Here is a 72,089-nt window from a genome sequence, read left to right as displayed (position 1 = left end):
TTATTTTTTTTAATTTTAATTTTTTTTCTGTCCCCTTTACTTTACCACTTAAGCAAGTCTATATTTAAGGGTGAGGGTGTATTTCATTTACTCTTAAGCAAGAATATTTTATTAATGTAAAAAAAACCATTATTTGTACAAAATGAGAATAAATATTAAATAAAATTTAAAAAAGAGTAATGCTTAAAAAAAAAGAAAAAGAAATGGCAGGGAACCAAGGAGATAAGGGAAGAAAAGCCACATGGAACTGGCACCATATTGACCAAGGCCAGGATACGTGGTTCTAGCTTAGAGACAAACTGGTCATCCTAGAAAGAAGAAAAGAGAGAGTTCCACTCCAGAAGACCTTGCTTAAATACCTTTCCAGAGTGACTGGGTCTTTGAGGAGGGCTTTAGCACCTGGTTCCAGATGTTTTCCAATACATTCACCTCAGGGGTGGTTCCCCAAGGAGTGCCCGAGACAGTACTCATTGCACAAGGGTGGCCTTCTACACACTAGCCTTTGCTGTCCCAAAGGGCATAACTTTCAATTCCAACACGATCATTTTCCTATGCCTTCCTTTAAAGAGACTTGCCCAGAGTCACTCAGCTAAGAAGTATCTGAGGTCAGATTGGAACTCAGGATGAGGAACATTCCTGATTGCAAGCCTGGCTCTCTATCCACTATGGCACCAGTAGCAAACCTGGTCCTGTCTATAGGGTGTTTTGGGGGACAAGTTTGCTTGTCATCTACCCATTAGACTGGGAGCTCGCAGAAGGCAAGAGCTATGTCCCTCCTGTCTTTGGATTCCTAGCCCTTCAATGGAGGTTGACATAGACTAGGTGCTTAAATAAATGTTGAGGGCTCTAAGTGGTGTTCCCGTGGATGGAGTGTGGAAGGTCTGAGTTACAATTCATAAAGAAGTCGACTCAATCTCAGAGGCATTTTTATTCTAGGACAGATATCCAAACTGGCATGGCAGCATTCCCCTTTCCATCCAACCTGACTCAGCCCCAAGGCAACTTTGAAGGAACTTGGCTAGCCATCTCGATCGAGGAAAAGCCATGGCAAAGCCTTGATCCAGATTATTTCTATAAACGGCCTAGTTCTGGTAAACTGACAAACTAGTCTACCTTCATATTCCCCAATGCCTGAGGAATCAAGTCTCTATGGCATTTCACCTGGAGCTCCAAGGACAGCTGTCCCCCTTTCATGGATATCTTCATACTTGTCAATGGAAAAAGCTACAAGACAGGTGACTTTGGGGGCCATGGCTCCAGAAGGTCAGAGTCCATTCAGAAAGCCTTTTGGTCTTCACCTAAGGGCTTTCCCCCCAAGAGTCTGGAAAGGGCTTTAGAATAAAAGATCATTCCTGACTCTTTTTAGTGTCACTCTAAATGAAGTTTGAAATATGCTTCCAAATTCATCTGCGTGAATCCTCCCTTCAACTAGTGAATGAAATGATCTATCCAGGGCTTCTTAGCCCGTACAGTTTTTGTCCTGGTCCTCCCATAAATATTTCTGAGAGCATTGGTGAGCATGCCAAACACTGGCCCTGGGGGCTATGGACCCAGGTTCTAATGCTACCCAGGTATATTGTTAGTGTAAGAAGTGAATTAGTTTTCATTTCTACATCAGTTATGTGAAACTGAGGAGAGGAGACTATGTCTTACTGATTAACAGCCAAGGAGGACAGAGAAAACTATAAACTAATTCGATGTTTTTTAGGGAGGATGGGGGAAGCCATAAAGAAATGAATAAGGGCAGAAGAGTCTAAGGGCCTGGGTCATTCAATTGTGGTGAAGGGGAGGTTTGGGAACCCACATGTGGGGGGTCCAGAGGAGGACCTCTGCATTTCCCAGCCAGTTGAGGACAGGGGAGGGACTTGTGTTTCTAGACAGGGAATAGAAGGCTTTGCTTTGGGGTTTCAGTTGTGTGCCCATATGGGGTCACCTGTTCTTAAGAAGATTACAGTAAGAAAGGATCCTCTTTGCTTCTCTGATGGCATTTCTGAGTTCTTGGTAAGGAGCTGGTTTCTTACAGTTGGGCAAGGCACTTTATACCACTGGACCTCAATTTCCTCATCTGTAAAATGAATGTGTAGTTCCCTCCAGCTATGAGTCTTGGGTGTGGGGCTGAAGAGAAAGCTCCAGGGTATTGTTCTGGGAGGAATCCAACCTCTGCCCCAAGTGTGGCCATCTTGGGCCTCACTCAGCTTCCTCAGAGGTAAGAGTCATGTGGGTGAAAGGACAGGTGCACTCCAAGTATCATTACTCACCACCCATGGCACCATGAGTTAGTTGCTTTGGTCTTCTTCTAGTACAGGGGATAATGCACAGAGAAGAATGTTATGCCAAATATTATTTCCTTCTGTCTTGGCCTTGCACGTCCTGTGGGTGTCCACTTAAGGACAAATGTCACTGAATCCCTCCTAGTGTGAGCCATCCAAACCTAGGTATGGTAACCTAGCTTACTAGAAGGGGAGATAGGAGCTCCCACCCCATACATTTTGATGTTCAGATACAGATAATTGAAGGTGACTTCCAAAGGCTATCCCATCCAAAAGGGGTGGCCAGATGTAAATGCTTCCACTCCTTTCCATATGGGCAGTCCCAAGGCAATGGTCTTATAGCAGTCCTTGATTTCTTTTTTTTTTAATTTCTTTTTTTTATTCTCATTTTGTACAAATGTTTTTTTTACATTAATAAAATATTCTTGTTTACAAGTAAACAAAATACCCCTCCTCCCCCATGAATATATATAGACTTGCTTGGGTGAAAAAAGTAAAGTCCCAAGGCAATGGTCTTACAGCAGTCCTTGATTTCTTTATACTACTCTCTCCGTTTGGGTCTTAACCACCCCCCACTCCCCAAGGAGGCCACACTGGTCAGTCTGCTGAAGGGGCTTTGCTTTGCCCAGTCCCCTGGCTGCTGCTGCCTTTACTTTCTCTCTCTCTCTCTCTCTCTCTCTCTCTCTCTCTCTCTCTCTCTCTCTCTCTCTCAGATTTCCCTAAGAGATATAGGCCTTATTGCTACTTAATTTACTAACTTCTTTCCTTGCTCTTTCCATTTAAGTCACGGTGGATGGGGCGCAGATCTGAGCTTCTTCAGTCTTAAAACCAGCAGAGTGGACTTGTTCACCATTCTGCCTTGCAGCTCTGTTGTTCTGTGGTTCCAAATGCCCATGATCCTCCATGGACCCTCTCCTGATAATGGACCAGCCACAAGGCAGCTAATGAAAGCATCTGCCTAATAGGAGTTGGATCAACCCTAAGTTGGAGGGCAAATAGGAGCAGCCGGAAATGGATCCTAAACTCTGTCAGGGCCTGGACAAAGTTGGCTCAGGGCCCCAGTCATCTCTTTCTCCATCATCTCCACTATTGCCACCATTTTTTCCCATCCTTTTGCTTGAAAGCCAGGTTCTCCTTTTCTTGGGATGCCATGGTGTTGGGCTGTTGTTTACTGCATACTTCTTAAGCCAACATTGAAACCTAGACCTCATTGGCGCAATGGGCCTTGGCACTTCCTTACCTAGTTGCACAAATCATTATCTTCCATCCTCAGAAGGAGAAATGATTTGACATAATGGGTCGAGCACAGGATTTGAAATTAGGGAGACCGTGGTGCCAATCCTACTTCAGTTTTAAATGAGATAAGAAATGGAAAGTACTTTGCCAAAGTGGATGCCCTCCAGAAATACTATTGTGATGATTTACACTTATGACTCTGGGCAAGGTAATTTCACTTTTCTGGACTTTGGTTTGCTCTTCTCTAAAATGGGAGAATTGCATTAGTTAACCTCTAAGAAGGAAAGCAAGAAAGGGGACATCTAAGAAAGTTGTGGGATAAAGGAAGTGAGGGGCAGATCCCAGAGGGGAGTAAATTGGAAAATGGAGAGAGATAAAAAAAAACATAAAAAGAGCAAGAACTCACCTGTAGGAAAGTTTTCACAGCAGCTTTTTTTTGTGGGGGCAAAAAATGAAAGTTGAGGGGATGTCCATCACTTGTGGACTGCTTGAATGAATTGTGGCATTGGAATGTGACATGACATTATTGCTCTTTGAGAAAGGTGGAGCAGGCCGATTTCAGAAAAATCAGGAAAGATAACATGAACTGATGTGGAGCAAGGTGAGTCGAACCCGGAGAACGTCACACACATGAACAGCAACACTGTTTGCTGAGCAACTGTGAGAGATTTAGCTCATCTCAGCAGTTACAGTCATCCAAAGCAATTCCAAAAGTCTCCAATGGAAAATGCCATTCAGATTCAGAGAAAGAACCAATCGAGTCTGAAAGGAAATAGATAAATATTGTGCTTGCATGTGTTTGTGTGTATGTTTGTGTGTACATGTGTGTGCATGTGTAGTTTTTTGTTTGTTCTGTTTCTTCTTTCACAACATGACTCATGTGCAAATGTTTTACAGGATTGTTCATATATAACCTGTATCAGATTGATTGTTCTCTTAGGGAGGGAGAAAGAGAAGGAAGAAGGGAGTGAGAAAATGTTATCCGAGGAATCGCTCAATTCCCATGAAAAATCACAACTTTGACCCTGGAGTATAGGTGTAAAAACCAAACCGATCTCTTTAGAAGACACAGCAAGGGGGCTGCTAGGTGGTGCAGTGGATAGAGCTCCGGTCCTGGAGTCAGCAGGTCCTAAGTTCAAATCCACCCTCAGCCATTTATTAATTGCCAAGCTGTGTGACCTTGGGCAAGTCACTTAACTCCATCTTCTGAGACTACATGTAATTTTCTTTGGCCATTTTTGATTCTCCATCAGAGCCAGGAATCTTAGAGCTGACCCTTCCTTGATCCAATAGGACAACTCCCTCCAGTACAACCAAGTCGGTGGGGTTCTCTCTCTCACACTGAGCAGACTCTCCACACACTTACCACATCCTATCTATCCAAACTCCATAAAATTTATACCTATATATTTCTACCTACATATGTATATATTTCCAATACTATGAAGAAAGAATCTTCAACATTCAGTTCTATAAAATTTTCTTCCCTCCCCCCACCTGACCTAGGTCATACATGTCCAATGGGATGGCACATATTTCCATATTGGTCATGCTGCAAAAAAGAATAACATAAAGAGAAAAAACACAAGAAGGGGAAAGGAAGAACCAAAATGAAAGGGAAGGATCATATATTTTAATCTGTATTCAGATGCGAAAGTTCTTTCTTTGAATGGGGCTGCATTTTCTGTCTCAGGTCTTTTAGAATTGTATTTGATTGCTGTATTCCACCCTTCATTTCTGCATAGTCTTTTCCCCCTCTTCAATCATGATGGGACCCATAATACCAGCTCCCTTCATCTACACTTATGTATAATTAGCTTACCATAGGAGAGAGACATAAGAACATGTCCCTGTCCTAAAGGACATGGGAGTAAACAAAGAGAGAGAGAGAGACAGAGAGAGAGAGACAGAGAGAGAGAGACAGAGAGAGAGAGAGAGAGAGAGAGAGAGAGAGAGAGAGAGAGAGAGATGCATGGGCACACAGAAAAAGGAAAAACATGGGGAGAGATGACAGAAATAGAATGATGGACACCAGAGAGAAGTGAATAACAGAGTGAGAGAGGAGAAATACCCACAAACATGGAAAGGACATACAGTGGTGGAAGGGAAAGAATGGAACAAGCATTTGTTAATTGTGGGGTAAACTTTAAAAATCTAGGATTAAAATAAAGACCAAAATATAGGTGAAACAGGAAATTTTCTTCTCTAGGATATACTGTAAACATATAAGTGGAGGCCAGCTGTCTAAGATGAACTCCCTGAACCAAAAGAGAGGAACATTTATACAAAAACAAAGGGTAGGGGATATCATTAACCTTTGGTCTGACTTTGCAGGTTGCACAATATTAAGTTTCTCAATGGCTGGTCAAAGACGCTCATCCTAACACAATAACTCTTATCTCTCTCTGGACATGAAGCATCATGAGGGCAGGATGAGTTTTCCAGCTTCTGTTCCATGTCTTCCTGGCTTTGTAACTACCATGGGGAAGAGATGTACAGATCTGCACTTCTCCCCTCCTGCCAAAGGTGACTATAAAAGTGACTCAATACTTCTCTAAAGAAATCATCTTTTTTTTTACCCAGGTATATAATTTGGGGAAAATGAGTATACTTTGGCATTCCCCTATTTTGATCAAAGATGACATCATGATGTCAGCTATTGATAAGAAGGAGAGAAAAAAATGAGGGGCATCTTGGAGGGAGAGAGAGCATCTCTTGGGAGCCCTAGGGTGGTTAGAAGAATGGATAGGCAACAGATATGAGGTCTAACTATGAAGGAAGAGGGAATAAGGAGAGACTCATTTACAGAGTTAAGGGGAAAGTTACAGAGATCAAATGGGGGGCAAACCCTTGGATTGAATAATCGGGACAATCAAGAAGCACAAGAGGGAGAAAGTAAAGAATTCCATAAAATTCTAGTCCATTTCTTCTTGCTTCTGGAGACATCTGATGTCCTTCTATATCGCCAGAATCTGTCAAGAACCAGATTTTTCTATAGTCCATTGAGGTTACTTGTAGATATCTTCTTTTCTGGTAAAAGAAATATCTCAACACTAATTTTATCAGGCCAAAATGATGATTTTGAAACCTCTTGGATTATGGAAGTTGCTCTTTGATTTGCTAATTGTCACACAGAGAACTTTGTTACAAACAGAACATTTGAGAACCAGACCAGTTTTGTAGAAACCCGTTGTAAAAATGTAGTTTTCTATTTGACATTCTTATTTTATTTCCCCCATTTGGAAGCTGCTGTTCTACTGACCAAAAAACTTCCATAATAATAATGATTCTTCAAAAAGGTTAAAAACGACAAATTCTTTCTATTCGACTTACACATTTGATACTTCTTTTAGAATAGTGTGTATGCCTTAGTAGGCTATTTCTAAACAAAACAGCTTTAACCTTTTGCCAATGTTTCAAAAGAAGAAAAAAATTGAGCTGAAAGTGAATTCCTTTAAAAAAATTTAACAAAGTGAAAAATGAAAAAAATTATAAATAGACCACAGGTCATCTTTCTTTGGATAGACTTTGTTGACTTGCATTCTTTTCCTTAAAACAGATCGTTTTGAGGATCCAGGCCTGATTTCACAAAAGCTTTTTAAAGATCCCCTTAGCGTTTTGAAAAGCTAAAGGATCTTCATTCTCACAGGAACATGGAGCTGATGACAGATATCAAGGTGGTCCACTAGCCCAGTTGCCAATTAGAATGGGATAGCTGTAAGAACCAAATGGCATAAATTTATCTTCTTTCTGTACTGATCACTTGACGTGATACAGGAATTGACCACAAGGACCAAGGACATAAGGAAGAAAACCTTCCCCTTTTTGACTTAGATGCCATTTTCCAAGTAAGGCTATGTAGATGGTCAAATGCCTGGAGCAATATTTCTTTTTTATATAAAGAATGTATTTGAAAAAGGGTAAAAACATCACTTGTACAAAAGTATTCATAGCAGCCCTGTTTGTGGTGGCAAAGAACTGGAAATCAAGTAAATGTCCTTCAACTGGGGAATGGCTTAGCAAACTGTGGTATATGTATGTCATGGAACACTATTGTTCTATTAGAAACCAGGAGGGATGGGATTTCAGGGAAGCCAGGAGGGATTTGCATGAACTGATGCTGGGTGAGATGAGCAGAACCAGAAAGACACTGTACACCCTAACAGCAACATGGGAGTGAGGTTCAACCTTGAAGGACTTGCTCATTCCATCAGTGCAACAATCGGGAACAATTTTGGGCTGTCTGCAAAGAAGAGTGCCATCTGTATCCAGATAAGGAGCTGTGGAGTTTCAACAAAGGGCAAGGACTATTCCCTTTAATTTAGGGAAAAAAACATATCTTATTGTCTGATCTTATTACCTTTTATACTTCTATTCTGTTCTTTAAGGATATGATTTCTCTCTCATCACACCCAATTTGGATCAAGGTACAAGATGGAAACAAAGTAAAGACTGACAGAGTGCTTTCCATGGAGGGGGTCGGGGGAGGAAAGCAAGATTGGGGGAAATTGCAAAACTCAAATAATATCTTTAATAAAAATAAATTTAAGAAAAAGAATGTATTTATTTTGCGTTTCACAATTTTCCCCCAATCTTACTTCCCTCCACCTCCCCCCACAGAAGGCAATTTGCAGTCTTTACATTGTTTCCATGGTATGCATTGATCCAAATTGAATGTGATGAGAGAGAAATCATATCCTTAAGGAAGAAACATAAAGTATAAGAGATAGCAAGATCAGACAATAAGATAGAAGTTTGCTTTTCTAAATTAAAGGTAATAGTCCTTGGTCTTCTTTCTAACTCTACAGTTCTTTCTCTGGATACAGATGGCATTCTCCATCATAGACTGCCCTAAATTGTCCCTGATTGTTGCACTGATGGAATGAGCAAGTCCATCAACGTTGATCATCGCCCCCATGTTGCTGTTAGTGTACAGTGTTTTTCTGGTTCTCCTCATCTCACTCAGCATCACTTCCTGCAATTCCCTCCAGGCTTCCCTGAATTCCCATCCCTCCTGGTTTCTAATAGAACAATAGTGTTCCATGTCATACATATACCACATTTTGCTAAGCAATTCCTCAATTGAAGGACATTTACTTGATTTCCAATTCTTTGCCACCACAAACAGGGCTGCTATGAATACTTTTGTACAAGTAATGTTTTTACCCTTTTTCATCATCTCTTCAGGGTATAGACCCAGTAGTGGTATTGCTGTATCAAAGGGAATGTCCATTTTTGTTGCTCTTTGGGCGTAGTTCCAAATTTCTCTCCAGAAAGGTTGAATGAGTTCACAGCCTGGAGTCATATTTCAATGTCTTGTCTGGGGAAACCATTTCCTCAGCCTTTCTCAATAAGTCTGTCATCCACAATATAGCCAACTCCCTTGGGCTGCTGGTCTCATAGAACTTTTAACTCAATAAATTTCTTTTATACCTAGACTCAGACTCAGATGGAAGGCCAGTCTTCACCCTCATGAGGGCCTTATGGCAAATTCCTATGATCAACTTAAATAAAATTTTATAAAAGATATTTTTAAAAAAGGGGCATCTAGGTGATGTGGTGGCTAGAGCACCGGCCCTGGAATCAGGAAGACCCAAGTTCAAAAATGACCTCAGACATTTAATAAGTGCCTAGTTATGTGAACTTGGGCAAGTCACTTACTCCCATTGCCCTAAATTAAATTTTTTGAAACAGATACTTACGTTCCTATGATCAAGAGTGAATTCAGCTCCAAAGGATCTGGATATATTTTGGTACCTATACAAAAAAACCCAAAACCTCAACTCATTTTATCACTTGTTGCACATAAGGATGTGTTCAAAAATGAAACTTAATAAATATAAATTTGAGGATATAACCCCCCCTGCAAACATAACCATCGTCACAGATTGCATCGAGAACCAGATTTTATAAAAATAAATTTATAGAAAAATGCGTTCAGTGATCAACCCTGTCTGAAATAGACAAACATGAATTATTACTTTTAGAATCCTTTTTAAAACTAAGTCATCGGGGCAGCTAGGTGGCGCAGTGGATAAGAGTACTGGCCCTGGAGTCAGGAGTACCTGAGTTTAAATCCAGCCTCAGACACTTAATAATTACCTAGCTGTGTGGCCTTGGGCAAGCCACTTAACCCCATTGCCTTGCAAACAAACAAACAAACAAACAAACGAAAAAACTAAGTCATCTTGGGAGCGGCTAGGTGGTGCAGTGGATAGAACACTGGCCCTGGAGTCAGCAGGACCTGAGCTCAAATATGGTTTCAGACACTTCATAATGACCTGGCTGTGTGGCCTTGGGCAAACCACTTAACCACATTTGCCTTGCAAATAAAAGCTAATAAAAAAATAAATAAGTCATCTTACATGAGTTACTATAATTTCAACAGGTGTTTCTAATTCCAAATGAAACAAAAGTGATAAGAAAATTAAAAATCAGATTTCCAGTTAGGGTGATCCATGCATTTCATAAAGTTTTCATACTCAGATCTTATTTCTTAGATGAAGAGCTAACACAGAAGAGAGGCTCTTTTAAACTTTAACCTTATAAATATATAAATTCAACACATTGCCATAATTTTTACCTATGCCAAGGACATGGCAACAAATTCAAATTAAAATCAGCAAAATCCTGTCTACTGATAGTAATTTAGATGTTTTTATGTAATGACAAAATGCTTATATATATGTATATATATGTGTATATATACATATATATATACCATCATTCCCTGCATCAGATCCATGACTAGATGTCATAAAAAATTCCTTTTTCCTATAACATTTTCTTTGTAACTCAGTTGACAATCTTATGAATTCCAAAAGTCATAACCAATAGAACTTTCAATGAGTTCCCTTTTCAAACCTAGGAGTTTAAAGGTTCTTAAATTTCTTAACTCATGTATTCTTTGCATTCAGCAGTGCAAGTCTAATCTCCCAATGTCCTAGTTTATGAAAGAATTTGTCCCTATTAGTAATTATAATTGTTAAGAAAAAAACAGCTCTGAAAATTTCATGATTTAGTTAAATGTATTCTCAAATTACCCTACAAACTAAGGTAAACTAAGGCATCTGGAACTTTATATTCCTTTTTTTAGCATTATAAGAAACGTGTCATTGAAATGTGACCAAAATTAAATTCAATTATATCTCAATCTATATTCTAAGTGGTGTTGAGAATAGCAGGAGGAGTTCGGGGAGAGGTCAACCTGCCTTGCTCTGAGCTCACGTGACCCTTATGCAGTTTTCCAAGGACTTCTGTTTTATCAGAACTGTCTGGCTGATAAAGACACATCTGGTCTTCCTGGGAAAATGTTGAGCCAAGGTCCCAGCCTTGAGCAGAGCCTGGGATATTCTGCCATTTTTCTTGTATGCAAATTATGTGGTTCTTATCTTTAAATATTCTGACTCTTTGAACAATAAACTGCTAGTTGTCCTGCTAGCAACTCAGTGTGTGTACAACTTTCATTTCTCTCCTGAGCCAAATTAACACCCTCCCCCCCAACCCTGTGCTATTTAACACAAATGCTATACACCCAAACATTTCATATTATGGGGTTTATCATTTTCCAGGCATGGCACCGCCAGAGATTACAAAAGTGGCAATCCAATGTTTTCAAATTAGCCCCATCACATTAACAACTCATCTCAATTTAGTACAAATTTGGATTACATCATCCCAGAAGAAACTCCATAGTTTATCAATTACCTTGTGATTCATACTTTTCTATGATTCACAGTCCTCTATATAATTTTCTCTCTTTTTCATTAATTTTTCAGTTAATTTTCAAAATCAGTCATTTTCCTTAGGCAAAGTCAAACATGTTCATACACTCGGTTTACATGCTTTAACCATTTTCCATCTGACGTATAGTTAAAATCCAACTGTCTCTATATCTTTTCATATTTCCATGTAACCCTTTTATTTTCCCCCCATCTTTCAAACCCATTATTCAGACTGCACAACTTGCATTTTTCCCCTTAATAAATTATTTCCAATATTTCCAACTATAGTTACTCCATTGAGGATTTCCTTTTTTCTGATTTTAGTACCATCTTGTTCTCCACCAAATCCAATGATATTCAAAATTTTTCTTTTTCAGCTATATAAACGATATTGCCAAGACAGGATTTGACTTGCCACAGCACAATTCTTTCTCTTAATCATCAAAATTCGAATACTCCTCAAAGATAAACACTTTATAAAGCCTTTGCAGCTGTTTTTAATGCTTTACAGAAATCTAATATTGTCTGAACTCCTGTTCTCTAGCTAGTAAAGGAACGGGCAGATAAGAAACTTTTCCCTTTGGCAGGGGAGAGAGGGAGCGAGAAGAATGGAGGGGATGACTATGCACAACACAGAGATACAAACACACACACACACACACACACACACAAACACACATTTTATCAGCACTGAAAAGAATCTTATGCTGGTTTAAATTTGGGATTTTGCCAATTATTTGTATACCTGCAGGGTTGATCATTTCTTTCAAAATTTTGGGCCACATGTACAAATTAAAATGTGGAAGAGTTAAACTATGGGAACCCAGACCAGGTCCTCCTAGAGCTTCTGTGATGAGGCAGGGATTGGGGGCATGGTGAAATGTGGGTGCAGCTGAGTTATCTTTAAGAGAGAGAAACTTTCTGTAGTCCGAAAGGAATTCCCAGGAAGGCCGGGCTGAGGAGGATTCCATCAGGATATGTATGGAACTGAAGGGGCCTTGTCCACTGAGACCATCAAATTTTCAGAGACCAGTTTATGAAGCGTCACTCCTGACAGTTCAATGTCTACATTTGGGCCAAATTGAATTACATAGAAGGATCAGGTGTTTTCATTTAAGCTTAACTTTTCCAGATTTCTCCTACTTTGTCAGAAGATATCCCCTAAGGATGTATTTTTTGGGGTAGACAACCCCCTGTCCATGCTCCTAATATTAATCTGCAAGCAAGGTTGAGAATCCTCAAGGTTGGCAGATGGATGAGAGTCCTATGGATAACCAAAAGAGGCATTCCCCTCAATTTGGAATCTTCTGTGGCCCATCTAAGAGCTGTGGCCCTAAGAGCAGGGGAACAATCCATGGCACCTTGATGAACAGCCTCCCTCACCTGCCTGTTGGAACTGCTGCTCTAGGGGAAGGGGTTGTAGGGAAAGACAAAGGAAACATCTTACCTCTCTTTGGTTAGAAGAGGCTCTGTGGATTCAAAAAGGGAATCCTGATCTCCAGAGAAAAACAGCCAGGGAGGGGTTGGGGGTCTTGGTCCTTCGATAAGCCCCTTGCCCAAGGGTCCCTGGTTTGGTGCCCAGTCCTGGAGAACCTGAACCCAAGTTTAGATGATTTGCTGGCATTTAGAGTGGGAGTGATGTGAGACAGCAGGGGTCCAGTTGAAAGTTTCTCAGGGAGGGGCAGCTGAGTGGATAGAGTATAAACCTGGACTCAGGAGGACCTGAGTTCAAATGTGACCACAGACATTTGATATTTACTAGTTGTGTGGCTTTGGGTACCAAAAAGAACTGTCTCAGGGAGAACAGGATGAGTTGGAGGAGAAGCATCTGACACCCCCCCCCCCTCCAAGACAGATGGCCAGATGTTAGCATCTCCAATCAGCTGCTTTCTCAGGGGAAAGGGTGGGGTAGCTAAGGATCTAGGAGTTGCAGGGGAGATCCCAGGGGAGGGGGCAAATCTCATTAGGGGCCAGTCTGGGATAAGGCAGGCTTCAACTCTGCAAGGACAGATGGGAGGCCTTCTCTCAGGGTTGCTTTGCTTCATCCCAAGGCCCTTCTTGGGTACTTCTTGCAAGGTCACATGGGGCAGAAGGCATTTTCTCAGGTCTGGGTCTTGATTTCTCCCAGGTTTGTATTTCTCCATCTCAGGGCCTCTCTTGGGCATAATTGTCAATATTGATTCTAGTGTAGCACATTCAATATTAGACATTTAGGATACCTAAAATATCATGATCACAATTATGCATTTTAAAATTTAAACATTTCTTAATTTAATATAAAATTTTAGATTATCCTGAACAGAAAAATCAGTTCATATCATACAGTTATATCATTAGAAGAGATCATAGAGGGGTGGCTAGGTGGCTAGTGAATAAAGCACTGGCCTTGGAGTCAGGACTACCTGGGTTCAAATCCTGTCTCAGACACTTAATAATTACCTAGCTGTGTGGCCTTGGGCAAGCCACTTAACCCCATTTGCCTTGCAAAAACCTAAAAAAAAGAAGAAGAAGAGATCATAGAGTTTCAACTTCAAATTTCTTAATAAAGGTAGTCCTGTTCCTTTACCCTTTGGGACTAAAAAAAACCACCTTTTTACTGAAATCAAACCAAGACTGGTTTGATAGCATGTGGTAAACTAGGAATTTGCTGGCTTCAAAATGTTTCCTACAGATATTTACCTCAAATCTTTTCTCCTAGTTTACAGTGTTGATTTTTTTTAGGTTTTTGCAAGAGCAAATGGGGTTAAGTGGCTTGCCCAAGGCCACACAGCTAGGTAATTATTAGGTGCCTGAGGCCAGATTTGAACTGAGGTACTCCTGACTCCAGGCCTGGTGCTCTATCCACTGCACAACCTAGCTGCTCCCCTTTTCTCCTAGTTTAAACCCAAATTACTGACTGATTTCTTTTTTAAAATTTTGTTTTATTTATTACTTAAGGAATTGGGGTAAAGTGACTTGCCCAAGGCCACACAGTTTGTATCAAGTGTCTAAGGCTGGATTTGAACTCAGGTCCTCCTGACTCCAGGACCCGTGCTCTAGCCACTGTGCCACCTAGCTGCCCCTCCATCATTTATTCTGAAACCAAACATTTGATTATTCTATGAGAGCTCCCCAAACATGCATTGTGTTCACTTTGATCATGCTAGGATTCAATCGACCCCAAACAAACACATCCTAAACCATTTCCATTCGGGTTCCACACTCCCAACAAGATTTCATAGCTTCTCTTCTGATTTACAAGTCTAGTTCATATCCATATAGGCAATCACACAAATAGACTTCTGTTGCCTTAAAAATCAAATGCCAAAAACTTCCAGGATCTATTCAGATTACTTGAAAAGGAGCAGCACATTTTGAAGTTACTTCCTGTCTCTTATGATAAGACCCAAGATGTTTTCCAAGATACGATTATTAAAGTGGATAGAGTCAAAAGTCCACATTTCCCGAATATGGTTTTTATTTCAACAGTACATTTTTATAGTAGTTGAACTAGTAGAACCTTTAAAATACCCAAGGCAAAGCCAAATCCTTTTCTATTATTTTTTAATCCCATTTTCTTAAAACCAACTTCCAATTTCAAACTAGCACCTGGTCTGGCCTAGCAAGGTTTATAGATTTACAGAGACATAGAGGTGAGGGAGGGAGGGAGGGGGGAGAAAAGCCTTCAGCATGAATAAGATAAGATGAAGAGAGAGAAAGAGAGAGAGAGAGAGAGAGAGAGAGAGCCAGCCAGACAGACAGACAAAGACAGAGACAGAGGGGAGGGTAGAGGAGAGAGAGATAGACAGAGACAGAGAGAGATAGAGACAGAGAGACAGAGGGAGAGACAGAAAGAGAGAGGGGAGACAAGTCGGGGGGGAGATGGAGAAACAGAGATAGAGACAGGGAGACAGAAAGAGAGAGAGAGAGAGGGAGAGGGAGAGGGAGACAGATAAAGAGACAGAGAGAGACAGAAAGATAGAGGCAGATAGATAGGGAGAGAGAAGAGAGAGAGACAGACAGACAGACACAGAGAGAGAGAGAGACAGAGACAGAGAGACAAAGAGAGAGAGACACAGAGAGAAAGCGAGAGAGATGGACAGTGAGAGAGAGAGAGAGGGGAGAGAGAGAGCTGTGGAGCCAAGTTTAAGAAACGAATGAGTCATGAGGGTTTGGGAGCTTAGAAACAGACCCGGCAGCCTTTGGTCTCTCCCAAGGGCCATTTCTGCCTTCCCTATTTCCCAGGGTCTGCCCAAATGGCAATCTGGAGAGAAGAAATTCAAGAAATGGTGGGTGATTAGAAGCCACTTCCCTGGCAGGGGAGGGAAAATAAAAAGCACAAGAGTTTTGGTCAATCAGGACAAAGACAATACAATAGACAACTCACACCACCAATCCTGGCACAGAGAAATCAATGCAACCTAAACCAAAACAGATAGAAATAGATTAAGGGAGCCAAGGGACGGTTTCCCCTTAATCTTCCCATTCAACATCCACTAATATCTCTGAGGGCAAAGAGGCAGGGATCCTGTGAACTTTCCTAAGCCCCCCCACCCTTAGGTTGGTGCTAGTTAAAGGGCATTGGTGGCCTTTTGTAAAGGGGAAAGAGAGGCAAGTGGCTGGAGACCATGTGAAGAAATTCCATGTCAAAACTCTCATTCAAAACTCTAGTATTAGTTAATAACAGAAATACCAGTATTAAGAAGAGCACCAAATAGACACTTACCTGAATAGACATGTAAACAAAAGGGAGGGTTACCTGAACCAAGCCTCACATAGAGGCATGCCAAAGGCACAAGTCCCAAAGCTACCAAAAGTTCAGACAACACAAGGAGGACCCTCACTTTGTTCTCACCCTAGAGACCCCCAAAGACACAAATTGAACCCACCCCTGAATAAATTCTCACTTTAGAGGGGAGCCCAAGGCCATCTTGGGATCTGGAAGTCAAAACAGATCAAATTCCTAACCCCTCCACCAGGGTCAAGAATTCCTATTCAACTGTGAGGTGTGTTCCAGAGGACATTTCAACTTCAAACAAAACAAAGGCTCAAAAAGAGAACAAGTCAGTTGGAAAGTGGTAGCCTTCTGAACCACGGCAAGGCTAGCTTTGGCTAGGCCCCAAATCTAGCCTAGCTTTCTTTTAGGTATTCCATATACAGCATTGTTCAAAGGAGTCCCCCCTTTTCAAGTTGAAATGGTCTAATCTCACATCTGCCAACTAAAACAAGGGTTCAAAATAGAGCAGGGATTTGAAAAATTACAGATCTCTTGCCTTCCAAGGAGCGTGGCTGGTTGGAGCCTCATGTCATAACACAAAAACTGTAAAGATAACAAATATTGGGTTAAAATAACATGTCAGAGTGGGGCAGCTAGGTGGTGCAGTGTATAGAACAGGGCCCTGGAGTCAGGAGTACCTGAGTTCAGCTTTGACCTCAGATACTTCATAATGACCTAGCTGTGTGGCCTTGGACAAGTCATTTAACCCCACTGCCTTGCAGAAACCAAAAAAGAAAAAACCCTAAAATAAAATGTTAGCAAATATAGGTTATGCATGAAGTTCTCTTTTCTAGAATTTATCAAAAACCAGTAAGTGGAGGCTATCTGACCAAGATGACCACCCCAAAGCAAGAGAGAGGGGAATATTTATACAAAATAGGGGATGGGAAATCCTTAACCTTCTTTGTGGCCTGTCTAGGAAGGTGGCACAATATTAAGTTCTCTGATTATTCCTCAGAGACTATCATCCTTATATAACACTGATGAATTGTTATCTCATCCTGGACTTTAAGCATCATGAGGGCAGGACAAGTTTTCCAAACTCCTATTATTGTCATCCTGAGTTCGTAATTAACATGGGGGGAGATGCCCATAGGCCTTGACTTCTCATCTAGTGGCAAAGGTGACTGAGGCATAAAGGTTGAGCCCTGTCTAAATAAATCAGTTTCTCCTCCCACCCCCCCCCCCAACCCAAGGAACACAGTTTAAAAATATTATGCAATTGACAAGACAGAAACCAGAAAATGGTAGAAAGTCAGCTTCCCCTTGGAGCCTATGTAGCCCATATGATGTAGGGGGGAAATGTAGCCACTTAAAGGTTTCATGGCTTCCAGTGAACCTGAAAGAAATCATTTAAGAGACCAACTCTGACCCCAAAGACATTAGGGACAGAAAGATTGATTTAACATTAGAAACGACCAAAACAAAGAAGTTCTTTCTCACTAAAATGACCACGTGCTTATTGGTGAAGTCAGGAAGAAGGTTTTATGGGTACAGACCAGGCCTACAGTCCATATCCCAAGCACAAGTCTATTTCCCCACTGCCTGAGTAGTCCAGAGGTTACAACTCTATCCAGAAGACCTGGTATATTTTTTCCCATTAGTCCTACATGAATCTCATTCTTCCTAAATGCATTCATTTCATTTCCCTGTAATATCTCTTAGAGTTATTGTAAAAAGCTTTGATTTAATAGTTTTATTAAACAATTTGGATTCCCCTTCATTTTTTGGCTTACAGTAGGAGGTTTTCTCTACTGGGATAGTTTCCTTTTGTTCACATCTCATTGTAAATCAATGTGGTTCTCATCTCAGTCAAATGCAAATGGATGACTTCTCATCCAGTAGACCCAAATTCCTTCCAGTCTATTGTAGATTGCAGGCTTCCCTTCTAACACCCCAATCCACATCTTTCTCTTGCCTTCTCCTATTTAGCAGTAAAACATAGACTTCTTGCTTCCATTTATTTCTCAAAAACCCAGGCAGAAATGAAACCTGGAGCATTATTCTACTCCCTACCAAGTGTAAGCTTTATCTAGGGCCTGGTTTTTTTTCTACTTCTGACTCCCAATTTGCGACCCTTCCAAACTCCCTAAGGCTTTGATATTCAAAACTCCCAGTGGCCTGGTTTATTTGCTCACTCAGTCTCATTTTTTCCTCTCTTTACTGAATCAGAAAAAGATGTTCATACTTATTCAGGAATCTTGGGCTAGAACCATCTTTGTAGGGAGTTTAATATTTCATTCATACCTTGTGTAAACTCTGGCATTTCTTCAGTGCAGGATAGTCAAAGATCAACTCCTCTACAGTTTAAGAAATATAGTTTAGGTGTGGCTAGGTGGCACAGTGGATAGAACACCAGCCCTGGAGTCAGGAGTACCTGAGTTCAAAGCTGGCCTCAGACCCTTCATAATTACCTAGCTGTGTGGTCTTGGGCAAGCCACTTAACTCCCACTGCCTTGCAAAAAAAGAAATATATTTTTATTTAGGAACTTGACAGTCATCCACAAAATGACCATCTCCCTAAACAAAGAACGGCAGTAAACTTTGAAGCTCAATCTCCAATGATATAGCTTCATTTTTAAAATCTCCAGTTGTCAACCCGGATTCAAGAAAAAACAGCAAATATGGCAAAACTGAGGTCTTTAATTAGGACAAATGAGTTGTAACTGGAGAGCAGCAAGGGCTAGAGTACTAAGAGCAGGGATTGGGAAAAGGCAGGTACCTGGGGCTTGGGACATTCTCTAGTTTCCCAAGGTCAATTGTTTTGAATAACTACTGAAAATTCATAGAGAAAGCTTGGGAATCCTGGAAGGGAAAGTTTAGGACATTTACACAGGTTGGACCTGAGAATGTCTGGTCAGTCTCTGGAAATTCTTGGGTCTGGGAATGGGGACCAGGGCAGATTTCTGCATTTTCTACATCATATTAACCACACCCCTTTCCCCTTCCCCTCCTTGTCTGTGCTCCATTCGGAACTTCCTTCTGCTATCTTTCACTCACATTTTCTTCTTTTTCTTTTTGCCATCGCTTATCACTTGATTCTTTTCTGATCCACAACACTCCTCCTCTCAGATAACAAAGAAGTCAAGCAAAGTAAATTGGGGTTGCCTAAACATGACTGGTAAGGTCTATCCACCATTTCAGTTAGGAGGCAGGAAGTGGTTCTCTGTAGTCTGGATCAGTTCATTCCTGAATCTGACAAACTCTTGGCATTACCCAGAAGTTAAGAATACTGGTTCAGACTCCTTTTCTGCCACCAACTACCTTCTTGATCTTGGGTAAATCACTTGCTCTTCCTTTGCTATTAGTTTCCTTATGGTTTAAATGAGACAATTGAACTAGATGGTAACTATTTCCTAGGCCTCAGTTTCTTTGTCTGTAAAATGAGGCTTTGGAAAGTTCTAAGTCTATGATCCTATTTGGACAAATCCCTCAATTGCCAAAGGCCTTAGTTTCCCATGCTGTAAAAGGAAGGGGTTGGACTAGATGGACTTTGAGATCCCTTCCAGATCTAGATTTCAATAATCTGCAATCATTACAATATAAAATACCCCCCCCCTCCACAAAAAAATGAAGGAATTCAAATAGGCAACGAGGAAACAAAACTCTTCCCCTTTGCAGGTAGTTTACTTAGAGAACCCTAGAGAATCACCTAAAAACACTACTTGAAATAATGAACACCTTTAGGAAAATTGCAGGATGTAAGATAAACTCACATACGTCATCAGTATTTCTAAAGGCTATCTCAAAATGCAGCAGGAAGAGACATTCCACTGGGTCAAAGAAAGCCAGAATGACTTAAAAACATTAGTATGCCCTCTCAGTGTTTTTTTCTTCATGTTCCCATCTCTCATCTCATGGTGAAATATCTAAACAAACTGTTTAGAAGTCATGCAGTATGGGTTACTAAGCAGATCATGAAGTCCTCGGGTCAAATAATTCCAAACATACAAGGATAACCTGAAGCTGTTTTTGACTTGGGCTCTGATCTGAAACATGAGTTTTGACCTTCTTTCATTTAAAGCATTTGTTCAGGCATCAGAATCAGTGCCATTTGCTATTAGGAAGGAACCTGCTGCTTTTTAAGTTCTGGACCACAAGCCTCTTCTTTTTTGGGATTTTCTGTCTGGAAAGCTAACTCATGCTTGGTCATTCCCTTAGTTTTCCTTTTCTTTTTCAGTGTTCTGAATCATCCATCTGATCATGAGAAAGGGAATTATGGGCACAGATAAATATACATATTGGGAAATGATCCTTGTAACTTTCTCTACACTGTTAAAAGGTTTCCTCTTGACCTTTATTTTGACCTTGGTCATGTGTTCACTGATGGGTCACCAATGGGTTAAGCTAGATGCTAGATGATGCTAGTATATCACATTAAACCAGTTAGGGTCTCATTCTACAGCCACACCTCCCACAGCAGTCTCTTCAACACAAGACCTGGACTGCTCCCAAAACACCACCCCTCCCAGGGACCCTGAGGGGGCATTTAAGGAGAGTCTGGTGCATACCCTCCTCTCTCTAACCTCCTATGCCAAATTAATCAACTTGCTGGCCTTGTCTGGTGCATCTGCCATGCTCAATACCCATGTGGCCTTTCAGGAATGCTTAACTATCGCTCCCTTATTTTCTAATGTTGTAATGACCTTTGAATTAATCTGTGTTTTCATTTTATACCTGCACTCGCAGAGTCAGAATCATGAAATTTTCATGGGGAACCAATGAATCCCCTGATAATAATCCTAGTAGTTGGGAAAAACTCAAATCAGTCAAATAAGAGAGAAAGAGAGAGAGAGAGAGAGAGAGAGAGAGAGAGAGAGAGAGAGAGCGAGAGAGAGAGAGAGAGAGAGAGAGAGAGATGAGAGACAAGAGACAGAGACACAGAGAGACAGAGAGACAGAGAGACAGAGAGATAGAGAGAGAGAGAATTTGGAATTGAAAATAAAAAAAATTCTTTTGGGAATAAACAAATTTACCATGTCCTAGGAAAAACAAAGCAGAAGGCGAGACCCCAGAAGAGAACTAAAAGAAATCCAACTAGCCATTCAGATCTGAGTTTCTTCTTAAGACTGACTAATCAGACCACTATAAGCTCAGAATTCTCTGCCACTGCTCAGGCACAATATCCTTCCTCAAATGTGGCTGTTATTCAGAGCCAAACACAATAGTTCAGATATGGCCTGACTAAGGCAGAGGATTGTGAGACCATCACCCTCCTTGTTTTAGACATAGTGCACCTCTAAATGTAATCTAAGACCATGTTTGGTTATTTGGTCATTGTCACAGACATCACATGGATTTTGGAGGTAAGGAACCATGTAAAGCTTCAAACCTTTCTAAATACAAACCAGCTCATTTTCCCCTGCTCTTAGATGGCACAAAGTCAATGAGGCCAACTAGATATGACCAAATAATTGCTGAAGAAGACGGTGCTGGAAGCAATGGAATCTAAAACCTGGAGGGGATTGTTTAACAAATCCTCAGGGAGGAAAAGATACAAATGAGTCTCTTAGCTTATATCCTACAAATCATCCTGGACTCCTCTCTTTCTCCATATCCAAGCTGTTGCCAAGGCTTGTCAGCTTCACCTTTAGAGCATCTCTTGAATATGTCCCCTTCTCTGCTCCTTATTATCTTATAACAGGACTACTGCAGTAGCTGTCTGCCTTAGATCTCCATACTTCAATCCATACCTCATTCAGTCATCAAAGTGATTTCTTAAAGCTCAAGTTTTATCACCCCCGCCCTTACTCAATAAACTGCACTTTATTTCACCTATTGCATATTTAGAACACCTAGCACATTTGAGCACACACTGTGGACCCATGTTGTGCTTGTAATTCACTTGAAGCTCTTGATCCTTTTCAAAAAAACTGCCCACCCCAAAGTCTTTGCCTAGCCTACAAACATTATCATGACTTCATCTCTAGCTCTGTTGTATAGCTTTGACCAGATCTCTACCCTGCTCAAAAATCCCATTGGCTCCCTAGTGCTTTCAGGATGAAATCTTGGGCTATTACAGCCCTGTATAATTTGGTTAATGCCTACCTCCTCGAATTTAGGCCACATCACCCATAATTTAGTTGAGGATCAAACAATCCAGTCTCACTCAAGACATCCCATCTCTCCCCTCTTGAGACCTACTCTTCTCCAGCCACTTTGGATTTATTTGACTTGTGGATGCCATTTCCAACAGTCTTTCTATGTGCTGTCCTTGCTTCCTAGTTCTTGCTTCCTCTATGTCTTGGCCTGCCCTAGCACTTTGTCAGGAACAAGGCCTGACCCAATGCCTGCTCACACCTGAACTCCAGATGGTAGATTTCAATGCCCTGTCTTGCCACTCTCAGTCATGGGATGACCACTTGCTCAGGACACATTCTTTCCCACCCCAAACCTTTGGTATTTCCTAAAACGAGACCCATCTTCTCTACACTAAGACATGTTGAAACATCTCTATATGATGAAATGAAATGAGGCACTCAAATTTTCTATCATGGTTGGTCTCCTTCATGGGATCATGCACCCATATGTCCAGTAAGATCCTGGACAATAAAATTTCATGGATAAAACTAATTTTTGTTATTTCATTTTTAGTCTAAGAAAATTATAGTTAACAATAATGGTGCCATTGTGGCTCAGATGATTGGGAATTTCGAGGAGGGTTGGGGCCTCTGGACTCAGACATGCTCCTTGGGGGGAAAGAGGTCAATAACTTTTCAAATCCCAGCTCTATTCTGAACCAGTGTTTTAGTTGACAGAAGTGGGCTTAGACAATTTTAACTTGAAATGGAATAGACTTTCCCTCCAGACAGCACCACAAGAAGGAATCCCTAGAAAACCAAGACATATTTTGAGCCTGGCACAATAGAGTGCCTTGTCTCAAGGTGAGTTTGTTACCTTTTCAACTCATTTGCTCTTGTTTTGAACTGTTGTTTTATTTTGAAACAGAAGCTTCTCTGGGATTTTTATCTCTGTCTCTGTCTCTCTCTCTGTCTGTCTCTCTCTCTCTGTCTGTCTCTGTCTTTGTCTGTCTCTGTCTCTATCTCTCTCTTTTTCTGTCTTTCTTTCTCCCCCCTCCCCCTTCTCTTCTCTGTCTCCCCCCTCCCTCCATCTCTCTGTCTCTGTTTCTCTATGTGTCTCTCCCCATCAGCATCTTTCCCAAAGTCAGTGGCAAGCATGGAATGAAAGGTTGAGGTCCCCTTCCCCTTTCCAGTTGGCAGAAGTGATGACTTTCATAGCTGAGTGATCGTTATTTGTGTCTATTGTTGAAATGTGATTGACTGTGGCCTACTGTCTCTCATTCTTTCTGAAATTAGACTGGTAGTTAGTTTCTCCTTCTATAATTTTTTCTCCTCTTTTAGCTGAAAAATGGACATTCTCTCAGAATAAGAAAAGACAGTCATGTTTTTCCTATTTCAAACTGGCCCACTCAATTACTAACCCTTGCTGCCCAGTCTCTCCCTCTGCACATATCTCTGTCTCTCCTTATCTCATTCCCATTGGAGGTTTTCTCTCCAACATCTCTTAACTCTGTTGCTCTACTTAAATCTTTTTTTTAAAAACTCATAACTGCATGTCTCTGTTGTTGCTTTTTAATTTATTATTTAAGGCAATGTAGTTAAATGACTTGCCCAAGGTCACATAGCTAGGCAATTATGAAGTATCTGAGGTCAAATTTGAACTCAGGTCCTCCTGACTCCAGGGCCAGTGCTCTATCCACTGCACCTCTCTTGCTAAATCTGAAGAAGATAACACATGTTAGCTGCTATTCTGAATTTAAAGTGTGTTGTAAAAAATAGAGAAATATTTAGGTTGAATTGGATATTTAAAAGGTTATAAATTATGGATTATTTTATGTAAAATGGTCTGTTGATTTGAAAGGTAGATTCTGAACATTTAGAATTTGGAGACACATTATATGAAACTTAAATACATTTTTTTAGGTTTTTTTGCAAGGCAAATGGGGTTAAGTGGCTTGCCCAAGGCCACACAGCTAGGTAATTATGAAGTGTCTGAGGTCGAATTTGAACTCAAGTCCTCCTGACTCCAGGGTACATGCACCACCTAGCTGTCCCCCTTAAATACATTTTTAAACCTGGGTTTTAAAATTTAAAAACAATGCCTTACTTTTCTCCTTAAATTAATAAAGTAACTTAAAAATATTTTGTGGCTGGTGTACAAAAAGAAAAAAGGCTGTTATAACAGAAAAATGTAGTGTGATAGATAAGTTTAAATATTTAATTACTGGTTGACTATTTAAAATCTTCATATAAATTGGCCCTAAAATTATTTTCTGACTGGTCTTAATTAGCATGATTAAAAAAACTACTACTACTACTACTACTACTAATAATAATAATTTAAATTAGAGGTCTCTGTGTATTGCTTCCCCAGCAGGTCTTCTCTAGTCTCAACTGGCCCAGAGAACTGAGAAGAGGCCACTGGGCTTTTCTTGGAGTTTGTGTAGGGGCTAGGCCAGAGTCCTGAAAATCTTGCAACACAGGATGCCACTATACAAATCTTTGTGGTCTCTCTAAACAGCTGGTTTGGTGAGTTTTCATGAAACACTTCAATATTGAAGTTTGGTTTCAGAATAAATAATGGAAACTGAAAATCTTATTCTGACATTAACTGCTTTTCAGTTAGAAACTGCAGAAAGAAGAGTTTTTTTCTTTGTTTTGTAGGGAAAAAAGAGAAGAACTTAAGAATTCGGCCTTAAGGACTTCTAAGTCCAGATTTGGTTTTATTTAATTAAAAATTTAGCTCTGAAAGTGAAAGTAATGGACTACATAAATCAAGAAATGTAGGAAGCCATACGATCACCTTTTTTTTTTTTTTTTTTTTTTTTTTTTTTTTTTTTTTTTTTTTTTAGGATTTTGCAAAGCAAGTGGGGTTAAGTGGCTTGCCCAAGGCCACACAGCTGGGTCATTAATAAGTGTCTGAGGCCAGATTTGAACTCAAGTACTCCTGACTCCAGGGCCAGTGCTCTATCCACTGGGCAACCTAACCACTCCTAGGATCACTTTTTAAATTAGATAACCATGTATGGATTTGATTGAGTTACTGTGCATTGCTAAATAAATTGTTTACCTTAATTTCCTTTAACTAAAAATGAAATAACAAAGTTAGTTTAATAAATGAAGTTTAATTCTCTAGGATCTTAGCAAACACATGGGTAGATGCCATTCTAACGAACACCAAACTTTTCCCAAAATTTTTGGGGGCAATTTATACAGAATTTACAAGTCACAAAACTTTGGTGGCCAACCAATCAAATCCCATATCTGTATGTTATTGATTACTTTGATGGTTATCTAACTCAGCCATAAAATCTGTCCCTGCATCAAGACTGAGAATATCCAATTTGCCCCAGGATCATTGTCTGCTCTTTACCAAAGAATCAAAAAGAGAAGAATTCATCTCTTAGCTAGAGAACCAGAGTAGTTTTTCTGTCTTCTCTGGATGGCCTTCCTTCTTCATTCTTCCACAAACTTGAAAACCAAGCTTGAGATGCAAATGAGAGAAGGGCTGCATTTTCATAGACAGAGCTTTTCCCTCAATCTTTTTTTTTAATTCAAATGCTCGTTCTTTTAATTTTTCCCCCTGAAGCCACAAGTCTATGTTGATGTACAAACTCGATTAGATAGAAGCTGTGGTTATGTTCCCCAACCCCTTTCCCCCACTAACATACTATTTTCTCAGTCTTTAAAAAGTCATTAATGATGGAAAAAAAGATTAAAACCATCTCAACCCTATTCCCCCTTCCCCCACAAAAAAAGAAGAGCAAGGAGTTATCTGTGGGCACAGAAAATGGTATTTTGTGCACTGGGTTACATCTAGTAGGGCAACTTGGAAGAAGGGAGAGGTGAGGTGGAAGAGGCCATGATAAAAGGGTGATGGGGCAGGGATACAGAGGTATCTGTAGATTTAGTCCACTTAGTTTTTATACTGAAAGGGTTCTTTCCCTGCCTCTTTGAGGAGACAGGTACAGATAAGTGCCTTTGTCACTGCATAAGGGTCACAGTTGGCAGAGGGGCAGTGATCTTCAAAGTAGCTCTTCTTGTCCTGCCCAACCATCCTGGGAATTTGGATACTGGTGCCATGGTTGGCCATGCCAGTGGAGAACTTGTTGATTTGGATGTTTCATTGAAACCTCTCAGGTGATGGGCATTGTTCAGACCCCCTTTGAGGTCATAGGCTCAGATGTGATATTTATGTTGTTTGCTTAGTCTCTCGATGGCTTCTTCAATAAACTTTAGACCATTCTTTTCTCTCATGGTCTTGGTACTGAAGTTAGTATGGCAACCAGCTCCATTCCAGTTTCTGGGAACTGGCTTGGGATCAAATGTTGTGATCATTCCAAAATCTTCACACACTCAAAGGAGGATGAAGCTGGAAATCCAGAGATTGATCTCCCATTTCAATCCCTTCACACTGTCCTCTCTGGAACTCCCACTGAGCTGGCATTACTTCAACATTTGTCCCCCCAATTTTGACTCCAGTATATAGACAAGCACGGTAATGAGTTTCTGCTATATCTCTTCCATAGGCTTTTTTGGCTCTCATGATGCAGTAATATGGATCCTGGGGCCCAGGGAAGCCATTGGAAGGCCAATCAAAAGGGTGTACATCTGTTTCCATGACAATATACTCTTGTTCCATACCAAACCAGGGTTTCTGGTTGGACACCATATCCATTATCTGTTTACGGGTACGCCTCATACCTGTATGTGCCTTATACTTGAAGACTTCACAGAGAACCAGCTTGTTGGGGTCCTTTTCAGAAGGGGTCTCCAACAGAGCAGCAGGAATAAGCTCCATGTCACTGTTAGAGCCTTTGGAGCCATCAAAATGCCATTTAGGTAGATCATCAATGCTCTTTGGTTCACTGTCTATGGTACAACTTTTACAGCGCAGTCCCTCGCCAGTGCCATCCATCCAAATGTACATGGCTAGGACTTTGTTCCCTGGAAGAAGCTTCAAGTACATCTGCTTTATATTTTTGTTCAAGTGAGAACTGGCTGAGGTGACCATTTTAGAAGCTGTCCTAGGCCTGGAAGGGGGCCAGAAACAAGTTGTCAGAGTGGAGGGCATGGGCTGCAGGCTCTAGATAGTGATCTCGGAGGGCACTTCCATTCTCCATTCTGTCCTTAATTATTCTTAAAGAACAGATCCTGTGGGGGGGGAGGTAAGAGGTAAACATCCTGAAACCTGTAGTCCTCAATTAGAGACTGATAGAACAACTCTTAATCAGAACTGGAGAGATCAAGAAATGTTAATAAACTCCAGTTTATCCAGTTAAAGGATATTAGATTAGACAATATATAATATTAACTTGAAAGGTTTTTAAATTGAAAAATGCATAATTTGGATTATGATATTGTGATGTTCAGGAATGGTTCTAATATGAAGAAATATTGGTCAATAATTGGGAGTTTAAAATGTGTGCTGTTAAGAAACAAAATGAGCTCTAGTCCTGGAGTCAGGAGCACCTGACTTCAAATCCATCTTCACACCCTTAATGATGACAAAGCTGTGTGACCTTGGGCACAGTGGGCTGCCTTGTAAACTCCTGAGGTGAGATTAATTGATATTTAATCCTTATGAAGTGAACTTACTTGAAATTTTGGTTATTTGGAATTTTGTTATTTCAGATATAAATATATACCCCCTCCCTCACAAAAATATAAAACCTTATGAGAAAGAAAGTGAAAGAAAGAGAAAAAAATGCATTTCAGTCTGTGTTCTGATCCCACCAGCTCTGTCTTGGGTGGATGACATTTTTTATCATAAGTTCATAAGAGAAGTTACCTCCATATTTTTCCACAGTTACTGTTGCTGATTGCAATTCCCTCCATCCATTCCTCACCACTACCATCTATTCTATCTTCTCTTGCCTTTCACTCTGTCCCTCTTTAAAAATGTGCTGTGGGGCAGCCGAGTGGCACAGAGGACAGAGCACAGGCTCTGGGGCCAAGAGGCCCCAAACGTACATCCCAGCTCAGAGACCCAGCAACCACCCGGCCTCTCAGTCCCAGACAGGTCAACCAATCCCACTACCTTGCAAAAAGTAAAAAAGAAAATGTGTTCTATCTGACTATCCTCTCCTATGTTCTACCCTCTCCTCTATCACCCACATCCCCCCCTCCCCCGTCCCCTTCTCTCCTTTTTTTCCCCTAGATGTGTATTCCCTATTGAGTGTGTATGTGGTTTCCTCTCTGAGCCATTTCCTATGAGAATGAAGGCTCCCCCAAATCCCCCCACCTTCCCCCTTTCATACCATTTGCAAAAAAGCTACATGAGCTATCGTTTACATGAAATATCTTAGCCGATTCTACCTCTCCTTTCTCTTACTCCCAGTACATTTCCCTTTCACCCACTGACTCAAATGGAGAAGTTTTGAAAACTGTGGATGAGTTCACTTACTTTGGCAGTATACTTTCCAGGGTTGTACACATATTTGATGGGGCTGACATGCCAGAGCTAACTCAATGTTTGGGTATCTCCAGAGGAAAGTATGGAAGAGAAGAGGTATTAGGCTGCCTGCCAAACTGAAAGTCTCATTGTTGCATAAGTGCCATGCCAGAAACCAAGTCACTTCCATTTGAATTTTCTTAGGAACATTCTGAAAATCTGGCAGGATAAAGTCCTAGACATTGAGATCCACTGCCGAGTATTCAGACTCCACTGCAGAGAGCACAATTCCACTGGGCTGGTCATGTTGTTCTATATCAAATGTATACCTGCCCAAAAGATTCTTTTATGGGCAACTCACACAAGACAAGGGCTCACATGGTGATCAGAAGAAGTAATACAAGGACATTCTCAAGGTCTCTCTGAAGAACTTTGGAATTTGATTGTATGACATGGGAGATACTGGCACAGGACCACCCAGCATGATGCACCCTCATCAGAGGTGCTATACTCTATGAGCAAAGCAGAATTGTAGTAGCTCAAAAGAAATTCAAGATGCGCAAATTCAGAGAATCCACTCCAAATGTTCTTTTGAGCTATCCGTACCCAACCTATTGTAGAGCATTCCAAGCTTGTACTGATCTGATCAGCCATGGCTGGATACACTGTACCTTGACTCTAACATAGTGCTGTCATTTTGGTCCCCTTTAAGAACAAAGGACAACTAATTCCCATGTAAGATAGGGTCCTTTCATTTCACACAACAGGATAGAGATAATTAGGTAATGATGTAAAGATTTGTGAGATCAGGATGTAATTCTGTTATTTAGTGAGATTAATACCATAACTGCCTCAGTTCTGTGTTAATGAAAAGGATTTCAACACAACTTTAACTCAAAAGAAGAATGATTTGTGATCTGTCTTGTAAAGACCTCAAAGAAATAGCCACATAAAAAGAGATCTACTTTTACTAAGGGTTATCCATTTGACCCTGGCTAGAAATTGAAAATAGTTCATTATAAACAACTTAATGAGTACTGTTCTTAAATGGTATATTTATGCATTCCATTCCAACATCTTTTGCTAAAATTATATTTAACATGGCAGCTTTTCAGAGAATTTATTCGTGTTCATTTTCCTATAGAAAGTGTTACTAGTTCCTTAGCACAATCTTCCTAATAGGGTGATGAGCAGTGCCAAGCATAAAAACTAGGTTCTAATTTTTGGTTTGTATTTGGAATCCTTGGCTATCTCAATGTGACAATTGGCCAACCTGAAAATATAAATTCTCTTGTCTGAAAAGTTCCAAATTTTGTTTTCTAATTGTAGAGACATAAAGTTGGAGCTAACTTTCACTAATTGATCTGGTATTGGCAAAATAAAGGCAAAATTTTAAGACCGATTTTGTAAGATATTTTTAATGGAGAAGGGAAGTCTCTACAAGTGACCTGAACCAGAGAAGTCAGTCAGTTGGAAACTGTTGTGAGACTCCATCCAAACCATAGGCCCGTATCAGACATTTTCAGAGAACCAGACAGCTATTTTGAGACAAGACTTCTGAGCCTTAAGTGGATGATTTTATCATTATTATTATTTACTAGCTACCTTTTCCCTATAATAAAAGGGACTGGCCCCATTTGGTCATGTCAGCGCACCAGTCAGTCTCTTTCCTTTTCTCCCTCACATTGTTCCCCATAGTTAGAAACCCTTGAAGTGATAGTGGTATTTGTTAGTGATTCATTGAGGAGACTGTCTCTTCTCCTAGAATCAAGTGCAGCAATGAGAGAAATGATTATTTCTCTTATATTAACAACGAATTAATGTCAGGATTGGGGGTAGTCAGATATTTCCCCTATTTCCTCATTCAAAGTCCAATCTTTGAAGAACATTGCTGATAGATGAGATTGTCCAACTCCTCTGGGTACATTCTTGGGTAGGACCCTACCCAACGATAAAACCTTATAAAGAGCATCTAATCTAGGTGAATTCTGGTCCACTGTACTCTATTCAGGAAAGTTTGAATGGAGAGACATTCCTTTGTGCAAACTGACTGAAGTAGAGATAAGTAAGAGGAACATAATCATAGTCATGTCCCCCAGCCCCTCATTAGAGTAAGTCGGTCCCTCATTCTAATATTAATTCTCTCAATAGCCACTGTCAGGAATACCCACTCTTTCAAGGGCATATAAGCATTGAGGGGCCTCCATAGTCTTTGGTTTATAAGAGAAAGCTAAAATGACCATCTTTTCCTTAATTATTCACTAACTATAATTAATGAAAATATTAATTACCCAGAAACTAAATATCTTGAACTTTTTATACATCACAATTATTATCAGTGAGCTTTTGCACCTGTTTTTCATTTCCTCAATTTTACTTTTTAAGAAGTTCTTTAGGGGCTGCTAGTTGATGCAGTAGATAGAGCGCTGGCCCTGGAGTCAGGAGGACCTGAGTTCAAATCCGACCTCAGACACTTAATAATTACCTAGCTGTGTAGCCTTGGGCAAGCCACTTAACCACGTTGCCTTGCAAAAACAAAAAAAAAGTTATTTGTTTCAGTGAGTTTTGGGGTTTCTTTTTGTATGTAGTCAATTTCTGCTTTTTAAAGGCATTCTTTCTCTTCAGTGGATTTTTGTGTCTCTTTTACCATTTGTCCTATTGGTTTTTTAAGATGTTCTTTTCTTCAATATTTTTGCGCCTCTTTTATCAAGCTGCTGACTCTTTTTTCATGATTTTCTTGAATCACTCTCATTTGATTTTTAAAAATCTTGGGCACTTTCAGGAATTCTTTTTGGGCCTGAGACCCATGAACATTTTTCTCTGAGGCTTTAGATGTAGCAACTTTGACTTTATTTATTGTTTTCTTCTAAGTTTTTGTTTTGATCTTCCCTACCACCATAGTAACTGTCTATGCTCAGGTTCTTTTTTTGCTGTTTGCTTATCTTTCCAGTCTCTTTCTTGACTTTATATGTTAATGCTTGATTCTGTCCCTTTGGTGGAGGGGGCACTGATTTAAGCTTCAGGGTTTTTATGCAGTGGTTTTCAGAGCTATTTGTGAGCGTCTCTATGTTTTCAGTTCTTCCAAAGTAGTATGATCCATGTGTTTACTATTCTCTTGGCCTGTGCTCTAGTCTGTGAGTGACCAGAAGTATTCTTTTCCGCTCTGAAATTGTGATCAGAGTCTCCTGCTCCCTTGTGGCCATAAGCTCTATTGTGCTAGTGCTCTTCCTTGTCCTAAGACTGTGACCCAGAACTGCAATCTATATGGGAATATGAGCAGTGCAACAGAAAAAGAGATGTCTCACTGCCCCCAAGTGTCTGTATTCCATCAAAGGAACAAGAAAACAGTAACTGATTAACCAGTAGGTAGCCCATTTAGGTGACCTTGTAGCTATTAATGCATTAACTATGCACTGTCATCACCAGAGACACATTCATTTCGGTTATCACAGAGCCATGGATTGATTGCCTTTTGTCTCAGAGGAAAGATTGTTCCTATGGGGTTGAAGCCCTATCTGTCTGGAGGGAGAGAGAAATTTTCTGGAGTGGGTCATGTTTATTTAACGGTCACATAAAACCATTCTAATATTGGGCAATGGGGTCAGTTTGAGTGCCTCTCTCAATAACGTCTATCCTGACTTCATTTGAACTCAGGTCCTCCTGACTCCAGGATCGGCACTCTGTCCTGAAGGTCTCATTGAAGAACTTTAGAATTGATTGTACATCATAGGAGACACTGGCACAGGACCACCCAGCATGGCGTGCCCTCATCAGAGAGGGAGGTTGCACTCTATAAGGAAGGCAGAACTGAAGCAACTCAAAGGAAATGTGACATACCTAAGTGTAGAGCACCCACCCCAAGTGGTCATGTGGACTATTTATGCCCGACCTGTGGTAGAGCATTCCAAGCTCTATTGGCCTGATCGGCCACAGTTGGACACACTGTCATTTGTCTCAAGCATAGCGATGTCCTTTTGGTCTTCTTCAATAATGAAGGACAAGAACCAACCAAGCCTGACTTCAAAAGATGGCATAGAATTCTTCTCAAATGATAGCAAGCTTCCTTTCCCTATACCTCTGAAGTCTGTGGTTCTGCAAATGGATAATGGTGGTTATCAGGGGAATTCTGGATGTTTGAGTCTGCCCCTGCTACTCCCTCCCCATCCTGAGGAAGAGCTTTTATTAAGGAGAACAGCCAAGGTATTGGTAAGAGCAAGTAATCCCGTGGGGTTAATTTCTTGTTCCTAAGCAATCTATTGGGGACAACTAGGTGGCTCATTGGATAGAGTACCTGTCCCGGAGTGACTAAGACCTGAATTCAAATCTAGCCTCAGACTCTTACTATTTGTGAGATCCTGGCCAAATTACTTGTTTGCCTCAGTTTCCTCATCTGTAAAATGAGCTGGAGAAGGAAATGACAAACTACTCCAGTATTTTTGCCAGAAAACCCTAAATGGTGTCACAAGAACATCAGACATGATGGAAAATGACACACAACAAGCAATCCACTTAAGTGGGAGGGGTAATGTCCCTTCACAATAGCCTTTGTAGCCAAGTCTCCAAGGTACCTGGCCACTGGGCATATTAGCTAATTTGAGGCTTGTTGACTGACTGAGCCTTCCCCTTTCTTCCCTCCCCCACCCTCTCCACAACCAACCTTTCTCCAAAAAGTTATCTTGAATGGCTTCTTCACATTCCATTTCTGTCACCATTTTGGAGTTCAGATCATCAGCTCACAAACTATTGACTTCACAGAGGGCAATCAGGGCTACTCTAGGTATGCAGCTTCCATATCCGTAGTGGTCAGGACACAGTGGGGGAGGGAATAATTATGCTCCTATCAGAAGCCTTGACACCCTTAGGACTCAGACATTGGGACAGAACTAGGATGGAACCAACAGAGGACTGTCCTGTTATTTCTAGGTCTAGCAAAATCAGTTAATAGAGAGTAAGGCATGTGTGAGAGAGGAATAGAGTACTTATCCCTAATAGTACTTACAGCAAGTTAGGGGTTAAAGGGGCTAACGATCAGTTTTTGAGTTTATTAGTCTTGGCATCCTGGGAGTCCTAGGGCCATTTTTTTTTCCACCAGTAGACACTTCCTCTGACAGGGTCACGATGACATGGAATGAGAAGGGCTTGAGAGACTAATACAGCACTCATAAACATTTCTTTTTTTTGCAAAGCAACAGGGTTAAGTAACTTACCCAAGGTCATGCAGTTAGGTAATTGTCTGAGGCCGTTTTAGACTTCAGATTCTCCCGACTTCAGGAATGGTGCTCTATCCACTGCCCCATCTAACTGCCCATCATGAATATTCTCTAGAGGGATGTGGGGTAGAATTGTTTGTGCCGACATTTTTATAACTTTGACCCTCACTGTGACAACTCTGGGAAGTAGTCGCTATCATCACCCCCAGTTTATGGATGAGGAAAACAGGCTGACAGAAGTGAAGTGACTTGCCCAGGGTCACACAGCTAGTAAATTTTTGAGGTCAAATTTGAACTCTGGGCTTCCTGACTCTCCATCAGAGTCAGGCTATCTCTACCTGATTTTGGTCTGCTAACCATGGGATTAGATTTTTTTGTTTTGATTGACACTGGTTTAGTCACTTTGGCCATTCTTGCTCCAGGTGTGCTCTGGTGGTATTACTCAATCACACCAGTCGGTGAGGGACAATGTCTCCTTTTCCATTTTTGAAACCTCCAATTCGGTGAGTTTCAAAAGATCAATAGAGCTCTCTAGACTTTCATCTCTTCCAAATTCAGGTCTGCAATTAGCATTGATTATACTGACCAAAGAGTTTGGGATCTTGCCTCCAGGTCTCAGTCCACACCTAGCTATCATTAAGCAAGAATAAAAGAGATTTGAAGATGATCAGATACCCTTATAGTTCTGACCATAAATGGTGCCAACTAGTCATCTAGGGGCATTCTTTCCATGACCCACCAGGCACTTCTGGGTAACCAAAGTCTTTGTGTTCTGGACACATCATGGTTGAAGATGTGAGGAAAGGTTGTACTTGATTAGCTCAGCAGGGGCCAGGTTTGGATGTACCAGGTCGTCACATTCTGTCACCAGATGCCACATACTAATGCTTGCCTGGTGTTGATACAGGAGGAAGAGAAACTAATTTAAAGACCAAGAGACTCTCTCAGCATCCAGACCAACATCAGTAACCCTGCTTCCTATTAAATCAGGTCATGGGGTGGTTATAGAAAAGGCAAATGAGGATGTGTTTGTCCAACATACCCCTCACGACAATAAACATAATGTACAAGTCATGCCACCATTAATTTGGTTGCCATAGTTCTCTTTGAAATAACAAGTTTGAAACAATAACTATTAGTCACACCACACATGAATGTGCACTTTGGGAAATCAATTTAACCTACAGTGAAAGCAGCCTAGGAAAAATTGCATCCCAAGGTATGGGAAAACAAACGTTTGTCCTTTTTGCATTTTCAAAGTAAAAAAGCCTTCTATAAATGTTAGCTGAAGTAATTAAATGGAACTGGGCTGCTCCTTATTGGCACCTAATGTGAGGAACTCAGTCCGTGGAGGCTCAAGATGATAGCATTAGAGAAAGGGCATCACAGTATACATCTCCTATTTGTAGGTCATTGCCTCCATTAGAAGGTTGAGTTTGAAGACAGGGACTATCTTTTTTTCTTGCCATTCTCCAACACACAATGCCTGGCACTTGATGTGTGTTTAATCAATTTGGGTATTGAATTGCTATAGACATAGAGAGCTGGGCCTGGAGTCAGGAAGACTTGAGTTCCTGAGTTCAAGTCTGGCCTCAGCCACTTCCTAGCTGTGTGACCCTGGGCAAGTCACTTCACCATTTGTCTTAGTTTCCTCATCAGTAAAATAAACTGGAGCTAGAAATGGCAAAGCATTTCAGTATCTTTGCCAAGAAAACCTCAAATGGGGTTCCACAAGTGGACATGACTGAACACATAAATTCATGTTGGCTGAGTCATCAATAACTTTTCTAAAATGTGGTCTAACCAGTACAGAATACTGCAGAATATTATCTCCCAAGTCCTATGCTTCTCAATATAGTTCAATAATATTTTTGAATTCTTTAATACTTTACTGCCTCATGCTGTCCAGTTAAAAAACCAGAGCTTTTAAAAAGATTTTTAATCTTTGACATCATCAAAATTGTCTCCCCCACCTCTCAAAAAGTCATTCCACTTTAACAAAAGAATTTTTAAAAGAAATCCATCAGCAAAACTAAGCAACATATTGAAATTATATGTAGTTTACACAGCCATCAATCTTCCACCTCAGAAAAACAGGGAGAGGGGAGGAAGACGGGTTTGTGGGAGGCCTCTTTTCACATTTCCTTTGGGGCCATGGGGATTTAAAAAAACTTTAAAAACATTTATGTTTATGATTTGCTTTTTGGGGTCATTGTGTCTTTCTGTTCCCAGCTCCACTTGCTTCCCTTTGCCTGTCTTGTCTGCAATCATCTTTATCACATCTTAGAGCATCATTAAAACCCATTACATTCACATGCTACAATTTGTTTAGCCACTCCCCAGTTGAGAAATACCCTAGTTTGTGGCTTTCACAAAATATGTGCCATCCAAACCTCCCTTCTCTCTTCTTCAAATCAACTGTCCCCTCCAGTCCAAGACTTTGGTTCTGGTGCCCAAGCAGCACTACCACTTCCTCTCTATCCCTGCCTGATCCCCAACACCTCAGCAATGGAAAGCACTTTATGATCCAGTTGAAAGATCCCAGTCTTTCTCTTCATACACCGGGCCATGGCATCTCCCATTTCTCTGCTTCAAGCTAGCCTGGGCACCAAACTTGGGGTATACTCCCTTCCCTCTAGAAGCCTCTTCTAATGCCCAATCTTCCAAGCTGGCTCAAGCAGCATCTGGAAGGTACCTTTCCTCATCCTCCTGGTGCAAGGGCCTCCCCTAACCTCCATTAGTTTTGTTCATCCAAACTTTGAAAACTAAGTGCTTTTGGAGGGTGTGGAGTATATGGGCAATCCACCTGCCACTTTCCTCTCCCCTTTCCATCACAGTCCTTTATTCTTGATTCTGATCTTCCATCTCCATGGAAGAACAGGCCCAGAGAACTCTTATTATGGGGTGGGAGGTGGGGGCTGGGGGGGGGCAATGTGGTAGAGCAGATCATTTTAAAGTAGTGACCAAATTCTAGAATGTAAGCAGTGAGCAGAACGCTAATAGATAAGCAAGTTGGGTTGCTGGGACACTGGGTGGAGCATCAGGCATGGCTCTGTTGCCTTTGGTGGACTGGCTCACCAGCCATCTTTACTCACTCTCCCCTTCCCCCTCCAGTTCCCCCCTCACCCCATTCTATTCTAAGAGGCCATGTCTACCAATTGGCCTATGACTCCCTTCCTTAGCCCTCTCTTTTCACACCAAAGCACTGCTACTGGGTCACCAGGCCCCTCTATGTATGTCACCTGTCTTCTTCCACCAGAATTCTGGGGATGGCTTCTTTTTATTACTGTCCCCAGCACTTCCCACTTACCTGAGGATAGATAAAACCAGGCAGAACCTTTGGTCATTCATTCAGCAGATGGCTGTTTGAGGGAGATCATGTTCAGAAATAAAGGCTAAGGTTTTTGGTTTTGTTTTCCTTTAAAAGGAAAGGGGTGATCAGAGAGGCAGAAGGCTGAGGTGAGAGGGACCTGGTGCCTGCCTCATGGTCTAGCCACTTGAGCAGTCTGTGAGGGAAGCCTGAGGTTTCAGAAGTTGCACAGAGATGATGCCAAATTCATAGGAGGGTTCGAAGTATCAGTGATAGGATGGTGCCTGCCATGTCCCACCATCCCCATTAGAGATGTTCTGTACATGCAGATGCCTTTGTAACAGCATAGGACAGCAGGCTTCTCCATATTTAGAGGCAGAAGGTAGAGGAGAGCCTGGCAATACCCACAAGGTGAGGCTGGAGATGCTGGCCTTTTAAAGAACGGCTGAGTTTGTATATACCTTGACAAAATGCAGAGTCCCTGCTACTGGCAAGAGCCCTTGGTACCTTGTGGAAACACCTCTTGCTTCCCTATCTGCCAAATAGTCTGTATGCCAGAGTCAAGGCCATAGTGTTTTGGCAAGAAAGAAAGCAGGCAAGGCTCGGGCTCACTACAGGTTTGGGGGGTGGGGACTGAGGTTTCCAGAAAGAGAGGTCTGTGCGGGGTTGTGTAGGTAGAAGAGCCAAAGCAGCTTGTTTCTTGGCAGCCTTCTGGCCACTCCTGAGAGAAGTCCAAGAAGCCAGGACAGACCCTGACCCTACCAGCTGCAAAGAATAACATCCATTTCCTTCCCTCCCACCCACTCCTTTTACTAACCCCCTCCCCCCAAAAAAAAATCCCAACTAAATCTCCCATCCTATACTCTAGGACCTTGGGGAAGTCCTTCATTTTCCTGGGCCCTGGCTGCCACTTGGCCAATAGCAACCAAAGGGTTCCTTTTGAAGTCCATTGGGACTAGCCTTTTGAGTTCTCTGCCTGACCTTCCAGTAGGCACATGGATTCACATTTTTCTAAGGCTCTCTCTCTCTCTCTCTCACACACACACACACACACACACACACACACACACACACACACACACAGCAGTAACCAGGCTCTGTTGCTTGGTCTAGAGAGAAAGATTCCTAACTAGGGAGCAGCCATCCCTCAGGCCTCAGGGACAGGCTCCTCCTCCCTAGCACCAAAGGATCGTTGACAAACCCATTGAACAGCCAACCAATGGACAATGTGAGTAGGGTTGTGTGGGTCCCTAAGGTGGTTATGATGAAGGGGCACAAAGGCAACAGCTGATGCCAGTGTCTCCTCCCCTTGGGACATCGTCATGGTCAGCCCCATGATCACCCTTTGGCTCCCAACCTCTGACCAAGCTAGGGGATGGGAGGGGGATATGCCGAGACCAGAAGAACCCAGCCTTGCCCTAGGCTTGTGAATGGCCCAGCATCCCCGGGTGAGAAGCACACACTCTAGCGAATGTGGGCCATCTCCTCCAGAAATGGGGTTTTCATGCAGCCTGTGCAGAGCTGGTCCATCCAGAGGGGGGCCTCGTGCTGCAGAGGGGTACGGCGGGGAAAGAAGGTGTAGCGGAGGTCATAATTGAGCAGGCAGCTGATGGAAGCCATGTAGAGGTCTGAGAAGCGGCAGAGGCGGCGGGAAAAGTAGGTGGGGTTGTGGCAGGTTCGAAAGATGCTGCCAAACTGAGGGTTGAATAAATTCTTGGTGACAGCCCTGGGAGAAAAGGGAGAGTGTGAGAGCTCCAGCCCTGGCAGTGACTTCCTGATTTCAGAGAATTGTGCAGTAGATAGGGTAAGAGAGCTAGGGGAGGGAGAAAGGCAGGGGTCAAGACAGGGAGCATGGCCCAGAGGTCTTGGGGCTGAAGTCCCACCCTGCTTACCCACCAGCCATGTTGGCCTCAGTGCCTCCACCTACCTCATCTCCTGCCTCTCCTTCATCCAGTCTTGGAGCACCTGCTGGGACTCAGCATCTCGAAACATCTGGGTAGTGACCAAAAAGAAAACCTGATTTACAGCATCTCAAATCAGAGAATCCAAACCTGCATCCTGTCAACCCTCTGGCCAAGATGCCTCCCCTGGGTCTCTTGGAAAGGAAGCGGCAGAGGAAGAGCGCTGACCTGCATTCGTTCCAGGAGGCCAGTGAGGGCCTGCAGCCATGTCAGGGACTGGGAATACTGCTCTGTGTTGACAATCTTGGTCTCAGTCTCCAGCTCTGGCACGATGGCCCCAGTACGCCAGCCATGTCGAAGCATCAGGTCCTTGGGAAAAGCGGCAGTGGGGCAGGGAAAAGGTGCTGAAGAGGACAACCACGGCTCTTCTTCCCTGCCCCGCCCCCGCCACGCTCACTGAATTAGCCTAAAAATTTCCCCCCAGACCCCAAGAGGGGGGAAACCACTGCTGTCTGTGCAACTCCTACCAAGCAGCTCACCTCTCCTTGTGGCTCCTTAAAAACACTTACTGCCAGATCACTGTAGAGATGGTCCCCAAAGTAGAAGACCTTGGATCCTCGCCACCCAGTCAGCCGTAAGAAATCAAACAGGTTCCCCTGGGGATGGAAGAGATTCAGGTTTAGGGGGAATTCAAAGTTGGAGGGGGAAGAATATCAAGAATTCTCAAAGAATGCTTCACTGGGCAACACGACCCCTTGCTGTGGCCCTGGCTACTCGATCCCCAAAGCATGGCAGTCGATGTCTTCCACCAGCTCCACTCCGAACCATGCCTTAGGAGGTGACACTGCTTACTTCCATTTCAACTGCAACCCAAGGTTGAGTTTTCTAGTCATCCCTTCCCCAACCCTTCCCCTGCATGATCTGGCCTCTGGAACTTCCTAGGTGCATGGCCCTGGGCAGGTCACTTCACCTCCATTTGCCTCAATTTCCTCATCTGAAAAATGGGGCTCACATTTCCCACCTCCCGATGTTGTTGCGCAGAGGCACCAAGTTTTAAAGGACTGTTTCCTTTCTCGGTTTGACTATCAGGGGGAACGATGGAAGGGATAACTGAACTGGGCAATCTTTTTTGGTCCCTTCCTTCCCTTTCAGCTGCTCCCTTGATGGTGATGGGGGGACTGGAGTTCCCTGACCCAAGATGCTAGAGGTGTAGCCAGGGCCAGCAGGACCAGCCGAATCTTTGATTGTGGCTAACTCCAATGGAGGGAAAGGAAAAGATGCCTTCCTCTTGCTCTAGTCCCAGACTAAGAACCCAGATCCTAGAACCTCATAAAATAGGATGCTGCCTCTGGGAACCATTTTCTCTGTCTTAAACTGAGAAGCCTAAAGCCCTGAGTGGAGGGGGCACCTCTTCTGTTGAGGGTACCTTTGAGTATGAAGGGAGTCCAAAGGGATTATGGGCAATGAATCCTACAATCCCTAGCCAGCTTTTTGCTATTTCCAGGCTGTTCTCTTACTGACCATCTCTCTATTTGCTACACTGGGGAACCCTGAGGTGACAAAGCACTGCCAGAGGTGCCAGGAAAGGGTCCCTATTCTGCACACTGGAAGTGGTTTCCCTTTTTCCCCTCCAAGCCCTGGTCATATGAGTAGAACCTGAAGCCACCCCATACCCCTCATATTGCCAGTGGAGCAGCCTCCTACTCCCCTGCAGAAATGAGCTTCAGGGCCTGTGGTCAGGAAGGAATCTGAAGCAGCGGTGGTCACTATCTGACTATGGGTGGAAGGGTCAGGGTAGTTTTTGAGAAACAGAGCCAGTGGCCACCATTCTGGCACTAGTTATGACATCCTCACATGTTTGCCAATTCAGGCCTTTGGATCAACAGGCACCAGCCTCACCTGCTTGTAGACCTGGCCCTTTTCTAGTTTGATGATCTTATCCCACTGAAGGTCTCCATTCTCGTCCAATCGTCGGAAAGGTCTGCCAGAAAGAAAGGACAGTCATTCAGATACCGGTTGTCTTCCCTTTTCTCCCAGCATGGGGGAATTCTCCTCTAGTACATGGCCAGGCTTGGGCTCTGGAGCTTGGGTCACTGGGCTGGGGGCTGCCCGGACTCTTCTTCTCTTCTCAAAGAGAATGCTTATTCCTCTTGGAAATGAGTGTCAGAGGGAGGCTTCTTCCAGAGACTCATGACATTTGTCTATCCACTCCTAGCTTATCTTTTTTTTTTTTTGCAAGGCAATGTGGTTAAGTGATTCACCCAAGGCCACACAGCTAGGTAATTATTAAATGTCTGAGGCTGGATTTGAACTCAGGTCCTCCTGACTCCAGGGCTGGTGCTCTATCCACTGTACCACCTGCCCCCCCCCCCCCCCCCCCCCCGCTTATCTCCTTAGAAAAGTCAGGGCCCTTGTGGCGCGTGGAGACTTTAGGAATATGCTTGCGGTAAAGAAGATTCAAGATGTTGAGATCATGTTGAGATCAGGTCACTGAGGTGAAGTGGGCCTCTAAGACTGGGAAAGAGTACCCCCACCCATTCCCATCTCCAAATGAAAGGCCCTTCAACAGAAACAGAATATCTTTATGAGGGAAATTAGAGGAAGTCACATCGGACAGAACATGTGTCTCATTGGACAGAACACAGTCTCAGTTTCCCTCTTTGCTCTTCTATGCAAATGGGAGAGAGGTTGAAGAAAAGAAGCAGGCAGCTGGGGTGTCTAGGTCCTCCCACCAGGTTCAGTGCAGCCCCTCCCCACCCATCCCAGTGGCAGATGGTAGAAGTGGCAGGAGGCTGCCTTTCCTCCCCCCCCCCCCCCCCCAACACTTAAAAGCAAAGCAAAGACTTCCTTTATTCTAGGAATAAACTGGTGCACAGGAAGCCAAGGCAGGCTAGGCCCATCCAGCTTCAGATACCTTTGTTTGGTCTCAGTCCTCAGAATAGGATGGGAGGTTTGAAAGGGTCAACAGCTGCATTTGGTCAAATCAATGGGAGGAAGGGCCAAGAGCCTAAACAAAGGCCACTGCCTGGGGGCAGGGCAGATCAAAGAGATGAGCTTCGGAGACTGTCCAGAACCCTCTCAGCTCATCCACCTCCACCCTGCATTACTTCTCAAGGGTTGAATCTAAACCCTCTCCATTGCTCTTCCTATAAAAATGAAGGGCAAGTGGGCTATGACTTAAGTCAAGGCTAGGCCTCTGGAAAACAAAGTTAAAGCCTCAAAACTCCTAAGTAGATTCCCACCCTACAAGAACACCTTCAGCCAACTAAATTTACAACAAAAATAGGAACTAAAGGTTGAAGTCTTCATTTCTAAAGCCAGAGTGGGTCTAGCCCAACTTTATGACAATATGGCACCCACCCCACTCTGGGGTCCTGGTTTTACAGAACAGTAACATGAATTTCTGGCGTGAGGAAGAAGGTGGAGTGGATAGACCTTCTCTGGGGGAGGGGAGGGTCCATGGGACCCTGAGCTGGACAAGTCCAGGCCAACCTCCAATGTGTGGGGAATGAAAGAGTCACTCAATATATCGTTTCATTTCTCCAGTGAGAATCAATGAATGAATGAATGAATGACAGCATTTCCTAAGTGCCAGATGACATGTAAGTTCTTAGGATGCAACAGGAGAGGTCCTGTGATCTTTCCTTCCCACAGGGGAGCAAGGGAGTAGGGAGATGGGTTGGAAGTGACCTAGAGGCCCAGCCCCAGGCAAGATGAAGAATAATCTCAGGAGGCCAATTTGTAGATGCTAGAAGAGGAGCACTGGGTAGCAGAGAGAACACTGGTCCAGGATGTAAGAGATCTGGGTTCAAGTTTCAGCTTCCACATTATTAGCAAGGGTCTTGGGATGGTCACTGCCCTCCTCCATAAAACTGATTGCCCATGAGAAAAACAGTTTAGAAAATCCTGAGGTTATCCAAAGGGGAAGTAGGAGCAAAATAGGAAAAACTCTACAAGTGGGCTCTGCCTGGTGGGCTGGGGGGCAGGATTTTGAGTGGCCTGACTTCCCTCCCAGAATTACATCTGGGCCACAGGATCAGAACAGGCCATCCTCTCAGGACCCACACACTTACTTGATGCCATCGTTAAAGAAATGTGGTTTATCAGCCTGCACGATGATTATATCGAAGAAATCCCTCCACTCCTTGCCCACCATGTACTTCATACCTTTGTCACTGGAGAGACAGAGAAGAGCAGGGAGGCTTGTGGCCTCTCTTCCTCCATGGCTTCCCCACCTCCCCAACCCCCCTTGCCCTAGCCATCACTCCAGCCCTGGCAGGACCTGCTGGGACCAGATATAGGGGCAGGGCAGCAGGGTACCCTGCTCCTCTAAGGCTACTCACACAAAGCTGAATGGGCTGTTGGTGATGAGAAAGAGCTTCTTGCCATTGTCCACCAGGCGCCGCAGGACAGCATAGGTCTCCTCACCCCGTAGGATGTACTGTTCTACAGAATGGACACAAAGTCAAGTGTGGGGAGCTTGAATGGGTCATGCATGGCCCCTGGGGCGCAGCCCTGAGGATTCCCCACAGCTACTTTCCCTTAATTCTTAGTGTGTGACTTCAAGACCAGAACTGAGGAAAGCCATTAGAAGTGGCTCTTAGCATCTTCACCCCAGGAAAGGTCAGAGAGAAGAAGCGTGTGGATGCACACACACATGTGCACATATGCACACACAATTGGCTCCGGTCTGGGCCACACAACCAAGGAGATGTGATCTAATTCTCTCTTGTGCTTCTCCCCTACACTCATGGTCACGGTCACACACACACACAGGCAGGTACTCCCTCACTCTCCTGTTTGGTTTCTCCATAGAGCACTCCTATGTTTGGAGGCCTCTTCCAACTCACCCAAGTCCTGGAGGATCCATTTGTACATGAGGCCTTTGATATGGACGTCCCTGATGGCGTCCTAAGATAACAAGGGAGGAAACATGATGGTTTAGAGAAGCCAAGGGGGCATTTCTGAACACCCCCCATCCCCATCCTGAGGAGCAGCCCACAAGAAGGAAGAGGGCTGAGAGCAAGTCCACCTCCAGCTACACCAGGGACTGAGCCTTTCCTCATTCCGAACAATTCTCCAACTGAAATTGGAGCTCCCAGTGGGCTGCTAGTCCTCCGAGGTCTCCCACAGGGCAGGTTTCACTGAGGACTGGCCTCCAAACTCACAAACTTGTAAGAAATGAAATGGAGAGGCACTCCATTTATAGCCTAGGGGGAGAGGGACCAGGAATCATCTGGTATCCCAGACCAAAAAACCAGAGCCCATTCCACATTTCTGGGGTCAAAGAGCAGTCTCCAGAGACCATTGGTCCCAAGAAAAGAGGCTCCAAAAAAGTGAAGGAAAACAATTACTGGAGTTGGAGAAAAACAAGACTCTCACCTCTCTAGTAACCAGAGACGCCAAAAGAATTTGCCTAAGGCACAAGAAGGGCTCAGCTGGGGTCACCCAGGGGAGGGCTCACAGGAGGGGTGGGCTACTTAGAAAAGAGAATGTAGGGATCTGCCAATTTCACGGATTAAATCCTTTTGGATAGTTTGCAGTTGTTCTCCAATTATACTCCAGAAAATTACTGAGGGATTCCTCCCCCACCCCCCACCGCCAACCAAAAAAAGCTTTGGTTTAAATGGCTCCTATCCGCTGTGATTTACCATATTGGAAATGAAACACATCAAAAGTTTGGATGCCACGGACTCTTGGGGGTCTGGTTTCAAATGGCAAGACTGGAAGTCAGAGGACTCCAACAGGGTGTGTATCCCATTTATGCTGCTGCTCAAATGTCCCTCAGTTTCCCTACATCTCAGTTTTGGAAAAGGAGGGCCCCCAAGGCACCTTGCAGCCTAGAACGGCAAAGAAGCCAGGAGCCAATGTGGCCTCTGCTGGGCCTCAGATCTGGGGTTTCTGCTTCAGCTTTGGAAAGACCCTACTCCTGGAACAATGAGAGTGTGTGTGTGTGGGGGGGCACCGAGTCTCTTGGAATTAGGCTGCTCTGCTGCAGCACAAGCAGGGAGGGAGGAGACATGGGACTCCTGGCCTCTCCAAAGCCCTGCCCCAGTTCTTTCCCGGTCAGAAAACAGGGGAGTCTTTACAAGAGAGTAATCAGGGTTCACCATGCCAACACACACAGACCCAGCATTCCAGAGTGTCCACTATGTTCCTGGCAGCCCAAAACACCAGTGGAAAAGTACTGGACAAGGGAATGAGGCTCTGGGGAGAGTATGAGCGGGGGAGGAATGAGGGAGGAGAGACTGAGGGGCATTCCTTTCAGTTCCTTCCCCTTCCCTGCTGTCCCAACCTAGCCCTCTAGGAAGGGGCTTTCTGGGGTCAAAGAGTCCAGCCGGATTCCTTATCCAAAACAGAAGGTCCCATCAAAATGGGAGCCTGGGCTAGGAGGCACTGCAGATTTTGGATATTCCCGGCCTCTAGGGTCTACCCTCCTTCTCACTGAGTCTTGTCTCCTGGTGTCATTCCTTCCCTGGAACCCTTGGCTCAGTGCTCTTGCTTACCAGCTTGGCTCCTTTCTCCCAATGCTCCTTCCTAAAATGGGGCATCCAGGCCCAAATCCCAGCCTCCGGCTTTGCTCTGACACCTAAAGTGTGAAGCCCCCCCAAGCCTGGCAGGGTACCTGGATGAGACGGGCAGGAACTGGGTAACTCTTGGTGTTTTGGATCCTTAGTATCTAACATGTGGCCTGGCTGACATGGTGACCTTTGAGGGGGTCACTTTATGGGTAGTTAAGTTATAAACAAGAAGCAAAGCCCTCCCACTGGGGAACTCCCCTAAGGCTAGGGTCCCTCCAGAGCTCAGCATGTTGCTGGCCTCTCCAAAGCCACTGGGCTATGGGGGTGGGGGGAGAAGGCTCCCTCAGAGTTCTGGGTCCAACTTTCTGGATTCCCTTCAGATACTCCATGAAGCAAGTGACGAGGCTCTAAGGTGGGTGGGGGTGGAGGGTAGTGCCTCAGTCCTCAGGATGCCATTATTTAAGAATTGTTAGGTACCATGTCCACACCATCTACCTTTTTTAAATTCCTGCTCATTCTGTGGATGTCCCAGGTCCACTGACCATGGTTGAATCTTCCTCAATGGGGACAGAGAGTTCCACATCTGAATCGCATCCCCGATTTAATTTCCAGGCCTGTCACAAGCCAAGCACACCAAACTGGGAGCTCCCTGCCTCTGCCCAGCTCATGAAAAACCCTAAGCTCTCAAGTGTGGGCAAGAAAGCCAATTGGAAAGGTGGCCTTTCTTCCGGGGAAGGTGCCATGGGCTCACCTCATTGAAGGCTCCAGAATTGGGGGCCTCTCTCTTCCCTCCCCTCCACCCCAAGCTCATTAAAGCTGCCTTGGCAGCTGTTTCTAAGAGATAAGACAAAACGGCTCATGGTGCCTGCTCTCCTCTAACACAACAGCTTGTTCTTTCACAACTTCAAGTTTGGAAAGATAGTGAAAAACACAAACTCATCTGCCCCTCCCCCCCAATGATCTCTCCAGGAAGAGATTTAGTCTCTATGAAAGCAATGTTGTTCTAGGTTCTTTGACACAATGGTTCTGGCTTCCCTAAGGGAGGATGTGAAGGACAGGATAGACTGTCCATTTCTCAGTCACCCAGTTACATATTAGGGAGGCAGAGCCTCCGACCCCCAAATGACCATCCTTTTCAGGAGTCACAACACAAAATAGGGTCTCAGTCTCTTTAGGGACCAAGAAATGCAAAGAACTTCTCTAGCAGAAATGACCAGTCTCTCTCTCTCTCTCTCTCTGTTTCTGTCTCTGTCTCTCCCTCCTTCCCTTCTTTTCTATGTTCCTTGTCTCCTGATTTTTCTCTCCGTCTGTTTCTCTCTCCCTCCCACCATTTTCCCTTTCCTTGTCTCTGTCTTTCTCTTTCTGTCTCTGTCTCTCCCTCCCTTCCTTTTCTCCTTTCCTTGTCTCTGGCTTTCTCCCTCTGTTTCTCCCTCCCTCCTTCCCTTCTTTTCTCCTCCTTTCCTTGTCTCTGACTTTCTCTCCCTGTCTCTGTCTGTCTCTGTCTGTCTCTCCCTCCCTCCTTCCTTCTCTCCCTTTTTCCTTTCCTTGTCTGTCTCTCTTTAAAAACAATATTTTCCAGAAACTTCTACAAATGGTGACGTGGAGAAGGGGATAGTCAATAGAGGTTGCAAATTGGGAGATCTGAGGCCTTTACCCCCAGATTTCTCTTCCTCTCTGGCACTATTCCCATGTACCCCACCACGAGCTTCCCCTTTCTTTACTGACAGCAGCTTAGTTGGGGCCCTCCTCTCCTCTCATCTGAGTGTCTGAATAGTCTCCTTTACTGCCTCTGCTCTCTTTCCTTCTTTGTCCCCTACAGTCTTCTTCCAAATGAGAACTTCTCCTCTTCAAAAACCTGTTAAGGGCTCACTACTGCCTAATGAAGAAAGTCAAAATAGACTGCAGAGCCCTAAGCAACCTTAGAAATCTAGTCTTAATCCCAAGGCAAAGAGACCAAAGTTCAGACTTTAAAAGCTTAAAAGTCCTCAGTCTGGGATCCAAGGTGTCTACCCATGGCCTGAGACTCTGCCAAACTCTCAGGTCCTGGAGCAAATGCTGGTGTTTTCTACATCCATCTCAGCTTCCACCACTTGGATGCCACCTCCTCTAGGAAGCCAACCTTGATTTCCTCACCCAAAGTCTCCTCTTTCTTCTTCTTTTTAGACAGTTCTTTGCTGTTTCCCGAGGTCTCTCTTGGGTGGGCCCTCTCCTATTAATCCTTCCAGAGCATGGCCTGGGTCTGACTTGGTCTTGAACACAGGCGGTCACTGGGGCTGGATTGGTCTACCAACCTTCAAGGTGGGCTCCCTAATTCTCTACTCAGCATCTTAAACCTTAAAACCACACTTAGCTTGGAACCACTTTGAGGACATCCCTCTTCCCCTACATCTCTGAGTAAAGGCTAAATGATGATCTCCTATTACTTTCCCACACAAACCAAATTCTCTGACTATTCACTGTCTTTGAATCCCTGACCCTCACCCCTGATAATGTCACAGTGGCTTTCTTTAAGTAGCTCCATCCATTTCCACTGACCTAACTTAAATCCCTAACCCTTCCTTCAAGTTTATGCTCCTTCCAGAAGCCTTCAGTGAACACCCTGGCCCCTGATGATTATTCCATCTTTTGAATGTCTAGGGCACCGACTGGCTACATCATTGCTCTGGCACTTAGAAAATACAACTTAGGAAATACCAAAAAGGAAAATGATATGTTCACTCCCATAGGCTTCTATGCCTTCAAAGGTAAGGCTGTCCCCTCCAAGGCAGGCCTCAGTAGGCTACTCACACAGTAGCCACATGCTACAGAGAAGCAAGCCACTACTCTCCCTGAGCTGCTGCCTCTAGGTACAACCTCAGCGACTGATGGAAAAGAGATCTTATTCCATTGCTGATGTTTGTCCTTTGTTCTCAAAGAAGACCATGACATCAGGGAGGTGATGCCATGACAAGTATATGAAATGGATTTGAGTGAGGAGGGGTGCTACGCTAAGTCACTGGCCTCACTTTCTGCTCTTGAGTCATCTGAGTCCAGTGGCCAGATAGGAATCAGGACAACTGGAGACAGTCCTGGAGTTGAGGCAATCAGGATGAAGTGACTTGCCAAAAGGTCACACTAAGCTAGTAAATGTCAGGTGTCTGGGGCAGGATTTGAACACAGGTCCTCCTGATTCCAGGGCTGGTGCTCTGTTCACTGCACCTCCTAGTTACCCTTTGGTACCATTCCATTGGTAGTGGTGAAATGATTTAAGGTTGAGAATCCAGGGCATTCAAGTGAGGGATTATCTTTGGCTCAGAGGGAATGAACAGAGTCCCCCAGCTCCATAAGCTCATCTAAGAGGAATTCAGGCTGGAAACTCCCTGGAGAAGAAGACAGGCATGCAAGAGGAAGCATTACCGTGACATCCTTATAAAGGTGGATAGGGTCATAATCAATATCATTAGAAATGAAGAAGTCATTGGCCACTGCGAGGAGGGTCATCTCTGGAAGGGAAAAGATGTCCATGAACTGTTTCACTGCTGGTCCCTGAGAGAGCCAGGAAAGGAAGAGAGGGTAAGATGCTTGGAGGAACAGATGGCAAGTATCCTGCACCATAGCTCCAGCAAAGCGACAGAACCACGGCTCAGGATTCCTCACCAATGACAGTCACCCCTTTACCTCCCTGACTCCCAAGACCTCAGAAAATAGCAGCGTCCAGAAATGAACATAAGTGCCAACCCACCCAGTAACCAAAGTCCCTGTTACCAAGGTTACTGAGTCAGTCAATGATGGACAGGTGGTAGCTGCCCCTCGCCACAGGCAGCTACCTACCCCATCCCCAAGAATTTCTTTAGCAAACAAAGATGGAAATCATTTTTTTCTGTCTTTCTCCATCATACCTAGTCATTGAAGGGGACAAGCTAGTGGGTGTGTGGCTATCTAAATGTCTGGCCCCCCTGGCCAGGGAGATGAGAATCTTAACAGGAATATGAGTTATCCTGAGGAATAGGCTTGACCAGGAAGCACCAGAACCAGATGGGTGATGTAACAGAGAGTCTGGAAATCAGCTTTTAAATCCTGATCTCTCTCTCAGGAAAGCACAGCAACAAGGAAAGTCCTGGTGGGAAGGGTCTTTGGGGAAGCTGGGAAGGAGACCCACTACCATCCCTTCACTTAGCCATAGGGGAAGGAAACCCAAGTTTTTGCCCACTCACCTTGCCATAGAATCCGCTAACCTGGTGAAGGGGAATGTGATGTGTGCCTTGATACAAGTCAGTCACCTCTTCATCTGGGACTGGCTTCAGACCCCTGGGAGAGATTAAAAAGAGCAAGCAAACCATGAGAGAAAAGCTGAACAGAGGACCATTCAAAAGAATATATAGTGTGGAGAGAAAAAAACATCCTGGAGACGCAGATCTGCAAGCCTTGGATTAGCGAGCAGCCTGTCCTTGTTGGCCCAATCTGGGCTTGTCTGAGAACTAAGGAAATCATGCCAGACTGCAGGGAAGATTCATTCCTTCTGGTCAAAAGTCACCACCTGTTTCCAGAATTCAAAACTACCACGTTGGGAATTAAAGGCTTTCACTGATTCTTCTATCAGATCCCAGACTCTCCTTTATGGAAGGCAAGTGAATACTTAACAGAGAGAGAGAACAAGAGCTAGCCTTCATCTGTACCCCAGTCTCTAAAACAATACTCTTGCCCACAAAACCGACTAGATTCTTCATGGACTCACTCCTCTATGTATCTATGTTTTTTGTTTATTTGGTTTTTTTTGCCATTTAGCAAAATTTCTTGACCACTATAGTATCCACCTTTCTCCCCACCACCAAATCTTGAAAGTCTCACCTGTATACGGTGCCCAACTGGATGTAATGGAAGGCATCGATCTTCATCAGTAAACCCTGGACAAGCCCAGTGGAAAAAGACTCAATAAGTACATGGAAAACCTACCAAAAGAATTTTCTGAGAGGTCATTCTACCTCACCTAGACACTTTTCGGGGGGGGGGGGGGCACAAAGGTACTCAACCAAGACAATCAAAGGGGCCTTACCTTGGGAATGTCATAGTGTAAACCACGGATGGCAAAGTTCGGTAGGTAGTCATATTTACGGATCCCTTCTGGATACTACAAAGGGAAAAGGAGGGAACAATTATTTGTGAGAAGGAAGGAAGTGGAGGAGGAATGAGGAGGCACTGCTCTTAAATGGCTGTCTCCAAAAAGGGCACCTCAGGCCAAGTTCTATTTTGTCTCAGTTCAGAAACATGGGTCCCACAACTAAGGCTTACTTTCTGCTTTGAAGAGTTTTCATTTGTGTTTGAGAAACTGGGGCTGAGGGAAACTGAGGCAGTAGGGAAATCAACCAAAATGAAAAGCATTTGCCCTTTGAAAGTTCCTGCAACAAAAAGTACCAAAATCACCTCACAATTCACTTGTGGAAACCTCTTCTTAGATTTGACTTATTTCAGAAGGTGACAGTGTTGATGTCACAAATTCTCTGTCTCTCTGTCTCTGTCTCTCTCTCTCTCTCTCTCACACACACACACACACACACACACACACACACACACACTCTATTCTCTTTCTCTCTCTCTCTCTCTTTCTGTCTGAAGCCCAGGATGATCACAGCAAAGCAAAGTCAAAGCTGGGATTTGCATCCAGGTCTCCTACCTCAACTTCTCCAGTGCCACAAACCTACAAATAACCCATATGCCCTCTGAGAGCAAGTCTCTAATGATTTCCTTTGCCTACATTTAGGGAGATTAAAATGACCTCCTTTCTTCTGTCTTCCTCAAAACCAAACTAGGCAACTGGTTTGACCCAAACTTTGCCGTTAGGTTACAGGGTACCTCAAGAACCAATCAAACACCAGAGTTGATGACACCTTATTTATTCACCAACATATGTGCTTTACACTTCCCAAGTGGGGCAGTGAGAGCCAGGTCACTGACCAGGTGGGAAAAGTCCTTCTTTACCTTATACTGTTCCACCAAGATGTCCCTGGCAGTGTTGTAAATCATGGAATGGAGGGAGTTGGAGTACAGAGCCAGGGTGTAGTCATAGTCAAAACCATAGATCTCAATGTCAGCTAGGCACACCTCATTGTTGGCATAGATGGTGGAAGGGTTCAGGAGGTTACATACGCCGGGGGGGAGCAGATCTGAAAATCCAAAATACAGAATAGACAGGAAAATTTAGGAAAAACTTGTGCCACCAATTAGGGCATACCCAATTCTGGGTCATAGTCTAGCAGGTAATTGTTGAACTAGTAAATCAGAATCATGTGCTGTTCTAACTGTGCAGCCCTAAAGCTCTGTGGGCCTCCACAATTCCACCTTCATAAAATGAGACAGCTGGGTTTTTTAAGGCCCTTTAAAGTTCAACACTTCAGGAAAGTGCAATATTTCTCAAGTAAAAGGTGCCCCACGTGCCTCTTCTTGTTGAATGGGAAAAAAGAGGGGGCAGTTACCATACGATGCTAAGTACGATGTTAAGTCTTCATTGCCAAGACCCCTCTAAACTAAAGGGCTGGGGGAAACTGCCAGATAGCTGATTTATTAACTGAAGGGTGGAGAGGTCTCCAGTTAGGCTAGTACTGTCACTGGACACCTTGCTTCCCAAGTATTTCTGTCATAATATCCTATCATGTGATTCTTAACGTCCAGTCCTGGGAGTTCACTCAATCCTTTGGTGTGTTCCTTAAGTCATGCAACTCTAAAACAAAATGCTTTCTGCACTAGTACACACTCTCCTGAAACAGTTTCTTGATGGAGGCTCACACCGTCTCATTCCTATGATAATTTCTTCCCATCTGCTTCTTTTAACAGCAGTTTAATACAAACACTGTAATTTGGGGGGAGAGTCAACCCTGAGATAGCAGGAACCAGGAATCAGAGAAATATTATGTTCTACAGGGGGCCACCCTGACTCTCTCCATCACCAGACAACCGAGGTTCCCAGAAATGTTTCTGCTAAGAGGGCTCAAGGGTTAGGCTTCTCTTCAAAGTGAAGAAATGCTGTTTGCTGGTCAGTTTGAGTGTGATTTGCCCAGAGAAAACCACAGTTCCTAAATATTCACCAAGTAATCCGATAGCCCTCCCTGACATATTTTCAGGACCCACAATTAGCTGCTTAACTCAAAATAGGCAAGGGTCCTATTTTTCCTGGTACAACTTGACTGGTAGGAGAGTGACTCTATTCTCATCTGAAATTTGAGTTGCAACCCGTTTTGCCACAAAATTCAGAGAGAAACTCCAAGATGGAGGTGTTTGTACGTGGAGCTTCTTTCAGTACGGAAACTAGGAAGAATTCATTTAAAGCTGATCTGCCTGCAAAGTGATTCCATGTGGTTTCCCCAACTGCCAGCCTGGAGTCTGAGTTTCCTGTAGGCTGTGCAGAGGCAAGGAGGCCAGAGTAGACAAGTCACCCGTAATAGTCTCCACATTTCTGGAAGCATCCCCACTTCTTCTCATTGGGTTTTCTTTCTCAACTTTCCCTCTCTGAAACAGAGAGGTAGAGTCAATGACTACAAAAGCTGCAATAATGAAGATGGGACTGTGCTCCTTCAGAATTCAACCTTAAAAATTTGGTGATGACAACAACATATGCATCAATTATGAAATCACTCTCATATATGTTAGAAGCTTATTTTTGTGAAATACCCCTCAGTCATCCAGGTCAATCCACTGGATTAAGGGGAAGTCCTTTGCCTATACGTCAGTGAAGAGAATTTCAAAATCAAGTCCTAGACACCCAAGATCTGGAGGCCCCAAACAAGGGAAGGAGAAAGAAGCACCCAGAGTCCCCAAAGCCCAGCTGAAAGGGAGAGTCAGCACTCAAGTAGGGATTAGTCAGCATGGGAGAGCTCTATCTGTCCAGAACACAAACACAGTAGAAAGAGGTGATCTGAAGCCAGGTCTTTTACTCTCCATCTCTACTAGAAAAATGATCTTGGGTCAAGTCACTTAACTCTTCTGCCTTGAATTTCTTTTCCTGTAGAATGAAGGTGACAGAACAATTTCCAAAGGCCCTACTAGTAGCAGAGATGGCATGATCCAATTCCAACTCGATTCTTACTCTCCACTTGCCAAACCAAGAGCTTTATTGACTAGATCCTTAACAAACCCAGTTCATTGTAGTGGGACCTATTATTATCTGCTTGGCTCATAACTTTCTCTACCCCCAGAGTGCTGATAAAAAGTCAAAATATTAAAAAACACAATTAGATAAGCTAGTTGTCAGGACAGCAGATTGACTAACTAGAAGCATCAGGAAGCCCTAGGTTCAGGTAATGACCCTGTGTTGGTCATTTCATTTCTCTGAGACTTGACTGGCAAAAGGGTCAAATGTAGTCTTTTTTTTAAATAGCTAGTGAGTTAAGAATGGTTTTTACCCTTTTTTTTGATAAAATAAAATTTTATTTACAAATATAAAAAACAGGTTGGGCCAGAATCATCAGAGGGTCAAATTTGGCCCCCAGTTTTGTTGTAGTCTACATATCAATAAAAAAAGAGTCATTTTCAAACTGAGAATAGGACACTAAATCACCATGGCTTCTTTCAAACTGGGTCTTTCTTGCTATTTATAGAATTCAATATACTTTCCCTATTGTATTTTGTCAGAGGCATTGTTCTTCAGTGTTTGACCTATCTCCATTTGGGGAGCATGTGCTAGTAGGTATGTGTTAGAGAAAAAGTTTTAAGTTGTTCTAAAATATCTTATCCATTAAAAAATTTGTGGGTAAGGAGACAAGATTCTGTTTACTTGAGTGAAAATCAATGAGCTACCAGTGTGCAGAAAAAATGGCTGAGAGAACAAGCTCCTTTTTCCCCCCAATCTGCTTTCCAAAACACTTGGGCCTATGCCAGTACAAAGCCTGAACAACTGGCCTGTAACAAACATATCATTCTGAAGCCCTCCCAGAAGGATTTGGAACACTCTCTGAGTTGGGGAGCAGGAGCCTCCAGCACAGAAAGCTGCCAATGGAGTGCTGCCTGTTTTTCTTCTGGACTTGGATCGTCTATGGGTTCAGGGACTGGTGAAAAATAGAACAGGTCAATTATGTCTTACATTTGGGATGTCATGCCTCTCCTGCCTTGGGCAGACAATCTAGTGATCCCTTCTAAAGAAGGTTTTGAAATGAGTATGCTTACAAAGAGAATCAATTATTTCTAATTGTAGTTTGAAAAATATTTTAAAACTGAGAACCCCTAAAGTAGAGGGATAGTATTATAATGAAGCCATAGAGACCTGGGCTCCAGACTCAGTATTTCCTTGGATTTACTGGAGAAAACAGGGCAACGAGGAGCCCTTAGATTGCTTAAAAATGTTTTTGAGTTTTGGTTTTGCTCTAGTACTCATCCACAGGGCAACATCTAGGTACTGGAGCAAGTTCCCGACTCAGAATGGTGGAACTATTCTCACCAAGGCCACCACTTTGTCAGTAGATGGCATTCCATGTTGGATCTGTCTTTCGAGGTAGACTATTCTCCGAAGACGCTCACCCTTCTCTCAGACATTTCTTCTTCCCTGACTCTCTCCTTTGGCCACTCCTTCTCAGTCTTTGTTCTGTTATCTAGTATAGCTCAGCCAACCTAAGGTGGCTATCCTCAAAGTCCTCTCTTGGGCCTTCTCTTTCCTCTCTCCCCATTTTCTCTCTCTGTAACCTCAATACATTCCCAGGATCTATGTATCATCTCTAATAGATCAAGATTAAAAAAATAAGCAACCTGAGTTTCTTGAACTCTAGTCCTGAACCATCAACTGCCTACAAGAGATCTCCAAGTGGATGTCCTTAAGGTAGCTCAAATTCACTATGTCCCTAACAGAGCTACCTCTCCCCAGACTCTTCCTTTGTCACCCTGGTTTAAAGCTATGGAAGATTCCTCAACTGGTCATCCTCCTTCACCCTTCTTTTTCAATCAGTTTCTAAGTCTTGTCAAGTCAACCTCCATGACATCCTAGTTCTATTTCCTTGTTTCTCCTGTAAGGGCAGCTAGGTGACACAGCAGATAGAGCATTGGCCTTGGAGTTGGGAGGACAAGAGTTTGAAATCACCACTTCCTCTGGATTGCCTTGCCTCCAGGGTCATCTCCAGTGATACTGATTCCTCTCTGGCCACTGGATGCAGATGGTGCTGGAGGAGAAAGTGAGGCTGGTGACTAAGCACAGCCTCCCCTCACTCACATGCTTGTGGTATCACCTCCCTGATGAGAATGAAGGACAAACATCATCTTTTTCCCATGGTGACCCCGGTTTGGGCTGACAGCACCAATCCCTTGGCCTACCACAATAGTCTGTTTCTGGACTATCCCTTGACCATGTCAACCTCCCTGCAGCTAGCGAAATGATATTCCAAGAGCATCTATGTGATTTGTGAGGCTATTCATCTGTTTAAGAAGTTGTGGTGGGTTCCTGTTGATTGCAGGATCAAACACCAACTTCTCAGTTTGGCTTTTTAAAGCCATTCACCATCCCATTCCTGTCTCTCTTTGCAGGCTTAGCACATTCCTCTCCTTAAGTCTCTAGTCGGTCACCCATGACCACTCTACCTTTTCACAGACCCTAGGCTTGGAATTCATTCCCTTCTTGCCTCTTGGCGGAAGAGGGACTGTGGGGGAGGGAAAGCAAGAAGTATTCATTAAATGCCAGGCATAGTGCTTTATAATGAGTATTTCATTTGAGCTTTACAACCAACTAGAGAGGAAAGTGCTATTATGAACTATTTTACAGAGGAAGAAATTGAGGCGGCCAGAGGTGAAGTGACTTGGCCAGGGTCACTCAGCTAGGATTTGAATTCCAGTCTTCCTAACACTATTTACTGTGTTACCTAGCGGTTTCCTTGCATTACCCAGAAAGTACTTCTATCAAGTTTGTGCTTCATTTTTTACACCTATGTTGTTTTCCACTGACAGAGTGTAAGCTCCTTGAGGGCAGCTATGGGATTTGTTGATGCTGCTTTAATAGCCCTACAGCCCAGTAGGGTGACTGGGTCTGAACAGGCATTTAACAAAAGCTTGTTGTTCTAATAGGAGCTGCTGCTACTCAGCATCCTCATTTTACAGGGGGAGCAACTGAAGTTTAGAGTTCTAGAGGTAAAGTTACTTGTTCAAGGTCACCAAGTCATCACGTGGCAAGATCAAAGGACAGTCACTGGCCAGGTTGGTGCTGTTCCCCCGGTAGTTCTGCAATGTCCAAAGAGCTAAATGAAGGCCCTCCAGGAATGGGAACTTTCTGCTAAAGGGTCCCCAAGGATCCCAAGGCACAGGTAGTCCTCCATTGGGGTGCGAGCCAAAGGAGGTCTCTCTGAGGCTTGCTACTTCAGCCACTTCATAAAGATCCCACAGAGATACCAAAAGGGCCTTTAAATGATAACAGGCTCTGGACCTTGCTTTTGTCTATGTGGGCTATGCCCCAGATATCCAGCCTTCTTAGATGAATACCAGAATTTACATGAGGCCGTATAAGGGACTGAGTTAAAAGCAGCTATAGATGTTGCAAACAACTGGGAAAAACCGTCTTCAAAGGAAGACTGCTCTGAACTGTTTTGGCTGTGTCCCCTGGTCAGGGAGATTATCCTGACTTGATTTCCCATCCTTTTTCAAAGGTAAACAACCCAAATGCTGGGGGGGGGGGGCGGGGAAGGAAAGAAAGATGGCTGGGAAAAGCAGACTCTTTCAGTGCTGGGATGTTTGGATAAAAGTGGTGACGTTTCCCGGGGTGCACAACCCCCTCCAACACCCAGGCCTCAGGAGATGTTTCCGAAGCTCTTGTAGCTTCAGGACTGGGGCCTAGGGGGGGATAGACAGCAATGCTTCAGGGAGCACATTGCAGAATCTTCTCGGTGGCAGGTCTCCGGATTGCTCCCCTTTTTATGTGGTTATTGCTGGTGTGGTGAGAGAAGCAGGGTCCATGGCCTGGGGAAACCTCAGTGCTCAGCAAACAGCAAATGCCATTTCTCCCAAAGGAAGGATCAATGGGGGGGGGGGCATGCCAAGCATCCAAAGCTGATGCTCTACTCCCCAAGTCTGGCCCCCCCAGCAACCCCGGCAGTAGGAGCCCTGATCACCTTCCTAAGCCCCCCCCCCCAGGCCAAAATGGGAAGAATCCGGGGTGATGGCCCAGCTCCCTCGAAGAGCGATCCGTGGAAGGGGGAGGGGTACCCCTCTTCTCGTTTCCTACGGGGAGAGAGCCCGAGGAAGGCCGCAGATCGGGCAGCGGGGGGACCTCGATTCCCCTCCACGAGCCCTCCTTCCCCTGGGGAGAAGGGGTCCCCGCGCTCCCCCACGCTCACCCTGCACCAGCCGCTTCATCTCGTTGTAGCGCGCCCACAGGAAGCTTTTGTTGTCCAGCCGGCCGCCCGGGGCCGGGGAGGGAGCCCGCTGCGGGGCCTCGGGGGCGCTGATGGGGGGGCGGCGGCGAGGGCCCGGCGGCTCGGAGCCCCCCGCGCCCCCGCCTCCCGCACCGCAGCGCGCGCTCAGCGCCGCCCGCCCCCCGAGCCGGCCCCACACAGTCCACGAAGCCGCCACCATGACGCCCGCCGCACCTCGGGGTCCTCCTGCTCAGCTCCCCGCGGGTCCCGGGGCTGTGCGCCGGCCCCGGCCACCACGCCCCCCCCCCAACCCGCCAGCTCGCCAAAGTTGAGACCCGCCCCTGCGGGCGCTCGGCCAATCAGAGAGCGCCGAGGCCCCGCCCCCGGGCCCCGCCCCCGCCGCCGCGGCCGCCCTCGCCCAATGGGGACACGCGAAGGGAGGCCGCCGCCACCGCCGATTGGCCAGCCTGCTTCGGCCTCCGGCCCGTGCCCCCCCAGCTGCCAAGGGGCTACGTGCGGGGTGTGAGCTGCCGCCCTCCCTCCCCCCAGACCCCCTGGAATCCTCCGCACGTGCGCCCCGCCCCGCCCCGCCCCCCCCCCCCCCCGCGCTGCCCTGCCCGGGGGGCCGGGCCTGGGGTAGGAGGCCGGGGCGGTGGCGGCGCCCACGCCCGGACACCCCCCCCCCCCCCCACCTTCAGCTCCCAGACCCGAGAAGAGCCTCCTTGCTCCGGCCTTTCCCGGGCACCGTGAGGAAGGGGGTTGGCACAAGAGCCTCCGCCAGCATCCAGTCACCCCGGAGCCGGGAGACCCCACTGCGAACCCTGCGCCCAAGAGAGAAGCGCCGAAAACAGAAGGACACGGCCAGGCCCCAGACAGGCCCCCAGGCTCCTGTGCGCCCGCCCGCCTTCTGGCCTTCCTTCCTCCCTCTCGATCCTTTCTCTCTCTCTTCTTTCTGCCATCTTCCCTTCTTTCTCTGTCTTCTTCCTTCCTCCGTCTCTCCCTCCCCCCTCCCTCCCTTCCTCCCTTCCTTCCTTCCTTCCTTCCTTCCTTCCTTCCTTCCTTCCTTCCTTCCTTCCTTCCTCTTCTTTCTGCCATCTTTCTTTCCTTCCTTCCTCCCTCTCCATCCTTTCTCTCCTTCCTTTCTCTCTCTCTTTCCTTCCTTCTTTCCTTCCTTCCTTCCTCCCTCTCCATCCTTTCTCTTCTTCCTTTCTCTCTCTCTTTTCTTCCTTCCTTCCTTCCTTCCTTCCTTCCTTCCTTCCTTCCTTCCTTCCTCCCTCTCCATCCTTTCTCTTCTTCCTTTCTCTCTCTCTTTTCTTCCTGCCTTCCTTCCTTCCTTCCTTCCTTCCTTCCTTCCTTCCTTCCTTCCTTCCATCTTTTCCATCCTTTATGCCAACTTTCTTTCTCTTTCCCTGTATCTCCCTCTCTTATTATTTCTCTGTATTTCTTTCATTTTTCTTTCTCTTTTTTCTCTTTCTTTCTCGCTCTCTTCTTCCTTCCTTTCTTCCTCCCACCCTCCCATCCTTTCTTTTCATCCACAACATGACTAAGATGGAAATATGTTTTACACCACGGCACACACATAACCTACTTAACATTGCTTACTACCTCACATAGAGGGCAATGGAAGGAGGATGGAGTTTGGAACCCTAAATCGAAAAATACCTATTTCTATCTATCTAAATTATTTTGACGTGTCATTGGGGGAAAATATTCTTTCAAAATGCTTTCATAATTGTTTCTATCCACTAAAACACATAAGTTTGGATGTTTAATTCTATTTTCTAGAATGAGCATCAAACTCATGACTTTTCATCTCTAAACTACTCTGATGAGAGAAACCCCCACTGGAAATTTGTGCTGCTAGCACCACTCTTCCAATTGGCCAAAGTTATGGTAGTGTATTGGAGAAATTTTGCCCTTTCTGGAAGTGATCTTCACTATAGCACAGACAGATCTAAGACCATTCTCCAAGTCTGCCCAAACACAAGGGAGAAGTGGAGTGTGCAGAATGCACATGGACTGCAGGCTCTGTTTCTCCCCCTCTCACAAGCCACCCTTCTGGCCTGCCCCATGCCAAGGTCCCATATGTGTGCTCTTTATCCATTATAATGGAAAATCCCTGACAGCAAGGACTGCTTGGTTTCCTTGCATTTATACCCCCAACCCTTAGCTAAGAGCCTAAAACAGAGGAAGCTCTCTTTCTATTTTTGAGTTAAAAACTTCTCTTTTATTTATTTAAAAATTTTTTTCCAACTACATGCAAGAGTAAACACTTAAGAAATGCTCTTTCTGTCTCTGTTTCCCACCCCCCTCCCCTTTCTCCTTCCCATCATCTTTACTTTCTCCATTTTCTCTCATCTGTCTGTGTACCTGTCTTGGTATGGCATGACTTTACTCCTCTGCTGCTGTTTTTCTCTTTCCTCCATGAAGAATACTATTGAGGAAATCTCTTCTAGGACGATGATCTTCAAAGTTGGGGGTCATGGCCTGCTAACCACTATGGGAAGGAAGTATCAAGATTTCTATTCCTATTTATTTCTGTCTTAAAAAAATTAAACTTTCATGGGGAAGAAGGTAGAATAGGGTAAATTTCATCACATCAAAAGGAGAAAAGGACCTATTGTACAGCAGAGGGAAAGAAGGTAGAAGGTGAGAATTGTTTGAATCTTATGCTCATTAAATTTGATTCAAACAGGGAATAACTCATTCCCTTAGTTGGGTTTAGAAATTTAACTTACCCTCAGGTACTGGGAGGAAAGGTGGGGGGGGGAAGGGTAGGAAGGGAAAAGGAAAAAGGGGAAGAAAAGGGAGGGTGGTTCAGCAGAAGGACAGATTGAGGGAGGCAGTATTCAGAAGCAAAACACTGGTGAGGAGGGATACAGTGAAGTGGGGAAAGTACAAACAGGGGAAATAGCATAGAGGTTAATAAAGAGTTAGGAATTATAACTATGGATGTGAATGGGATAAACACTCCCATAAAAAAGGAAGTAGGTAGCAGAGTAGATTAAAAACCAGAATTCTACAATATACTGTATTCAAGAAACACATCTGAAGCATATAGATACACAAAGAGTAAAGGAAAAATGCTGGAGCAGAATAAATTATGCTTCAGCTGAAGTAAAAAAACACATAGGTAGCAATCCTCATCTAAGACAAACTAGTTGCAAAAATTGATTTCATTAAAAGGGATAACGGAAACTGCATCCTCCTAAAAGGTACCATACACAAGGAAGTAATTCCAATACTAAAGATGTATGTACCAAATGGCACAGCATCCATATTCTTAGAGGAGAAGCCAAAGGATTTACAGGAAGTCATAGACAGCAAAATTATACTAGTGGGGGGGATCTCAACCTCCTCCTCTTAGAATTAGATAAATCTAACCATAATATAAACAAGAAGTTAAAGAAGTGAATGGAATTTTAGAAAAGTCAGATATGATAGACCTCTGGAGAAAATTAGAGAGAAAGGAATATACCTTTCTTTGATGGTATGTGGCACACACACAAATATTAACCATGTATTATGGCGTTAAAACTTTATAATCAAATGCAGAAAGGTAGAAATATTAAATTCATCCTTTTCAGATCATGATGCAATAAAAACCATGTGCAATAAAGAGTCTTAGAGATATAGACCTAAAATTAATTGGAAACTAAATAACCTAATTTTAAAGAATGAGTGGGTCAAATAAATGATAGAGATAATAATTTCTTCCAAGACTGACAATAAGGGGACAACATACTAAAACCTGTGGGATAAAGCCAAAGCAGTTATTAGGGGAAACTTGATATCTCTAATATACATGAATAAAACAAAGAGGAAATCAATAAATTGGGCATCTAACTAAAAAAAGGTAGAGTCTAAAAATCCCCAATTAAATATGTAATTAAAAATTCGGAAAATCAAAGGAGAAATTAATAAAATTGAAAGTAAGAAAACTATTGAAGTTTTATGAATTGGTTTTATGAAAAAATCAATAAAATAGATAAACCTTTGGTTAATTTGGTTAAAAAAACAAAGAAGAAAACAAAATTACCAGTATCAAAAATGAAAAAGATGAATTTACCACCAAGGAGGAGGAAATTAAAGTAATAATACAGAGCTATTTTGCCCAACTGTATGCCAACAAATGTGACAATCTAAGTGAAATTGATGAATATTTACAAAAATATAAACTGACCAGATTAATAGAAGAGGAAATTAAATACTTAAGTAGTCCCATCTCAGGAAAAGAAATTTAACAAGTCATCCATGAAATCCTGAAGAAAAATCTCCAGGACCAGATGGATTCAGAAGTGAAATTTGCCAAACATTTAAAGACCAATTACTTCCAATTCTATAGAAATTATTTTAATAAATAAGCAAAAAAGTTCTGCCAAATTCCTTCAATGACACCAACATGATACTGATACCTAAACCAGAAAGAGTCAAAATAGATAAAGAAAATTATAGACCAATTCACCGAATGAATATTGATACAAAAATTTAAATAAAATATTGGCAAGGCGATTACAGCAAGTTATCACAATATTAGGAGAACCGTCAGCAGAATTGACCATATCAATAGCAAACTTAACAGAAATCATAAGATTTATGCTGAAAAAGCTTTTGACAAAATACAGCACCCCTTGCCATGAAATGCACTAGAAAGCATATTCCTTAAAACGATAAACAGTATCTAAAACCATGAACAAGAAACATGAGGATAAGCTAGAAACATTTCCAGTGAGATCCAGAATGAAGCGAGGGTGCCCATTATCACTGTTATTATTCAATATTGTATTAGAAATGTGAACTTTAGCAAAAAGAGAAGAAAAAGAAAATGAAGGAATTAGAATAAGTTATGAAGAAACAAAACACTCACTCTTTGCAGATAGTATGGTGGTATACTTACAGAATCCTAGAAAATCATCTTAAAAACTACTTGAAATAATTAGCAACTTTAGCAAAGTTGCAGATATAAAATAAACCCTCATAAATCCTCAGTATTTCATTATATGAACAACAAAGCATAGCAACAAGAGACAGAGAAATTTCATTTAAAGTAACTGTAGGGGGCGGCTAGGTGGCGTAGTGAATAAAGCACCGGCCTTGGAGTCAGGAGTACCTGGGTTCAAATCTGGTCTCAGACACGTAATAATTACCTAGCTGTGTGGCCTTGGGCAAGCCACTTGACCCCATTTGCCTTGCAAAAAAAAAAAAATAAAGTAACTGTAGACAGCATAAAATACTTGGGAGTCTACCTCTCAAAGCAAATTCAGAAACTATATGAAAACAACTATAAAATACTTTCCACACAAATAAAATCAGATCTAAATAATTGGGCAAATGTCAATTGCTCATTGGTAGGCTGAGCTAATGTGATAAAAATGACAATTATACCTAAATTAAATGAATTATTCCTTGTCATACCAATCAAACTATCAAAAAATTAATTTGTTGAGATAGGAAAAATAGTGATTCAATTCCTATGGAGGAACAAAGGGTCAATGATAACAAGGGAATTGATGAAAAAAATTACAAAGGAAGGTGGCCTAGCCACATTAGATCTAAAATTATTTTATAAAGCATCAGTCATCAAAACTGAGATTTACTAAGAAATAGAGAGGTGGCTCAGTGGAATACATTAGGTACAAAAGAAACTAGTAAATGACTATAGTAATCTGTGATTTGATAAGCCCCAAGACTTCAGCTTCTAAGATAAGAATTCACTTTTTGATAAAAATTACTGGGAAAACTAGAAGATAGTATGGCAGAAACTAGGCATATACCAATATTTCACACTCTACACCAAGATAATGTCGAAATGAGTACCAGCAATTCGGAGAACAAGGAATAATTTTACCTGTCAGATCTATGGAAAGGGGAGCAGTTTATGATCAAAGAAGAGAGAGAAAACATTGTAAAATGCAAAATGGATAATTTTGCTTTCATTAAATTGAAAAGTTTTTGTGCAAATAAAACCAATGCAACCAAGATTAAAAGGAAGATAAAATTGGGAAACAATTTTTGCACCAAGCATTTCTAAGAAAGGACTCATTTCTAAAATATATAGAGAAGTGAGTTCTTTGCTCATTTATCAATTGGAAATTCTCAGATGAAGAAATTAAAGTTACCTAGTCATATGAAAAAAACGCTCTAAATCATTATTTATTAGAGGAATGCAAAACAAAACAACTCCAGGGAACCAGTTCACACCTATCAGATTGACCAATATGACTAAAAAGGAAAATGGTCAATGTTGGAGGGAATGTGGGAAAACTAGAACACTAATGCATCGTTGGTGAAGTTATGAACTGCTCCAATCTTTCTGGAGAGCAGTTTGGACCTTTGCTGAAAGGTAATAAAGCTATGCATACCCTTTGATCCTGACATACCACTAGTAGGTCTACATTCCAAAGAGATCACAGCAAAGGATAAAATCCCCATGTATACAAAAAATATTCATAGCAGTTCATTTTGCGGTGGCAAATAATTGAAAATTGAGGGGCTGCCCATCCATCGGGGAATGACTGAACAAATTGTGGTATATGAAGATAATGGAACACTGGCTCTATAAAAGGTCATGAGGGACAGGATTTCAGAACAGCCTGGGAAAACTTACATGAACTGAGGCTGAGTGAAATAAGCAGAATAACATTAGATACAATAGCAACAGCATTGGTTGACCATCAACTATGATGACCTTGTTCATTTCAGCAGTAAAATCACCAGACAATTCTAAAATATTTGTGAAGGAAAATACTGTCCATGTCCAGAGAAGGAACTATGGAGTCTAAATGCAGATGAAAGGCTACTAGCTTCAATTTTAAAAGTTGTCTTACATATTATGAGTTTTTTTCAGTTTAATGTTTTTTCCTGTTTCGATTTGATTCTTTTTTCACAACAAGATTTATATGAATAGATGTTTAATATAGTTATACATGTATAACCTATTTTAAACAGTTTTCTGTCAGGGGAAGGGGATAGAAGGGAAAGAGGGAGAAAAATGCAAAATTCAAAAATCTTGCAAAAATGACTTGACAACCATCTTTGCAGGTAGTTGGAAAAATAAAGAAATAAAATATTTTTAAAATCTTGAGCTTTCCTAATATTCAATAGGTGGAATGACAATGGTACCTTCACATGGTCTATATGCCAGACAGTCATATTTCATGTACAGTATTCAGGCATTTCTCGGAAGAGAGGGATATCACAATGGTTAGATGTTTGACAGTAGCATTCTCACTCATCCATTCACTTTTAGTGTACTGAAACATTCAGCAATTTAAGTGTATGCTGGAAAGCACATTTATATTCTCTCATTTAAAACTAAAGTATCCCTCAAAAAATTGGACAAGTGACTTAAAAGTAGTCCTGAAAAGAAACCAGAGATCAAAGGTGTACCTTGAGAAACCTTCCTGTGGGGAATCTACTTTCAACTGTACATTTGACTCATCCCCTGAGAGCCTTTATAATTGTTAAGGGCTCAGGATGACACACATGACAAAAGCAGAGGCAACCTCCTTGCATGCAAATGACAAAATATGATTCAGTGAAGGATAAAGAAAAATGGCCCCTGTATACTCTCTCCTTAATAGTACTGGAGTGTACTTCTTCCCAAGAGGACTCAGCTATGAGTCTACTCTCCACACTCCACTACACCCCCATTCCAAACTTTTCTAGGTATGGTATTCAAAGCTCTTCCAAATCAGGTCTCTCCTTGACCTTTTCAGTCTGCTTACACCTTACTTCCCGACCCAAGATGTTACAAGCTCCTCCATCTCTCAGTTCTGGACATTCTCTCTGGCTGGCCCCCTACCTGGAATGCTCTCCCTCCTCTGTTCATCTACTGACTTCCCTGTCTTCCTTAAGTGCCAACTAAACTCCCACCTTCTATAGGAAGCCTTCCCCTTCTTTGGTCCAATGTCTTCCTTCAGGTAATTATTTTCCCTTTATCCTTCCAACATGTGTTTACTTGTTGTCTCCCCCATTAGATTGTGAGTTCCTTGAGGGCAGGGACCATTTTTCCTGGTTCTGCTTCCTTTGCTATGAATCAGTTCATAGGAGTCATGGAATGTACTATTAATAAATGATAACTTAGAGAATTGTGAGAGGTTGACTGTTAAGACCTAGAGGAACCCAAATCTTCTGAAAACACCCTAATAAAACTAAAAATGCACCTCAAGGAACAATGGTAAAGAAAATCAAAGTGAATCAGTCATGTCTATCCTGTTCATACCAGTGAGAAAACACTGCCAGAAGCCCCATGATTCTAGCACAAAAAGGAGATAAGCTTGGTGGAACAAAAGCCAACTTGACAAAATCCTGTAACATTGCAGGGGAAGGTCCAGACAAGGTCCCAGGCAGCATGGATCAGTGGAGAGAGGACCTGGGAACCCTATCCACTGGAGGAGAAATGGTCTGATGAGCATCTCAGAATCCAGGCAGCTTGAACTTCAACCATAACAGTGGAAAAGTCCCCAAAAGTCCCACAGAAGAAAGTAAACCCATTTCATCTTGTCCTCTCCAAAAGATTGCCCTTTCTATTATCCCCAGTCTTTCACTTCTATTCATTCTCTCCCTATCTCCTGCAGAATAAACATTTATGGAACCCCCCCCCCCCCATTTGGCAGGCATCTTGTTAAAAATAATAAAATATTCTCTCATTTGATCCTCACACTATCCCTGGGAGGCAGATGCTGTTATTTCCATTTTACAGTAGAAGAAACCAAAGCAGAAAACAGTGAAGTGACTTGCCCAGGGTCACATAATCAGTAAGACTCTGAAATCAGATTTTAACTTAGGTTTTCTTGCCTCCAGGTCTAGCATTCTATTTACTGCACCATCTGTTTGTCTCAACTGCCTACAAGCATCCCCATCTCTCCTACATCCTTAAAAAACTGACTTGATCCATCTCTGCTAAATATTGTTCCATTCCTCTCCTCTGCCTTTTGTAGCAGGGTACTTATCAATCATTCAATATTTATTTCTACAATAGAATCGGTTCACCTCCTCTTACCCACCTCTTAACCTCTTACAGTCTGACTTCTGGTTTCATCATTCCACAGAGATTACTCCCTCTGAGGTTATTCGTGGTCTCTTATTTGCCAAACCTAATGACCTTTTCTCCCTCCTTTTTCTCCTTGACCTCTCTACAGCCTTTGACACTTGATCACTCTCTTCTCCTGAATATTCTCTTCTCCCTAGGTTTTTGGGACACCAACTCACTTGGATCTTTTCTTACCTTTCAATTTTTATGTCATTTTTGCTAGATTCTCCTCAGTATCATATCCTTCAAATGTAGCTATCCCACAAGATTCTTTACTAGGCCCTCTTTTCTTTTTTTTTCTATACTTCACTTAGGGATCTCATTGGCTCACATCCATTTAATTACCATCTCTATAATGATGATTCTCAAATTTACTTTTCTTATCCCTAACCTCTCTGTTAACCTCCAGGTTTGTATCTTCAACTGCCTATGAGACATCATGAACTAAATGTCCTGTAAGCATCTTTTTTTTAAATTTATTTTTTTCCACATTACTACAAGTCTTATTGTAAAAGTAAACATACCCCCCACACAAAGATAGAGAAACCTCCAGAAAATAAAGTGAGAGAAAAAAAAGTGTGCTTCAGTCTGTATTCAGATACCATCAGGTCTTTCTTTGGGATGGATAGCATTCTTTATCATAAGTCCATCAGAGAAATTACTTTATTAATTTTTTACCACAGTTACTATTGCTAGCTGTATTTCCCTCCATTACATTCCTCCCTTCCCTCATTTATTCTATTTTTCTCTCTCCTTTCACCCTCTGACTACCCTCCCCCATGATCTTCCCTCTCTTCTATCATCTACAACCCCTTCCTCTCCTCCTGTCCCCTTCCTCCTATACCTTTCCTCTCCTATTTTCCTCTAGGATAAGATAGATTTCTATACTAAATTGAGTGTGAATATTATTCCCTCTCTGAGCCAATTCCAATGAAAATAAGGCTCACTTACTCCCCCTTGCCTTCCCCCCTTCCAGTCCATTGCAAAAGTTTTTTCTTGCCTCTTTTATGTGAAATAACTTAGCCCATTCCAACTCTCCTTTCCCTCTTTCCCAGTACATTCCTTTCTCACCCATTAATGCCATCATTATAATATTTTATGCCTTCACATTCAGCTCCTTCCTGTGCCTTGTCTCTATATGCTCCTTTTAACTGCCCTAATAAATAAGAAGGTTCATATGAGTTATAAGTATTCTCTTCCCATGCAGGAATGCAAACAGTTAAACATCATCAAAGCCCTCATAATTTGCCCTGCCTCTCCACCATCTCTATGCTTCACCTGAGTTGTATACTTGAAGATGAAATTTACTGTTCAGCTCTGGTCATTTCAATAGGAAAGTTTGTAAGTTCCCTATTTCATTGACTATCCATATTTCCCTTGAAAGACTATAGTCACTTTTGCTGGGTATTTGATTCTTGGTTGTAATCTAAGCTCTATTGCCTTCTGGAATATCATATTCCAAATCCTACGAGCCCTTAATGTAGAAGCTTCTAAATCCTGTGTAATCATGACTGTAGCTTCATGATATTTGAATTGTTTCTTTCTGACTGCTTGTAATATTTTCTTCTTGACTTGGGAGTTGTGGAATTTGACTATAATATTCCTGGGAGTTTTTATTTTGGGAATCTCTTTCAGGAGGAGATTGTGGATTCCCTCAATTTCTAATTTACCCTCTGCTTCTAGGATATCAGGGCAATTTTCCTGGAGAGTTTCTTGAAAAATGAAGTCTAGGCTATTTTCCTGGTCATGACTTTCATAGCCTGGTAATTTTTAAATTAACTCTCCTGGATCTGTTTTCCAGGTCAATTGTTTTTCATTCTTTTGGTTTTGTTTTTAATGTTTCTTGATTTCTCACAAAGTCATCAGTTTCCCTTAGCTCCATTCTACATTTGAAGAAATTATTTTCTTCAGAAAGCTTTTGTACCTCCTTTTCCATCTGACCAATTCTACTTTTTTTTTAAGAAACCAATGTTTATTTTCCATCCGCATTTTTCCAACACTATTAGAGCATCTGGGTAAAACTTAGGACCACTCTGTAGTAGTTCCTACCCATTCAGTGGCCTGAGCAGTAGGAGCTACATACCAGTCCTCAGTAGCCAGCTGAACACTCCAATCTTCAGTAGGGAACTGCTGAATGGGTACAGATGGCACCTGGACGCCCTCAGACCAATTAGCCACCTCTGGCTGAGCAGCAGTGAATTCTGGGGCAGGTACAGTCCATTCACCCTGAAATTCCTTCTTTGTCACTGCCTTCTCAGCTGTGGCCTGCTCTTCCTTTTCAATCTCCTCTGGATCTCTGTAGAAGTAAAGATCAGGCATGACCTCCCATGGGTGCTCACGGGAGATTGTACCACGCATCCACAGGACTTCTCGGGCCAGCATCCACCACATCAGACCCACTGAGTGAGCTCCCTTGTTGTTACATGGAATGGGAATGTCCACATAGCGAAGTGGGGAGTCTGTGTTGCACAGTGCAATGGTTGGAAGGTTAACATATGATGCTTCAGTCAAAGGCTGATGATCTGCACGAGGATCAGTGACCACCAAGAGGTGAGGCTCCCTGAAAGCTGCCTGGATCTGGTTAGTGAAGGTGCCCGGGGTGAAGCGTCCAGCAATAGGTGTGGCGCCAGTGGCAGCAGCAAATTTCAGAACAGCTCGCTGGCCAGTGTTCCTAGATGAGATGACACTAACATCAGCTGGATTTTCAGTGGCAACAATGGCACGAGCTGCCCCCAGAAGCTTTTCCCAAGTTCTCTTCAAATTAATGATATAGATGCCGTCACTCTTCCTTTTGTAGATATACTGTTCCATCTGGAAGTCCAAATCGGTGCCACCCAAATGGGTGCCTGCAGTAAGGAATTTGAGGACATCCTCCTCCTTCATCTGCAAGACATCCAGGGCTCTGGACATTGTGAAAGTTTCCCTTGAAATTCACGACGGAAACCGTGAACAACACCGTATGGACCCCTCTTCTGGGCAGCTTGGAAAAGCCCAATTCTGCTTTTTAAGGTCTTTTTTGTCTCCTCATCAACCATTTGGACTGCTTTTTCCATTTGACCCACACTGGTTTTTAAGATGTTATTTTCTTCAGGATTTTTTTGGTATCTCCTTTACCAAGTTGCTGGCTTGGTTTTCATGATTTCCTACATTGCTCTCATTTTTCTTCCCAATTTTTCCTGTACTGCCCTTACTTGATTTTCAAAAAAATTTTTTGAGCTCTTTCATAGCCTGAGACCAATTCATATTTTTCTTGGAGGCTTTGGATACAGAAGCTTTGACTTGTTATCTTCTGAGTGTGTATTTTGATCTACCATGGGATCAAAGTAACTGTTTATGGTCAGATTGTTTCTTTTGTTGCTTGTTCATTTCCACAACCTGTGATTTTCTTTTAACTATGTTAAAATGGGGCTTTGCTTCCAGGGTGGAGGGTCCACTTTCCCAAGGTTTTGAGGATTTTTGTAGCTGTTTTCAGGGACCCCTCCCCTCCCCTGGGACTTCAAGTCCTTCAAGGTGTTATGAAGAGCTCTAACTGCTCTCCTGGCCTCTGCTCTGGTCTATGGATGACCACAAGCACTCCCTTCTGCCCTAGAACTGCAAGGAGGGTCCCTGCTCCACTATGGCAGTAAAGCTCCTCTTTCTGAGACTGGCATCTAAGTATGGGCAAAGTAACAGAGTCCCACCTCAGAGATAGCAGAGAGACCTCTGCAGTCTCTCCCAACCCCCTTACCATCTCTGCGCTGAGTGCTCTGAAAGCAGTTGCCAGGTGGCTCCCTGCCAGGTGGCTCACTTGACCTACTTCTGGTTCCTGGGACCAGGGTTGCATTGAGGCCTATGCTGTACTGGGCTCCATGCTCACTCTGGTGTGGCAGAGTTTTCTCACTGATCTTCCAAGTTGTCCTTGACAATCCCTGGGCTGAGAGGTCTGAAAATTGCCCTTGCTGCCAGGGATCCAGGCACCCTCAGGGACCCAGGCTGGGTGACTGGAGTTTTGGTGGGTCCCCGGCTGCACTGTGGCCCTTTCCAACACTAATGTAACAAACCTTTCCTGTGGATCTTCCAAATTGTCTTGGGTCAGAAAATTGTTTCACTCAGTCTTTCTGTGGGTTCCAGCAATCTAGAATTTGGTTACAGACATTATTTAAAGGCATTTGGAGTGGTCTGGGTGAGAGCTGCTGGGATTTCCTGTGTTTACTCCACCATTTTGACTCTACCCCTCTCCTGTAAGCATCTTAAACTCAACATGTCCAAAATGGAACTCATTATCTTTCTCTCATTCCCTTTTCCAATTATCCCTATTACTGTGCAGAGAAGTACCATACTCTGAATCCCTCAGGTTCCCAACTAAGAGTCATCCTGGACTCTTCACTCCCTCTCACAACCCCCCTACCCCATATCCAAACTCTTATCAAGCCTGATGATGTCACCGCTATAGCATTTCTGGAATCCATCCTTTTGATACTGCTGCCCACCTAGTACAGGTCCTCATCTCCTGGGCTATTGCAATAGCTGCTGGTGGTCCTGTCTGTCTCAAGTCTCTTTTCTCTACAGTCCATCCTCCATTCAGCCACTAAAGTGCTTTTCCTAAAACATAGGTATGATCGTGTCAGTCTGCTATTCAATAAACTCCAGTGGCTCCCTAACACCTCTAGGAGCAAATACAAAATTATCTACTTGACATTCAAAGCCCTTTCTCACCTCAGTCTCTCCAACCTTCTCAATCTTCTCACACATATGAGATAATCCATCCCCCAACTCTGTCTGGCCTATTCTCCCTCTTCATCTATACAGCCAGGAAACCTTTCCCAATCCTACTTAATTCTCTTGCCTCCTCTCTCTTGTTTATATCCTGTCTAGAAATTTGTTGGGGGTTCTTTGTCTTTCTTTCTATCCCCAGTACTGAGCACTGTGCTTAGCATATAGGGGGATCTTAATAAATGTTTACTGATTATCACACATAATTGGAATACACAAGATAATTACTACCTCATTATCGAGGCATTCCATGAATCAGAAGGTAGAATCCCTCCTCCTTCCCTTTCCTCCAACACACACAAATACACACAAAGTTTGTGGTGCAAAAATACATTATTGTTATTATTGCTATTATTTTTCCTTCATTCTTGAAGAGGACCATAACATTAGGAAGATAATGTAATGATATGCATATGAATTGTTTTTGAATGAGGGGGTGTGATACAAAGCTACTAGTCTCCTTTCCTCCTCTGGAGCTATCTGGGTCCAGTGGTCAGATATGGATCAGGAAGACTGGAGATGATCCTGGATGAAGTAGGAGACCTTAGTGTTTTTAAGCTAAGGTCTTTCTTAGGTCTGAGTTTGTCTAAGGCAAGGGTGGGGAACCATTTTTCTGCTAAGGGTCATGTAGATAGTTATAACATCATTTGTGGGCTATATTTGATCAAAGA

General features: G+C 43.2%; 1 protein-coding gene and 2 pseudogenes across 1 annotated transcript; all 3 read right to left on the bottom strand.

Annotated features, from left to right (window-relative positions):
• Positions 1-23,107: 23,107 nt before the first annotated feature.
• Positions 23,108-27,033, bottom strand: LOC141503193 (glutamine synthetase pseudogene; annotated as a pseudogene).
• Positions 27,034-28,284: 1,251 nt separating this feature from the next.
• On the bottom strand, positions 28,285-57,852 carry LOC141503192 (5'-nucleotidase domain-containing protein 2-like). The gene is made up of 14 exons (XM_074208386.1): positions 57,615-57,852; positions 51,298-51,482; positions 50,375-50,449; positions 50,170-50,225; positions 49,536-49,629; positions 48,739-48,867; positions 43,672-43,732; positions 43,165-43,267; positions 42,895-42,996; positions 40,721-40,802; positions 39,391-39,477; positions 39,050-39,190; positions 38,848-38,912; positions 28,285-38,646 (listed from the first exon to the last, which is right to left on the bottom strand). Exons 1-14 carry the CDS (start codon positions 57,850-57,852, stop codon positions 38,385-38,387), a joined length of 1,680 nt encoding a protein of 559 aa, XP_074064487.1. The 3' UTR covers positions 28,285-38,384.
• Positions 57,853-68,616: 10,764 nt separating this feature from the next.
• LOC141500074 (small ribosomal subunit protein uS2 pseudogene) lies at positions 68,617-69,576 on the bottom strand (annotated as a pseudogene).
• Positions 69,577-72,089: the final 2,513 nt, after the last annotated feature.

This window comes from Macrotis lagotis, chromosome X (assembly GCF_037893015.1).
Source record: "Macrotis lagotis isolate mMagLag1 chromosome X, bilby.v1.9.chrom.fasta, whole genome shotgun sequence".
Lineage (NCBI taxonomy): Eukaryota > Metazoa > Chordata > Mammalia > Peramelemorphia > Peramelidae > Macrotis > Macrotis lagotis.
The sequence above is the reverse complement of the archived record's forward strand: the minus strand, read 5'-3'. Positions and strand labels throughout refer to the sequence as shown.

Coding starts and splice junctions, on each gene's coding strand:
- LOC141503192 (XM_074208386.1), bottom strand. CDS start 57,852: ATGGTGGCGGCTTCGTGGACTGTGTGGGGCCGGCTCGGGGGGCGGGCG. Junction 39,478..40,720: donor AGGGCCAGGTCTACAAGCAG/GTGAGGCTGGTG, acceptor TTCCATCCCCAG/GGGAACCTGTTTGATTTCTT. Junction 39,191..39,390: donor ATCTCTACAGTGATCTGGCA/GTAAGTGTTTTT, acceptor GCTTTTCCCAAG/GACCTGATGCTTCGACATGG.